General features: G+C 36.5%; 1 protein-coding gene across 1 annotated transcript; it reads right to left on the reverse strand.

The window, feature by feature from the left end:
* Positions 1 to 9,748: 9,748 nt before the first annotated feature.
* LOC145038866 (golgin candidate 5-like) lies at positions 9,749 to 37,545 on the reverse strand. Its single transcript, XM_078987094.1, has 19 exons — positions 36,941 to 37,545; positions 35,839 to 36,767; positions 35,563 to 35,634; positions 35,241 to 35,315; positions 27,837 to 27,951; positions 27,658 to 27,719; positions 27,515 to 27,562; positions 26,542 to 26,826; positions 26,141 to 26,200; positions 25,954 to 26,037; positions 25,815 to 25,880; positions 25,626 to 25,724; positions 25,340 to 25,558; positions 11,264 to 11,363; positions 10,966 to 11,183; positions 10,451 to 10,510; positions 10,243 to 10,356; positions 10,068 to 10,142; positions 9,749 to 9,978 (listed from the first exon to the last, which is right to left on the reverse strand). Exons 1-19 carry the CDS (start codon positions 37,095 to 37,097, stop codon positions 9,946 to 9,948), a joined length of 2,871 nt encoding a protein of 956 aa, XP_078843220.1. The 5' UTR covers positions 37,098 to 37,545; the 3' UTR covers positions 9,749 to 9,945.
* Positions 37,546 to 72,089: the final 34,544 nt, after the last annotated feature.

The following is a 72,089-nucleotide window of genomic DNA, read 5'->3' on the forward strand; positions in this document are numbered from 1 at the left end:
ACAACCATTCTTGGGTATATGCTAATCACTCCTCGGACCAGCATAGTTGATCAAGCTATGCCATTCCCAAGACTGACCATATATCCCTAGGCTTACTTGTGATATTCAACAATCGTAATACTTTTGTTCTTGTCATTGTGACACTGATTTTAGTATGAATACAGGCACGTATACTTACTTAAATATTTTATTATTTATAAGTATAACTCTTAGACAGAGTGTTTTAATCCCATGTATTTATAGTTAGTATATCTTTTATGGGTTGATATACTATATTCACTATAAACAACGCTCTGATACCAATCTGTCACACCCCAAAACCACGAATGGCGGAAACGTTCAGGGGTGGAGGACGTCATGTACAGTATCACAACAGTGTAATATAATAAACAAGCAATAACATCATCCATTGCAGTATAAGTAAAGTTTTAATACATATGTGTTCTTTCATTGTAGTAAGACACAAAAATATACAATCAAAATAAAAGACGAGACTTGTCTACTCTGTCTTCTCAAAACCTGGCATCCGTACCTGTCTACTGATGACCTCAGAATACAAGTTATTTCGAAAGCGAGTATCAGCTTTAAAGCTGGTGAATTCATAAGTATATAAGTGTCATTGCCTTATTTGTGAAACTCTGTTATAAAGGCCATGTAAATTGTTAAATGAAAATGTTGATGTACGTATGAAAAACCCTAGAAAATCCCTTATTTCCTATCAGTTTGAGATGTATTCTTTTACCAAGACCCAAATGTTTTGTTTGTAAAATGATAGTTTTCCTTTAATTGTTTAGTACTAAAGTACTTAGTCTAACTCATCGTTTATGTGAAAGAATCACAAAATAAAGTAAACAGGAAAATGTACTACTGTAAGTGTTGTCACTAGGTACTAGGACTAACACATCATATGTAACTGTTATCCCAAGGTACTAGGGTTAACACGACCTATATAACCTAATGAAAATTCGAAGATTGTCCAATTGTCCTCTGTAGTAGCAGCAGGGGGGAGGAAGGGTTAGTCCCTGTAAAGGTACTCCTAGTATAAGTAATAACCGTAGGCATCCGTAGATGTTCATTACCCACTGTTGCTAACAGATGGGTTCCGGAACGGTTAGTCCCATCCATATATCCCGAGGTACTGGGGATAGAGGCCCATCTAGGTATCCCGGGGTACTGGGGATAGGGACCTGTCTAGACATCCCGAGGTACTGGGGATAGAGTCCTATTCTATATATCCCGAGGTACTGGGGATATGCAGGATAATTTACACAGAAGGTACTAATAAATTATCCTCGCAATTCGTGATACAAATATTCAAATAAGTATACATAGGTAAAGGTATCAATGTAAAGGTACTCAGGTAATGTGTTCATGTATTAGGTAAACATATGTAAACGTACTCATGTATCTGGTAAGGTACTAGTAAAGACTCATGAATGAACTGACTCTTGTATGATTCCTTGTAATAGGAGTAATGTTTTGTTATCTTCCAATTATCCCTATGATAATTTACTGTAATCTAAATACTTGATCATGTAGGTTTACACACTCTTACTACTCAAGGGTGTGGGAAACTAAATGAAAGATGCAAACTATAACATCAATACATATATATAATAATATAAGTGTATATGCATAGTTTAGTTCAAGAATGAGAAAAATGGTTTTGTAAGACATCTTATGTGTTTTGAACAATGATTAACAATAACCTGAGGTCATTTTAATATACATTTCAAAGGTAAAACTTTTGATAACAATGCGTTTTTAAGATTTAAAACCATTTCATGCATCACATTTTGTAGTATGTGAAATCTGTTAAATGACAAACACAGTTATAAAATACATATCAATGATTTAATAACCTGTTTGTTTCTACTTGTATCCCCCCTTTAAAGCATTTAAAATCATTTAAAACATTGATTAGGGGTATGAACTCACCTGAAGTTGGTAATTGGGATGAAGTGACGGTATAGGATGGCTAGGTGTCAAGCGAGGACTCGTACACACACTACGATCCTAATGAACATATAATCACACACATATATGCATTCAATTAGTCTTAAATCACTAATTGATAAAGTTAAGACATCCTAGGCATAATAAACACTTTATATAAGTGTTATAGGCCCTAAGGATTGCATCTATGCTAATGTGGGACAAGGCACTTGTGTTTAGGGTTCCAAAGGACCCTATAATTGAGTTTACTCCTCATATACTAACACACATGGAGTTTACGGTTGTAAACTCTTGAGTTTACGGCCGTAAACTCCCAAACATGTGTGTTTGGTGTGTTTTGAAGTCTCAAATGCTTTCTAGAATTATTCTAACTTGGTGGATAAGTCCTTGGAAGGGTTTAAGGTCCAGAAATACTCCAATTAGGAGTTTACGGCCCTAAGGCCATTTCCCTTAGAGTTTACAACCGTAAACTCTAAGTATGGTGGGTTTTTGTTGTTTTCAAGCCTCTTGCACTTGAAGGATATGTTCTAGGCAATTGTTTAAGGCAAATGGGGACCTTAGGCACACTTTGGTGCCATTCTTTTGAGTTTATGGCCCAAGAGCATTCCTTTGGCCGTAAACTCACTTTGATGAGTGATTTTTATGTACTTTGGTTCTTCATTTTAGTGGGAAACAATTCCATGAAGGGGTCTAGGGCTTTAGGTGTCTTGAAAACTCCCTTTTGTCCATTTCTATGGAGTTTACGGCGTAACATACACTTGGGCCGTAAACTCACATTTTTTTGTGTTACTTGATGTGTTTAAGGCCTTACACTACATGGGAAAATAGTCTAGATACAAGCCTTATAGTCTTAGAGTCCTTAAATCACCATTTTGAGCTTGAAAAGGGAGTTTACGGCCTAAGCAACTCTTGGGCCGTGAACTCCCCAAAATCGGGTGATTTGTGGTTGTTTTCTTGTCCCTAACATGCATACATAAGAGTCTAAGGCTTTATCATAACACAAGTGTCGGTTTTGGCTTTGATTCGGGAGTTTACCGCCCAAGAACACCTTGGGGTGTAAACTCCTAGATCTCATGATTTAGCCTTCTAAATCATGTTATAAACACACATAAAGCTTTCTAACATTACTATAAAGAGTTACTCACGTTTTGTTATAAAAACCTGAAGATCCGTGAGAGAGAAAATGGCTTTTCTCTAGTTGGAATTGTGAATAATGAATGAATTTGGTTTAAAATTCTATTTATAGTCTTGAGATATTTTTTGGCAGAAAATATTTTTATTCCTGGAATGAACTCTTATGTCCTAGAGTATTGGAATAACTGTGTTGCACAAAAGCCTAGTGCATCCACTCTCCTAATATCTCCTTAAGTGTAAAATCCTGAAAACTGCCAAACTTCAACTCGAAAACTGAGTTTTCACTGTAACTGTTCTACTTCTATTGGCTTCAAATGGTTTGTTCAGAATGGAAATTTCGGGTTATCATAAATAAACCCTCACCCCTTTCACAAGTGCCAGTGAAGGGTGACTTGGTCATCTTTTTAAGTAAACAAGACTCCCACGCGTCATCGTCCCTATGGTCAAATGTCTCCAACATTCCATCGTTTTGGAGTTGGGATATGCATTTCTTGTTAACATGTCCAAGACGACAATGCCACAAGCATGCTTTATCCAAACCATTGGAAGAATCCACACATAACACATCATTTCCTAAGTTATCTATAACTATAACAGTTTCATAAATTCCATTACAAGGCAATGCTTCAAAATGTTAGACACCATTTAGATAAGCATAAATTGAACCTTTCTCATTATCAAATGAATATCTAAATCCTTGTCTAAACAAACCATGAAATGAAATGATGTTTCTTGGCATATCTGGCGAATAGCAACAGTTATCTGAATCTAAACCTAATCCATTACTAAGCGCTAAAGAATACACTCCAATCTTGGTGACAGGCGACGATCTTCTGTTTCCCATGATTAGATTTATTCTTCCACGCTCCACATATCTATTTCTTCTTAGTCCCTATAAATCAGAACATATGTGAAAACCACATCCTGTATCAAGAACCCAAGAAATAATACGTGATGAATCATTATATTTAATTGTGTAAATACCTGCGAAAGACGGCTTGATCTTCCCATCCTTGATGGCTTGCGGATATTTCGGGCAGCTTTTCTTCCAATGTCCTATTTTGTGGCAATGGTGACATTCTTCCTCCTTAGGGTTTGAGTTGGTCTTAGCGGGACCGACTTTCGTTCCACTAGTAGAGGAACCATCTTAGGGCTTTCCCTTGTTGTGGCTCTTTGAAGGAGCCGTCCTCTTTTTTCCCTTCCCTTGCCCAATGGCCAAAATAGGAGCAGCGGGTGGAGTGGGAGTTGGTGCAATAGATTTGTCCTTGAGGTTGTTCTCAACAGCCCTTAGGAGTCCTTGGAGTTTACATAGGGTGAATTCTTCTTTGTTTATGTGGTAGGTCATCCTAAATTGGTTGTAGCACGAGGGCAAGGAGTGGAGAATAATGTTGATAGCCAAGTCTTCCCCAAAGTTAACATTTAACTTGCGAAGACGATCAACATACCTTTGCATCTTTTGCAAATGCGATGTAAGGGATTCTCCACTTCCCATCTTAGCGGTGATCATGTTGGTGATGATCTCGTAGCGCTCTTGCCTTGCGTTTTGGTGGTACCTCTCCAACAAATCTTGGTGCATTTCATAGGGATACATGTCCTCATAGGACTTTTGGAGTTCAAGATTCATAGTGGCCAACATAATGCAATGGACTTTCGTTGCATCACGCTCATGGGTCTCAAAGATGGCCATTTCTTTGGGAGTAGCGATTTCTGGATTGATCTTTTCAATCTTCTTATCGAGGACATATTCTTTGTCCTCGTAGCAGGCAATCATGCAGATGTATCTTATCCATTCGTTGAAATTCGATCCGTCGAATGTCAACTTTTGACATAGGCTCATTAGTGAGAATGAACCAACAACAGTGTTGTTTGCGTTTGCGTTAGACATCTGCAAATAGAAAGGAAAAAGTTTGAATAAAATTGAATCCCTAATTAAACACCCAAAATGAGAAATTAGGGCTAGGATCCAACAACATTATTTACACATTAGAAAAGGGAAGTCGTAATCCAACATGCAAATAATTTGGAGGTAAGTGAATGACGATTCACTAATTCTTCACCATGAAAAACATAAGGCTTAGGTTTTAAATGTATTGAGAATTCCTAGATTTCTTGAGATTCATTGAACTTTTCAATGCCATGTTTAAATCTCAATATGCCCCTCTTGTTTGTCACTGGGATGCCGATGATCACAAAGCGGGTGTGAATAACCATGCAAATATACATGGTTCCCTCATTGTTACAGTCACCTATTCGATGTGCCGGTTAACCACACACGCTCCATCGAACTATGACAAACAATGAGTTACCCTTTGCCACCTTTACTTAGAACCAATTAGTGTACCGGTTAACCACACACGCTCCACTAACTTCTTAGCAAGGGTGCAAAGTGTAATTTCATGGGATTGCATCAATTCACTTTTGCCTAAAGTAACTAGGATTGAGAATTTTGTAAAAACATTTAGTTACTTTATATATTTTCATTATACTTATTAATGATGAAAGGATTGCCCTATCCTACCCGTTCGGCTAACGACCCTCCACCAATCAAGGAAGCGGTGGGTAAGAGTGGATACCCATTAAACGGCCATTTTATAGGCCATAACCTTATACCCCCTTATAGATCGGCTTCGTGAATGAGGCCTACTAATGGTAAGACTAGCATTTTAGTTATACGTGTATATATATATATATATATATATATATATATATATATATATATATATATATATATATATATATATATATATTAATCTTGTAATAATATAATAGTATAGGGTATATTTTAAACATTTTAAAAATACTAGAGTTTTAATCTCAATTTAAAATTTTTCTAAATTTATAACCTTTAAATTAAAATTTTAAATATTAAAATTCTTGATTTAATAATTATCTAAATTAAACAATTAATTTTAATTACTAAATCATAAAGGATTATTATAAATTAAACAATTAAATTTATCCTAATCCCTTATATCCCTCTAAATTTCGAAAATTAGGGAGGGGATAATTCAAAATCTTTAATTACCATATTTAACAATTAAAAGATAATTACAAGATCTGGGATTATCCAAATCTCTAGATTTTAGGGACTTATCTTGGGGAGGAGGCAAATCTCGAAAATCTAGGGTTTGCAAATCCTAGATCTCGAAATCTTGGGCAACAAGGAAAGGGTTTGAAAAACCCTTCAAAAATTCGAACACAAGGGTTCAAGAACCCTAAAATCGAAATCCTAGCCTCCTAGGGTTTATTAGCCATAAACCCTTAAGTGTCAAATTCATACAATTGTATAATACTAATTGAAAACAATTCAACCAAAGGCTTTGATACCACTGATGGGTTTTGTAGAAACAATCCTATGTGTGCATGCAACCCTAGATTTGGATATATGTTTTCTCTATTAGATACACAACTTTATGAACACACTAAGAACCCTAGCTAGCAGGCATATATTTCGAAATTTATATAAGAGAGTAGATCACATACCTATTGTTGTTATATTGCAATAACAACACTAATCTTCAATCACTTAGTCTTGAAAGCATGTACCACAAGTGTAGTACCTCTAATGACTCACAAACACCACAAACAATTGGAGAGGCAAGAGAGAGAGAGTGGGGAGAGAGGTTAGAAATCGGCTCTAGGAACCCTAGGGAACAAGTGGTCGATTTCCTTAGGCTTAGGGGTCTTTATATAGGGTATAAATTAGGGTTTCAATCCTTATCTAGTTGCTTGCCCACCAAGTAACCATAAGATAAGCCTTGAAAGCCCTATCCTTGGACGATTTCAAGGACCTTATCCCCTTGAATTCATCCACCTCTCCCATAGGGCATCCATTGCCCTAATTTGCAACTATCACATAATTACAATTCAGCCCCTGCAGTTTAATTAATTACATTTGATCACAAAATTAATTGTTAATCAATTATTGACCAATATTAATTAAACAAATATGATTTCTCCTATTAATATATTATTCCTATAATATATTAATAAAACATAATAACCTCTTTCTCTATTATTTCTCCAATCAAGTTGTTTTGGTGAAGGCAACCCAAAAGGACCATGCACAATCGGGTCAAGTACTTACCAAATATGGTTACGGGCTTAGACACTAATCCAACAAACATACCAGTCAACATGAGCATTAAAATAATTACAAAATGTCATCATAACATAACAGAATACACACTAGCAATAACAACGGGTGATGGATTCCATACACAACCATTCATAACATTTGCAACATTCACACTTTTGCAACTTTCGTATGTGATGATTTTCTTAGAAACCATTCACAATCATTCATAACATTTGTAACATTCTCATTTGGATATCTAAGTCAATTTCAAGTTTTCAGACCATAGACAAGTCTCAACCCATCCAATGTGGATGCATATCATTGTGATTGCAATCAATTTCAAAATCAATAGATTTGTTTCCATATCCAAAACATATTATGAAAATCAATTCATGACTGCACCTAATAATATTTATATATTTCATCTAATAAATGCACATAGTAGTTAAAACTAGGAAGAATCAAAGTGCAAAATATAGTATATGCATGTATTCTTTGTAATGAGCCAATGTTAAATTTTTTATATGCACTACTTCACTTAGTGATGATGGAATGTCTAGTGATCAAATAAATCGAATGATTAATTACAAATTACTTTTTAGATACTTAAACCAAAGTATAAAAACCTAAAATACTTATTTTCTATAATTTATAAGCTTATAAAAGGTAATGGAAGCAACCAAAGTGGATTGGATAAAAAAATCATGTGTGCAAAGTAAAGTCATACTCGGTCGGTGGAACTTCCTTACCTCACCACTTTGAGTTTTTTCTTCCATTTAGCTTCCAAAACTCATCCAAATCAATCCTAACTCCCTTTAAATCCTAATAGTTGTGGATTATTACTAACATTCAAATACGTTTTTAACACTAAATTAACACATCACTAACATCTCTAATTCATTGGTTAAAGAACGATGTTCATTATCTCCCAATTAGAACTTTAAAATCTAAGACATGATTACTAAGTTGAAATCTCTCTAATTTTGATTCCTAGATTTATCACTTTAAATTATTAACTTTGATTCTAGTTACATTTTTTTGTTTAGTTATTCCAAATCAATTTCACCATCTTATTTTGTCATATACTTTATAAACATTTAATTCTTCATAAATAAAAAAAAGTTAACTAATGTCTATACATCTAGTAATTGAGCCCACGCTTTGCTGCGGGTTTTACGTGTTTTTGTTAGGTATTAGGAAAGTAGAAGAGCGAAGATATCATTTTACAAAATAAAGGAGTTACGGGTCACAGATTATATAAAGTTGAGGATGAAAAATGAAAGGGTGAAAGTGACATTTTACAAAGTTGATGGTAGAGGGGTGAAAGTGATATTTTAAAAAATAAAGGGATGCAAAATATTATTTTACAGATAAAGGGGTTGCAAATAACGGATTACATCAAGTTGAGGGATTAAAATTGCACTTTTCACATTGAAATACTTGTACATTATACATTAACAATTACAATATTAGCTATAATGATTTTTTCTGTTGACAAGGTGAAAGTAACATTCTAAAAAAGAGTGGGATGAAAAAAGCATTTTACAAAGTAGATGAGAGAAATAAGCACGAAAGTTTAGAAAATGAAGTGGTGAAAGTGATATTTTACAAAGTTGAAGGCGGAGCGGGTGAAAGTGATATTTTAAAAAAGTAAATGAATGAACAATATCATTTTACAAAATAGATGGGTTAAAAGTGACAAATTATACAAAATTGAAGGAAAGTTGCACTGTATACATTGATATGTTTGTAGATTGGGCATTACCATTTGTACTATTAGCTCAAAACTATAGAAAATGAAGGGGTGAAAGTTACATTTTCAAAGTTGAAAGTGAAGGGGGTGAAAATGATATTTTAAAAAATAAAGAGATGATTAATATCATTATACAGAATATAGGAGTTGCCACTTGTATTATTAGCTACACTGAATTTTACGGGAACAAAGATAAACACAAAAGTTTAGAAAATAAAGAGGTAAAAGTGATATTTTATAGAGTTGAAGGTAGAGAAGGCGAATGTGATATTTTACGAGGATGCGGATAAACAAAAAAGTTTAGAAAACTAAGGAGTGAAAGTGACATTTTATAAAGTTGAATGTGAAGATGGTGAAAGTGATTTAAAAAAAAAGTAAAGGGTTCAAAAATATAATAAAGGGGTGCAAGTAACGTATTATATAAAATATTATACAAAGTAGGGTTGGAAGTGAAGGATTATATAAGATTGAGGGATTAAACTTGAACTTCCCGCACTAAAAACTTGTACATTATGCATAGTCATATACTTTTAGCTATAGTATATATATATATATATATATATATATATATATATATATATATATATATATATATATATATATATATATATATATATATATATATATATATATATATATATATAACTCACAAATGAGAATTTGGTTTTTATATATATATAATACCTAATGAAGATTAAGATAGCAAACGAATGAAACATTTATCATATAAGTTGAGCTCAAACATGATTCATACCCAATCGAGTAGAATTTTATAACATTGGTATAAATATGAACTTAAAAGCATATAACGAGACAAGTTTGTTAGAACTCCAATTCAAAGCTTTTGCACTCTTTTTTTGTGTTAATATATATACAAATTTTTGGTGTATATATTTCGGGTCCACTCACCTAGCACCAATTTTGATCAAATAACCTTTCCTTTGAATAAATAAGATTACACCAAAGATATATATAAAAAATAAATTGTACAAAAAACAAACATGTATTCACTTACACATTGTCCTTAGGCAAAAGGATTTGATTCAACCTTCTGTATCTGCAGGGATGTTCATTCAAACAAATAAGTAAGATTTAATTGTTTCATGTAGATTAGTATATTACCCTTTTTGTAGATATAAATCATACCTTATTTACAAGCATGTTAACTTGTTCTCTGTACATTTCCTTCACATCCACAATATCAGCACGAAGTTCTTCAAGCTACACAAAACAAAAGGTCATTTTAATATTTTTTTCAAGTATAATTAGTAAAATAAATATGTTAAATACTTAAGTTGATACTTATTGCAAGTGTTTGTACCTCTTCATCTCGTTCGCCCATTAACTCTAGTGCAGCAGAGTGCCTGATTCTTAGCGCTTCTAGCTCGGCCTTAATGCTAGGAAGCAGAGCCACTTCTGACCTTAGTTTTTCACACTAGATAAAAAAATAATACCCCAGATAAGAAATGGATTGTGACTTTTTTTCTTTTTTTCTTCTTTGTTATGAGGGGAAATAAGAGAAAGCATACCTCCTTGGTCATTTTAACCAATTCCTCACTAAGAGAGTCACGAATAGATTCCATGGATACCTAAAATGAATGGAATGGAATTGACACATAGACCTTGAAGGTGATGATATAGTACATACCGGATAGGAGAATACAAAAAAGGGTAATAAAACTTTAAATTTAGGGTCTATTTGGTTGGATGGAATGTAATGTAGTCATGTAATGTATTACATTACATGACCATATATTTGGTTGGGCTGTAGAAATGGAATGAACTTTCACATGAATTTTCTATATTATATATAAAACAATTAAAGGTATAGTTTTGACATTATTCTAAATACTTATACTTTAAAAATTATTATTTACAAAACTAAAAAAATAATTTCTAGTTATTTTCAGAAAATAAAGCTATAGTTTAAATTAATTATGAAACTCTTAAAAGATCGAGATCATTAAAGTTTTTATGAATAAAAAGGGGTTAAATTACAATTTTTTATTCCATGGAAGAAAAAAAAAAAACACCTCTTGCTTACCAATCTAGACATGTAAGATTGGAGTTCACCCTCCTTTTGGCGTAGAGCAGCATGGAAAACATTTGGGGTACTCATGCTCTTGAAATAAAAAGGAGTTTTAGTAGGCTCCCTTGGACTTCTTTCAGAGAAAGTATAAGATGAGTCCAAAGATGCTTGTAGAAACAAACTCTCCTCCATGCTACTTAAACTACTAGCACTTGAAAGTCTACGAGTCAACCCTGTATATCAAGTCTCAGTATATTAAGGAACACAAAAAGGAAATAATATATCAGAGAATATATATGAGAGATACTCTCACCATTCTCGGGGATAGATTTGGTGTTGGTTATGGAAGTCGGAACTTGAAGACGGGGTGTTTTTTCTAGTTCCAAACGTGCAGCTTTTTCACGTTCTATTTCCTGTAATAATCAACAACGTATACGTAATTTATGTTAGCATATTCAACATCGTAAAATTCGTATTTGTTTAACTAAATATTATTTTGGAAGATAAATGATTCGGAGAGTTATTTGTAGGATTTATAAATATTATTGGTGAAACAATGTGTAAGGAATATGTATTTTTTGAAAGATGTTATTTGAATAATTAAGTTTGTTTTTGAATAGCACTAAATATGTACAATCCGGAGACTTCCCAATACATCTTTGATTAGCATTAATCGACCTCCACTAGAGAGTAGATTAGACTTTCAAGTTGACAAATTTTCTTTAAACCGATCTACAACCATGCTCCAATTCGCTTAAAGGACCATGATTGAACCAATAGGAAGGCCAAGGTATTTAAAAGGTAACATCCCCGGTACAAACCAGTTGATTTGGCCATACTCTTCAACTCTTTGGCCTCAACACCAATAACATATATATTCGATTTATCGATGCTTAACTTCAGCTTAGAAGCTAAGTCAAAGTCATTTAAAACATCAAAATCTGATTACCGATTCCTTCCCCTTCTATCAACCTATCTGGTGCTTCTTTTAATGAAACGTTGAGACCTTCCATCACGGAGAATAAAAAGGAACGAAGATAACGAGTCATCTTGGCAAATCTATCTAATTTGCTCATCTTGGAGCCCATCTTACATGTAAAATTTCTGACTCCCATTTGAAGTTCTACTAAATCAGCCATGTTAATAAAATTATTAAAGTTTTCCACATCATATTTAGAAAAGGTAGAACCGAATCCCTCTTCCTCTTGTTGGACCTCATTAAAGTCACCAAAAACTACATAATGCTCCTGATGCATCTTAATAAAATTCTCAATTTCATTCCATAAACGCCTTTTAGCCGTGGACTCTTATGGACCATAGATATTAATTAAAAAAACATGGTACAATCCCTGACAATGTCGTAATTTTCCATACACTAAATGTTTTCTTTGACAGGTCCTGAAGAGAAACAATACCCAATGACTGACCTCTAGACGTGCTAATCGAAACTATAGTTACCCCACATTGACTTCAACCTAACAACATCAAGTCTTGTCATCTTTGTCTCGTGGATTCCAAGGAATTGTACTCCGTATTTGAGACACAATTCCTTTACCCAAGACCTTTTCTTCCTCTTCCCAGTTCCTCAGATATTCAAGGAGATAATATTCATCGATCACCCACAGTCTCCCCCGCTTCTCTAAACATCATTTTAAGTAGTTTTTGACAACCTCTAACATCATGTCCCATGGCACCACCCACCTCGATCAAACGTTGGATACCATGCAACAGTGTAGATCCACACCTATCTTTCTTATTAAATTTCTCAAATGACGTATAACACTTACTATGGTTAGTTTCCTTCTTCCTTCCACCTTTTGTTTTACATTTGAATCCTTTCCTCTTTCGATCCCATTTCAAATGATCAAAACATGGTGTGCAACTTGAATTAGTTGAGGTTTCTTGAAGGACATTTGGTTTTTCGTTGTGTTGAGCTGCATCTAAAGCTGTTTTTTTTTTATTATTATTTTGGGCTGCTCTCCGCATCTGTTAATTTCCCATCAAGTTAACAAACTTCTTTTACCCAACCTTTCTGTTGCAACTCCTCATTCTCGTCACATTGCTTATGGAAACAAGATGACTTTACCTCATTTTTTACTAGAGGTACTTGTTCATGTTCATTAAGAAGATGATCATCATCAAATCCCTGTCATTTATTAACCTCATGCTTCTATAGAGAACGCCACCATTTCTAAGATAAAAAGTTTGATTTAATGCAGATATATAACCGCACACCACATATTGTTGCGCTGTGATCGTCTTCAAAGAACATGAACCTTCCAAACGCACTGATAACCTTTCTAAGAGGACCATAATCCCATACATATAAGGGTAATCTATCATTCTCAATCCAAATCATCCTCACATGGACAATAAAACTCTTCGTAACTGGTTTTACAGTTGCAAACATGTTTTTCAAATTAGTGGTTTGTTTAAATGCCATACATGCTTTACTATTTGGGGAATTCAACCCACGTCCATAGTCCACCCACATGATGCATACAAAGTTCTGAAAAACCTTCATTTCGACATATTTTATACTTGTTTACCATTGCACCCACCTCTTAGAACTTGACCAATGCAATCTAGTGCACTGGATTGCCCTCAACTCTATACCTTGACCAGTGCAATCTTAAACGTGTCTTAAAACTTAATCAGATCGTTTTGAACAAGCATTAGTCTTGTTATGGTCAGACAGTTAACATACGAACATAACTCTCCTTAAGTTGTAACAAAGAGGAACTCAAGAATTTAAGGTGGTTTAGTCTCACGACCTACATCCACACACAGGTAACTAGGAGTTTTATTTCTTTTGTGTCTCACACTTACAAAATACAAAGTAGTCTTGTATATATAGAGATTGAAGATGATAACCGGTCAAAGAACAAAAAAGAAAGAAAGGGAACCATAAAGCATGTCATCAATACGGTTGTTCACCAAACACAAAAACATATATGACCCTTAAATTTTGGCTTCCTGTTCTCTGACACTATCTTTATTCTTGACCAACCCAATAAATGGCTTCACACACAACCATCTCCCACATGAAGCCACAGGACACTCCTCACCGGTGCTTAAACTGTGTATCTGTATTTCTGTAAACACCTTTGATCTTAGCTGCTTCCTAGTTACCATGTCCTTCTCTTCAATTGACCTGAAGACCAGTTGAAGCTATGCAAAGCTTCAACTTCTCTAAGGTAACAACCTTAGTCAACATATTAGCTGGATTTTCATTTCCTTTAATCTTTTTCAATTTTAGAGTGTCATCATTAATTCTTTCTCTGATGAAGTGATATCTCAACTGTATGTGCTTTGTCTTCGAATGGAAGACAGGATTCTTTGCAAGGTTTATTGCACTTTGATTATCACAAAACAGTACACAATTAACTTGTTCCCTGCCAAGCTCTTCGAGAAAGTTCTTCAACCATATAAGCTCTTTGCTTGCTTCAGCAACTACCATATATTCTGCTTCTGTGGTTAAAAGAGCAACAATTTTCTGGAGTTTAGACATCCAACTCACTGCAGTGCCTCCCACTGTGAAGACATACCCTGTGGTGCTTTTGTATGAGTCTTTACAACCACCAAGGTCTACATCTGCATAACCCCTTAGAATGACTTCTTTCCCCTTAAAATGCAATGCCATCTTTGAAGTTCCCTTTAAGTATCTTAACAGCCATTTAACTGCTTCCTAATGTTCTTTTCCTGGATTTGACATAAAACGACTAACAACCCCCACAGCATGAGCTATGTCTGGTCTCGTGCATACCAATTACATACATGATGCTACCAATTACAGATGCATAAGGAACTTTAGCCCTTTCCTTCTTGTCTTTATCTGATTTGGGTGATTGAACTTTTGAAAGCTTAAAGTGACTTCCCAAAGGTGTGCTTCGGATCTTGGCATCTTGAAGGCTGAATTTCTATAACACTTTCCCAATGTATTTCTCTTGAGATAGTGTCAAAGAACCATCTTTGTTTATGAGAATACTCATCTCAAGTATTTGGTTTGCAGCTCCTAAGTCTTTCATTTCGAACTCTTCAAACATTTGCCTCTTTAACTTCTTGATCTCTGACATTTCTGAGCCGACAATCAACATATCATCCACATAGAGTAGTAGAATGATATAAGAACCCTTAAACTTCTTGATGTAACAGCAATCGTCATTGTCACATCTTTTGTAACCAATCCTACCCATAAACTTATCAAACTTTAAGTACCATTGTCTAGGTGCTTGTTTCAGACCATACAAACTCTTCTTCAGTTTACACACCAAGTTTTCTTTGCATTTAGCCTTAAAACCCTCTAGTTGTGTCATGTAAATGTCTTCATCTAGGTCACCATGTAGAAAAGCTGTCTTGACATCTAACTGAACTAAATGCAAGCCTTCTGCTGCTACAATACTGAGAACAAGTCGGATGGTAGTCATCTTCACAACTGGAGATAAAATTTCATAGAAATCAATTCCCTCTTTCTGTTGAAACCCCTTGACTACTAATCTGGCTTTGTACCATTTAGTACCATCATGTTCATCCTTGACCCTGAAAACCCATTTATTCTGAAGAGCCTCCTTCCCAAATCGAGGCTTTGTTAGAAGCCATGTCTTGTTTTCCTCTAGCGACTTCATTTCATCTTTCATTGCAAGCTCCCACTGTAATGAGTCTTTCAACCCCAAAGCTTCAAAGTAACACTCGGGTTCACCATTTTCTGTCAAGAGAATGTAGTTGACATATGGTGAGTATCTTTCTGGTGGTCTGGTGACTCTGGAAGATCTTCTTGGTTGATCTTGAGGTGTGTGTGAGGATTCTAGAGTTGGAGGACTGATTTCTTCATCTTCAGAGTCATTACTTGAATTATCCCCTGAGCTCCTACTGTCAGTTGAATCATCCCTAAAATTAGGGATTTCTACTGAATCTTCTTTCTTCTTTTCATTACCTTCAAACTTAACATATTCTTTCTTAACTTCTGTATTTTTGTTGCTTCTGTCTTTGTATAACTCAGTTTCGTTAAAGGTGACATTTTTGCTTTGGATTAACTTTCTGGTTTCACTATCCCAAAGCCTGTAACCCATTTCGTCTAACCCGTAACCAATGAATGTACACTTCTTGGTCTTTGAATCAAGCTTATCCCTATCACCATCTTTTAACAAACTGTAAGCACTACAACCAAAAACTTTCAGATGTTTGAGACTTACTTCCTTCCCTTGCCACATTTCTTCTGGTAATTTAAAATCCAAGGGAACACACGGTGAACAGTTGATCAAGTAGGCTGCAGTGTTAACTGCATCGGCCCAGAATGTCTTGGGTATACCAGCATTCAACCTCATGCTTCTAGCCCTTTTGTTTAGAGTTCTATTCATTCTCTCTGCTACACCGTTCTGTTGAGGGGTTCCTGGGACCGTCTTAATTATCTTTATCCCTTGCTTGGCACAATAGTCAACAAACTCCTTGCTTATGTATTCACCACCATTATCTGACTTCAGACACTTTACCTTCAAATTAGTTTCATTTTCAATAGTAGATTTCCATATCAAATACATCGGATTTATTTTTAAGAAAATAGACCCATACCTTGCGTGTTGAATCATCGATGAAGGTTACATAGTAGTTTTTACCTCCTAAAGATGAAACTAGTGTTGGTCCGAATACATCCGAGTGAACAAGCTCCAACTTTTGAGCTTTCGGTATCTTCCCCGTCTTTACAAAAGTAACCCGCTTCTGTTTCCCAAGAACACAAGATTCACAAGATTTAGTTTCAACTTTCTTCATGTCTGGAAACTTCCCTTTCTGAGCCAACATCTTTAGTCCCTTATCGCTCATGTGTCTGAGTTGTTGGTGCCATAAATTAGATGGACTTGGATTGGTGGTTACAGCATTAACACCATCATCGGGTATCTCTACCATGTATAGAGTGCCTTTCTTCTTTCCTTTGGCAATCACCAAGTTTCCTTTGATCACTTTCCATTGTCCACCCCCAAAATGAACATTAAGCCCTTCATCATCCAACTTACCAAATGAATTCAACTTTCTTCTTAAGTTTGGGATAACCCTGACATCTTTCAATGTCCAGGTCTTCAAATCTACGTCTCCAATACCTGTAATATCAAGTACTTGATCATCAGCCAAACGAACATTGCCAAGATTACCTGTTTGTAGATTCTTGACCATATCTGGGCATGAGACGGCATGGAAAGAAGCACCCGAATCCATGATCCAGGATTCCACTGAATTCTCAACACAACATATGATAAAATCTCCCGATTCTTCAGAGGATACATTGTTTTTCTTTCTTTGCAGCTTGAGGTTTTGGGCATTGGTTTCTAAAGTGACCTTTTTCTTTGCAGTTCCAACATTCAATATCCTTTCGGTTCTTGGACTGCCCCCTTTTTCAAGATTTTGATTTGCCTCGATTTTTTCCTCTATCGTTCCTTCTTCCTTTACTTTATGTATTTAATAGAGAACTAGAACCGGAAGATTCTCCATTACTTTGTCTTCTAATGTCTCCATTTAAAATCAAGTCACGAATGCTATCAAACGTTAGCTTAGTAGTACAAGATGCACTACTAACAGTTGTGACTGTGCCTGACCAACTGTCAGGCAAGGATGATAAAAAGAGAAGATCTTGTACTTCATCTTCAAACTTTATTTCAACAAAGTTTAAACAAGAGATAATCGAGTTGAACTCGTTTATGTGAGTGGTAACTGACATACCTCCTTCATCTTGGTGTTAACCAATTGTCAGATGAGAAACACCTTGTTTGAAGCAAATGGTTTCTCATACATGTTGGACAAAGCTTTCAATACACCGTACGTGGTTGTTTCATTGACAATGTTATACACAACGCTTTTTGCCAAAGAAAGCCTAACCACACCCAAGGCTTTTCTGTCCAACAACTTCCATTCTTCATCGTACATATCATCCGGTTGTATGCCCAACATAGGTAGATGCAAACTTTTATGATACAACAAATCTTCAATTTGCATTTTCCAAAACCCATAATCACTACCATCAAATTTGTCAATCTTTATCTTACTATCCTCTGCCATTTTACCAAACAAATTACCAAATTGCTACTAACAGGTTTGTACTGCTAAATGGAGATTATACTAGCGGAAGCAAAAAAAAAAAAATAGAGACACGAGATTTTTCTATTTCACTTGTTAAATAGCGACAGATTTGTAAAGAAAACAAATTTGTGATCACCTCCCCCCCAAAAAAGAACGATCGATCCAGGATTTTGCGTTTCCGGTGAATCGGCGGTTTGGTCACTTTGTCCAGGTGAGAACGAGGCTGAGATAGCCCTAGAATGGCTGTTGAGGTGTGTTGTTGGCTGGTTGAGAGATCCCTAGTGAGAGACGGTTGGCTCAGATGGAGCTGGTGTTCATGGCGACCAAACCCAATCGTGATTTCTTCCAACATGTAAGCTCCTTCACCTTCTCTATTCATATTTGTCAATCGAGAGCCAAAGCTTTGATACCAGTTGTTATGGTCAAACAGTTAACATACGAACATAACTCTCCTTAAGTTGTAACAAAGAAGAACTCAAGAATTTAAGGTGGTTTAGTCTCGCGACCTACATCCACTCACAGGTAACTAGGAGTTTTATTTCTTTTGTGTCTCACACTTACAAAATACAGAGTAGTCTCGTATATATAGAGATTGAAGATGATAACCGATCAAAGAACAAAAAAGAAAGAAAGGGAACCATAAAGCATGTCATCAATACGCTTGTTCACCAAACACAAAAACAGATATGACCCTTAAATTTTTGGCTTCCTATTCTCTGACACTATCTTTATTCTTGACCAGCCCAATAAATGGCTTCACACACAAGTCTTTTCTTTGTAAGTGCATTGTTCATATCTTTCACTTGTTCACCTCCATTATTGAGCACCAACGTAAAAGGCCAGACACCCACCTTCACATGGTTTAGATTTGATTCCTACTTAATTATAAACTCTGGTTGTTTTTGTTTTTGTTTTTCTGGCCTCCTCTCTGAAATCGGTTACAAAGGCAAATAAATGGAAGTTATCAATCTATATCTTGGAAAGCCTCTTTGCAAAAGCCTTCTCATTATCGATTCCCAAGAAGCGCACAAATCCAAACTTCTTTTCCTAATTTAGATTGTTTCGTAGTGATATAGGCATCAACGATTTTAACCTGTCCTTCACACAATTTCCACAAAGACTTCACATCAAAGTAACTAGGAAAATTGGTGATATATAATGAAGAAGCCACTCGATCAAGATCTTTTCCATACGAATTGGATGCTGACTTACTAGTATCGCCCTTGTGCCACCCATTATTGTCACCCTCCTGATTGCGATTTTTCAAATAACTATTTCGATATATCCATGAACAACCTTCTTCATCACTTATGTTTGAATATCTAACATCCATAGTGCAGTGGTACCGTCTTCGATCACATCTCCCCCACCCTCCTCCTTCCCCCACCATATCAAAAGTGGAACTTGTTGGGTTAATCTTGATGGTTCGGGTAGAGTACGAGTCAAGTTGGTTATGGGTTTGGTTCAATCCAGGTTCTTTATGCACAAGTTTAATAATGAAGACTTAGTCTAAAGAAGACCTGGTTTGGTGGGTTTAATAACGTGGACTTAGTAGTCCTACCTTTGAGGTTTCTTAGCTGATAGTTCTCCTTCTTCTTAGCATGTTAAATAGTATAAGAAGAGTAGAATTTATCTCCCAGTTGAATGTATATGTATCAGGATGTAGCTTTTCTCTTCCACAATGTAGACTCGTATGTATTTTTTTGTTTTCTATGAATGAGTAATATAGAGAAAATTGGTGTGTGCATGGGTGTTTTCTTGGGCCTACTCAACCGTCAATGCCGGAAGTCATAAAGTCAAAGTTTCGCTGGTCAAGGTTTTTTTCTCACCTGAATGCCTTATTTGAATAATTAAGTTGAGGAGCTATTGTCTCCTTTCGTCAACGTTTGTAGCACATATGTGAAAGGGAAAAGAGGTAAAGCTAGTAATAGAGTTCAGAAATCCCTCCCTCCCTCCCTCCCTCCCTACCTACCTACCTACCTACCTACCTAACTCACAAATCCTAGCACTTTTTTATCACAAAATTAGATTTGTGGAAGTAGGAATTAGAGCTTGAGGTGTGAAGCGAAGTTATATAGCACGTCAAAGGATGGGTTGTGCACATCACTGTTTAAAGTTTAAAGTACTATGTTTTATCATATGCCATTCTATACCTTGGTTTACTCGAGAAGTGAAGAACATGAAATCATTTACGAGAACCGAGAAACTTTGAAATGAGAATGGTTATTCGTAAAGTTTTCAAAATGTGACTTATGGTTGTGAGAAGTCCAATTTTTAGGTCATGGAGTAAATCCAGATGAAGTTAATGTAGTTTCATTGAAGATAGAAGCCATCATGAAATTTGATACCATCAAAAACTCAATCGAGGTATATGGTTTCCATGGTCCCGATTCCATTGTAGTCGGCATCTGTGAATCCTTCAACGACATGATGACCGTAATTGTGATATATGATACCATGATTAGGAGCATCGTTTCTGTACTTCAGAATATGGCTAACCACATCCCAATGAGAGGTTCATGGAAATGACATAAATTGACTTACAACACTTATCGAAAAAGCAAGGTACGAACGTGTAATTGCCAGGTAGTTAAGTTTTCCCACAATTCTTCTATATTTATCTAGGTTTTCAAGTGGATCTTCATCTTTTACTTTCAATTTCACATTTGGAATCATTGGGGGCTCATAAGATTTTGTTTCAATCATCCCAGAATCATTTAAAATATCCAAGCAATATTTCCCTAAAGACAAACATATCCCTTTCAGTATGAGAGTAATTCCCATAAAGTATTTTAGAGTACCTAATTCCTTTATTTGAAACCAAGATGCAAGGAAACCTTTCAGCTTCTTGATCCTAATTCCATCACTCATAGTAATCACAATGTCATTAACATACCCACTAATAGAATGCATCCGAAAGACGATGAACATAGAATGATCATAAGAGCTTCTTTGTAAGCCCAACATGTGTCACCACAACAATAAAACATCTAAACCAAACCAGAAGGGATTGCTTTAAACCATATAGTGATTTACACAATTTACAAACTCTACCAAGTACCAAACCAGAAGGGATTGCAACAAAACATGATGGTTGCCCCATATAAACTTCCTTTTGTAAACGACCATGCAAGTAGGCATTCTTTAATCCATGTGGTGAAGAGCACAACCATAAGTAGTAGTTAATGAAATAATCAACCTGGATGATACCTTACGTCTACCCGCTAAGTCTATGCATATCCTTTAGACACCGATTATGCCTTCAGACGAGTTACATATTTGTTTGGATTAAATTTCATAGTAAAGACGACAATATTCAAGGAAAATACACTCGAGGGACTTTGGATCTAGTTTGCTGATCCGAGGCCGATAATCAGGGCCGGTCCAAGACAATTTGAGGCCTAGGGCAAAAACAAAAAATGAGGCCCTTCAAAATTAAATAATCTCAAACGATAATACAACCATGTTTATGAGTAAATAGGCACTTCTTATTAAATTATATATATATATATATATATATATATATATATATATATATATATATATATATATATATATATATATATATATATATATATATATATATATATATATATATATATATATATAGTGAAAAAAATTCGAGTTTGTTTAAAGGATGTCACTTAAAAAAACCAATGACAAAACGAAATTAAAAAATCGAACAAAGAAACCATTATGAAAAACCGCCTAATTGTTTTTTTTAAGAAAAACAAAAAGATGTGATTAAAAAAAGACAAAAAAAACCTTATATTAGTAAAACTGTAAAATGAAAATTAAACATGAAGATATCCCGTCTAACCGGTAGGTTACCATGATTTTTGTTCATAAATGTATAAAAATTAGTTATTATAACGTGCAAGATAAAATAAAAAAAGGACCACTTCTATAATTTGGATTATTAGAATAAAAAAGGACCACTTATATAATTTAGATTATTTGTGTATAACAAAGAAGAATATAGGGGCCATTTTAGCATTTTGAATTCCAATTCAATAAACCGGCATATGATTCTAAATGGAAAGTAATAAAAGAAAAAGAGGTCGAACAAAGAAGAAGTTTCGAACCTGCATCTTTAAATAGAGTAATGCGCTTAGAGCAATGCCTGTAACCAACTCAACTACAGACTCTTTGTTAATTATATTAACAAAACCTATATATATATATATATATATATATATATATATATATATATATATATATATATATATATATATATATATATATAGAGTAGAATTAATTTTGGGGCCCCAAATCTTAATGAGGCCCGAGGCGATCGCCCAGTTTGCCCACCCTATTGAGCCGGCCCTGCCGATAATCCCGAACAAAACAACTACAACCAAATATATTTGGTTCAACAAGGAACTAGTGTTTATTTGGAAACATAACAAAAAATGGAATATCACCACCAAAAATAGTAGATGGTATATGATTGAGGAGAAAACAAGAAATAAAGACTCTATCAACCTAAAATGTTTTTAGAGAATGGTCATCTGAAATAACAATGATCGAGCTTACTTCTGGAAGTAGATGATTTTTTTCGTTCAACAACTTCATTTTGCGCATGTATGATGATTTTTTCGTTCAACAGCTTCATTTTGTGCATGTATGACTGAAAGGCTCCTACGAATATTTTATTGCATTATCTGTATGGAAAGTTTTCTACACTAAATTGTATTTTAATCTCAACAACAAATGACCAAAAAAGGGTGAAATACATTTGAGTAATTTTTCATCAAATATAACCAAGTAACATAGGAATAATCATCCACAATAGTCACACAATACTTGAACCCGGTTTTAGAAGTAACAGGACAAGCACCGCATACATCCGAGTGAACCAATTCAAATGGGGATGCAACTTGTTTATTAGCTCTAAGGCTCAAATGAACATGCTGATGATTAGCAAACTGACTTGGCTCACTATTTAGGGAGGACAAATGACTAAATTGTAAAGATTGGAATATGTAAACACGATTGTTTTAATCAAAATAACTCTTTGATTATATGAGAAACTCTCTCAAAACTCACGATATTACAATGTTTTCCAATGATCATGGCTCGACCTAAAACAATGTATATATAATCCTAACTACCGACTTGTAATTAGATTACAATTAGGAAACTAGAAACCTACTTGTTTATGATTTCCTAAAAACTAGGTTGCTATTACTTGGTCTCCAAGTCCTACTCGACTTAGGATTCCAACAATCACCCCCGAATCTCTAAGTCCTTCGAGAGAATTCTTCAACCCCGATCCGTATTTAGAACACGGATTCGTCGCTGTCGTCACATTCCGAAAAATCACCGACTTGTAATTTTTGGAGTCGTTTCGGACATTCAGAAGCAAAATGACCCGGTTTGTCACACCGAAAACAAATCACCTTAGATCGATCCTTTTCCCTATTTTTCCGATTCTTACCACAACAACAATTACAATTTTTGCAATCAGAATTAGAATTGAATAGTTTATTGGGCCGATTGCTTTAAGAAACCCTATTATTCCCTTTACGCCCGCCTGATCCGCCCGGCCCGGATAACCCACTAGATCCGGATCCACTTGACCCACCAATCCCATTAAACCCATTCACTTCACTCGTTCCTTTCCACTTTCCATTTTCCTTTGTTCCCGACGAGTTACCTCCATCATCGGCAAACAGGACTTTCGATTCTTCTCCACCGTCATCCGCTTCCTTCACCCTCTCCTCGTAAGCTTTCAACCGCCCAACCACATCTTCGAAGCCCGTCTTCAAATCAAGAACTTGCTCAAGGGAGGCCACGATGTGGATGAATTTTCTTGGCAGTGATTTCAGGAACTTTTTCACCATTTTTGTTTCTTCAATTGTTTCCCCAAGGGTTGCCGATTGTGACGAAATTCCGGATAGTTTTCCGGCGAAGCTATCAACTGATTCCGTCTCTGTCATCCTCAGCCTGTCGAAGTCAGCGTTTAGGGTTTGAAGACGGGCCTCCTTTACTCGATCAGCCCTAATGTATCGAGCCTTGATTGCGTCCCAAAGCGCCTTCGAAGACTTGACTTCTCCGATTTGCATGATTAACGATTATGGGATAGCCTGACACAATAATCCCATTGCTAGGTAATCCTTCTCATCGTTTTTCTCTGTTCCTGGGTCGATAATACTCCATGCTTTATGAATTTTTAGAACAACCTTCATACGCAGGGACCAAACTGTGTAATTTGTGGAATTGAGCATGGGACATTGAACTGAAGTCGATCCAGTTTCCTTCATAGTCACCAGAGCAGATCCTCCCTCGCCCCTGCATCAGCCATGTTGACCTGAATCGTCAACAGGTAAAATTGATCTCACAGCTTCTTGTTTCTTAGCTCTGATACCAATTAAAGATTGGAATATGTAAACACGATTGTTTTAATCAAAATAACTCTTTGATTATATGATAAACTCTCTCAAAACTCACGATATTACAATGTTTTCCAATGATCATGGCTCGACTTAAAACAATGTATATATAATCCTAACTACCGACTTGTAATTAGATTACAATTAGGAAATCATAAACAAGTAGGTTTCTATTACTTGATCTCCAAGTCCTACTCGACTTAGGATTCCAACAAATTGGGGATATAGTTTCTTTAAACTTTGAGGAGATGAGTGACCTAGACGACAATGCAATTTAAATGAAGTTAATGACATCAATCATCTTAGGATTTCGGTACCCTGGGTTCAAATAAATAAAGGCCACCATACTCTTGTCCTCTACCAATTATTTTCTTTGCGGAAGATATCGAAAAACACAAGATCAGGAAAAACGTGACACTACAATTCAATCCACGAGAAATTTTACTGACCGATAGCAAATTAAATGAGAAATTAGAAAAGGCTTAACATAGAAAGTAATGAAATAGATGGGGCAAGATCAACAGTGTGAGATCCTAGAACTCAAGGGGTAGACCCATCAAAAATGATAATGTGGGATGTAGATGTATGAGTATGGATACCTATCATGTGATCCTGTCACATCATGTGACCTGAAGCATTGAATTGATGACTCAAGAAAAAAAAAAAAAACTGTTCGCAACTCAAAAAATTCTCCAGCCCTAAACCTAGGTACTCTCATACCATGTAAACTAGAAAGAGACTGAAGGTGAAAATACCTTATTGATTGTTCATCTTTACAAGGAGAATGTACAAGACTATATACATAGAGGTCGGAATGCTAATCATAGGAAACCCTATAGGACCATGGGCTAAGTGGGCCAAAGATAATACGCACAATATTTACATTCTAACAAGTTGATACAAGGAAAAGAGGGTGTTAATTAGAATACCTGTTGAAGAAGTTCGCGTTGTGTCAATGCTTCTTGCAGTTCTCGCTTATGTTTCTTCTTGAGTACCCTCATCTCTTCTTCGAGCTGACTAGCATGACAATTATGAGTATCAGCTTCCTCTTTTAGAACCAAGTACTCCTGCCTGCTTTCCGATGCTCTTTGTCTTTCTTTCTCAAGAGACTTAGTTAGTTGTGTTTGCTCAGATCTCAAACATGATATCTGCAACACATTATGATTATAATAAGCTGCCAACTCTTTCATGGCTCAATCATATCAACCAAAGCACCTGAGCTTCAAGAACATTTATTCTAGATAATGTTTGGGATAATCGTTCATTAACAGCTCGGTTTTTTTCCTCTAAGGATGTAGCTTTAGCCTCTGCATCCTGCAAGATTAGCTATCAGGGAAGTCTATGGAATAAAGAATTATTAATACCCTAAAAATCAAAACGATATATATATGCTATTTATGGGACCTGAAGCCGAATGTTTAGTGATCTCTCCACAGCAGCCCAGGCTTCTACTTTTCTAGAAGTTGTTTCCTATTACCAATAGAAGGTCAGTGAAAAAACAATGAAGCTAAAGGCATAATTAATGTAGGAAAACAAAAGAAACCTGCATAGCTTCAATTTGCCTCAAAAGAGGCCTGGTTGATTCAGGAACTTGCATAACCAGCACTTCACATCTATGCTCACTTGCCTGATAAGAAATAAAGCATAGAGGACTAGTTATCTAACAAAAAGAAGGAACAAAATGTGTAATTAGTGCCTTATTTATAGAAACAAAAACTGTGAACACATACTTTATATCGTTTTTGGAGGTCATCAATTTCTCTCCTTAGCATATCTTCTCTGTAAATTTCCTGCAACGAGAAAATATATTACTTTAGAAAACTTTAGAGCATCAATAAAAGGAGCTTTTTGGTCAAATAAGCTTAGGCTAAGTCAAATCTCCTATTGGAGAGCTATCTTAAACCCCAAATTGTTCACACAGGTTTCTGCAGTTTCAAGATCAAACATAGGAGGTTTTTCATTGTTTTTTCTGTCTTTTATTCTTCTTGGTTTATTAATTACATGTAAAAATTGGTCTTTTGTTTAATTTAATGTAAACTAGTATATATTATATTTAAACTTACATAAACTTGTACTATAAAAGCCTCCTATTAATGTGGACCAAATCAACTGAAGTATTTCAAGCAAAAACCTGTTGCTCCTTTCTGCTCAGAGTTTGTCTTAATTCTTCCAGAGTTTGAATTAGCATAGATTCTCGTTCCCTGGCCTCCTTTAGGTCAATCTCTAGTTCAGTTCTAGCTTCATCATTTACTCGTGCCTCTGCTACTGCTTTTGCTTCCTTGGCTACACTTAATGCATTCAGATAGTATTCCTTTTGTATTGCAACTTCAGACTGGTTTTTCTCTATTGTTTCTTGCAGCAGTTTCTCTGTGGCTGCTTTCTTACTCTTCAAATTTTCCACTTTGTTCTCTTCAGCCTGAAAGTTATTGAAAAAGTTAAATAAATTTAATGATGAGAGAAGAAATGATAAAAATATGACAGGACATTGAAACAAGAAAGAAGAAGAAAATTCGGGTATGTTGAACTATCTGTTATTCATCTTATACTCTACTTGTGATCCTTGTCAATGGTAAAAGTAACCTAACACTGTTCTGAAATGCTAGCTATTATCATTTAAAGAGCTTCATAATGTATATAATTTTCAAATCATGATATGTCAAAAACTCAAGACAAGAAACTTTGCTATGTCGTCACTTTATTGTCATATTTTCATGTACAATCCAAAAAAATCGGAATTTTTTGTTCTATTTATAGTTTATTTTCATATATGAAAAAAATAGTTAAATTTTTTTTGCAACTAATAAATAGTTTTTTGTTTTTGTTATCTTTAATAGAACAAAATCTAATAACAGATAATAATTTTTTTAATAGAATAATGTTGGGTTGCAGATGAAGCATAAAGAATTTAAAAAGATAAGTTGGTATTTGAATGAGGGGGAAAGTAGATTTTTGATAGTTCAATGGGATGAAAAGAAAGGTGGTGGCCCAAAATAATAGAACCAAAACCACAAACATTTGTTAGATGTAATTCATCCACACTCATCGCCTGTATGTAAAATATTTTGTGGAATAAAAATATAGTCGCAAGGTAGAGAAGTAATTACCTGTAGTTTGCTTATAAATCCTTTCTTCTCATCTTCAAACTCTCTAATCTAGGGATCTCGCAAAACAATGTTCAAATAATAAGAGAATGTACAGCTGAATATTTATAGGGTCCAAAGGAAAGATAGTATATGACATAACATACCTGTGCGCGTAGTTTCCTTATTGTAGACTCTTGAACAGCTTGTTTCTTTGAAAGCTTTTCACCTATATGAATGAAAAAGGAATACCATCATCATCATCTGTAGTATAGAAAATGTGGTCTTTGAAAGCTTCATCTAGAACTTGGGAAACCTCTTTTCTAGCAGTTAGCTATTTCATTACCCTCTTCCATAACTTGAGTGATTATGTCATCCTTTTCCTTTAGAAGCGCAGTGGCATCACTTCTTTTATTTTGCTCTCTACGTAGTGTATCCCTTTCTCTTGTAAGAGCGTAAACCTGAGTCATTGAAGCTGAGTTAATATATAGCAACTAAACATCAGAAATATTAGTTATATGGACCATGACAGAAGTCAGAACAACCTACATAATCAAAAGTAAAATATCCCTTCGCAGAAATTGGGCTAGCCCATTTTACTCAATATTTATGGTTAAGTGCTACAAGTTGAGAGTTCATGTAAGTATATGTAATAATTGAGAATTATACTATAGTTAGATGACGTATATGGACTTACACTAAAGATCATGTAAGTATATGAGCAAGTTTCCTTTGAAGGATGTCCTTATTGTACCAAATATCAAGAAAAATTGCTATCTGTTAGCAAACTTACTAACGATTACTGGGTTATTTCAAGCACAAGAGGCCACTGTTATTTCTTCTTCCATGGCTTCTTTTGAATTATGGAATAAACCTCTTGGACATGTTAACTTTGATGTTTTGTCTCTTTTAAATAAAAATGGGTGTTTACGTCTTACATCTATTTTACCTAGACCGCACATTTGTTCATCTTGTGAGCTTTAAAAACAACATCGTTTGATTAGAAATATATTAAGGGTAAACTAGAAAGATATTAAGGGTGAAAATACCTTATTGATTGTGTACATTACAAGGAGCCAATACAAGACTATATATAGAGGTAAGATGATCCCTACTAGGGATGAAATTGGTACGGTACCAACTTGTTTTTTCTTAAACTGTATACCGTGTCAACTATAATTGGTATAAAAAATTTAATAACATTATTGTACCAAGTATACTTGGTACCAATATATTTGGCTACTAACAAGTTTAGTTGATACAATACCGATTTTTTTTAATTTTCTATTGTTGCACTTTAAAATAATAAATGCATCGGGTAATTTTGACGTTTACTAAAGATAGTAGGTATGCATTTCTTTTACTTCACAAAAGAATTATATTGAAGTAACGCTACAAAAACGTTTTAATTTTATGATTTAACGTGGTAATAATTATTGACGAATACAAGCAAATAACTTATATAATGTTCTTAAAATTGTAAGCACTAAATACAATTAACGATTGAAACATACAATTTTCTTGGTTGGATTGGTAGCATGTTGGTTGGTTATTGTGGTATAATTTTAACAGCCCTAATCCTTAGTCATAGGAAACCCTAGGAGGCCATGGGCCAACTAGGCCAAAACTAATATATACAATATTGACATTCTAATAGAGCCCAAAATCAATTTTTTTGGGCCGAACAACCCATGTTTTGTGCAGTCGACGCGCATGCACCTTTGTCGACATCCTCAATGGTTGTAGCACATATCCTGTTTCGTTGCATTTTGTCGTGAGGCATACTTTTCTTTTTTCATAAATTTGCCGAGGAGCTCTAACGAGCTTTCTCTTTTCAAACAAAATAAGAAAAAGTCAAATTGACTTTGACCATATAGAATATAGAATACGGGAGTTAGTGATTTTGTTTGAGTTTCCTCTTGTTTTCTCTATATTTGGGTATACATATGTACACGCTACACACACAAGAACCAATAAAGTGAAGGCAATATTTGGCTATTCTTTATTAATATTTCTTTTTAACTCCTACATACTTGTTATAATCACGTCCCCGCATTACAGAAAATATATTATATCTTTATTCTAAATAATATTAAAAAATAATAATATTAATATTCTTGTTGATCTTCTTACTATTGTTTACTATATATTTATACTACTATTATCCATAGTAACGTTAATAACCAAAAGATATGGTATTAACAATATAATAATAATCATCATTATTACTGTTAATAATAATTGTAATTATTGTTATTGTCAATAAATATAATCAAACTATCTATAGTTCGATAGTAATAATAATAATGGTAATAACATAATTGAAATTATTTATATAATATTTTGTTTCATTAAATACATTATTATAATCAGTAATGTTAATGATAATAAGCTACTGTATTATTAATAAAATGATATTATTATTATTATTATTATTATTATTAAAATTGTAACTATATTGTTATTATTGTTGTTGTTGCCATTGATATTGCAATAATTATATTATTACGGTATTACCCCTACTAGTCTACTACTAATTAGTAATTAGGATTCTACCAGGCCTCTTTTGAGACAGATTCCTGAAAGAAGATAAGGAACTGACATGCTATGTGATTTGCTAAACATTACCACGTCTGTCATAAAAATTAGTATGAATTTAAGCTTGTGGTGCATAATATGAACAACTACTTCCTAAACATATCCCCCCTCCCCAGATGTCTATTTGTAACAGATACAGAAATTGCTACGATTGCAAGAAAATAGAGGGTTCCATTGATAGGCTTCTTTATGGAGGCAGTGGGTGAAATTAAACTGAGGAGGGTTATTATTATTATTATTAGATATTCTTATTATTAATATTATTATCATTTTCAAAAGTAAAATGAAATTAAATTAGTAATGTTGACCGTGAGACTGGTTGGTGGGGCCGGTCATGGGTCGTGTTTACCCTAAACCTAATTTGACAAATTTGTGCCACATCACTAGGTCTTTATTGGTCAAGTTGTGTAAAATTTCCACAAAAATGTAACTTAAAATCTAAGTTGTTAGATTTTAACAGTACAAAAAAAGAGACTAAAGTCAGCATTTAGAATAGTATTAATGCTTAGCCAATTTAAAAGCAAAAAACTATAAAACCTTCTACTGTTCAATGTTAGACTATGTAGTTACATTTATAATAAGTATAGGGTATTCAAATGTAAATATTAAACTCTTTATATAGAGTTCCTATGTAATCGTTTCTAATAATCAATAATACACGGTCTGATTTGGAATCGGAGCGAGGAAACCTCTTGCCGCCTCTAACTCTAATTTGGTCGATCATCCAAATCAGCCTATCTTTCTCTACTCTTTCTAATCAGTAATCAATATAGCTACATGGCTACAATTGTCGCCTCACTGCTGCAGAGAAAACAGCCCCTAACACCCACAAATTCACTTTCACTAGTCTCTCACCTACTATGGTTTCTGGAAAGCGATGCTTGAACCATTCTTAACTACCAACCATCTGATTGGTTATGTAGACGACACCATTCAACGCCCTGAACCGAAAATTACAACAAAGACTGCAGTAACTGATAACCCCAATTATTCTCATTAGATTGCCAACGATGCTCATGTTCGCATGCTGATCCTATCGACCATCTCTGAGGCATCTTTTCAACATGTTCAAGGTACGACTTTTAGAGACCTTTGGCTTTCGTTTCGTTAGAATGTGCCTATGCTCCGGATACTACCTCCCGTGAATACACATTAAAAACACAATTGCTGAGAATAGAGATGAAAGGAGACGAAACTCCGCTTAACTATCTTAGTCGTGCAATGGAATATACATCGGCTCTAGCCAATATTGGCGAATCTATGAAGGACAAGGACCTAGTTATGCTTACCATCTCTGGCTTGCACGATGAGTATAATGGCTTGAAATCAAACTTACTAGCTCGTCAACCACTATTACTTTCAATGATCCGTACGATCTCTTGTCTGCTCATGATTACATGATCAACAAATCAACCTCCTTACCTACTACCACATCACCACAAGTATTCGCTGCTACAACCGAAGGTACTCCTACTAACTCCTTACCTGATCTTGATGCTATTCAGTCCTAAGTTAACAATTTGCAGTTGTTAGCCTCTCAACCAAGGTATCAACTAAACCCTGTTGACTCACAAAACACACAACCACAAGCTGACTATGCCTCTCGGTCATTCAATAATTGAGGTAACCAAAACGGTCGAGGTGACTTTCATGGACACTCACGAGGTAACCAGAACAATCGAGGCTGTGAAAACAACCTTAATACTCAACAGTTTCAATGGGGCTTCAACTCAGAACACAATGTACAGTCACTACAACCGTTGTGGTATAGGACATCTACCATCTTAGTGTCCAAATCAGCCTAACAAATCCAACACTCAAGCTAATGTTGCCACTTATTCAGGTTCCACATCAGCAACAACATGGTTCCCTGAAACCGGTGCAAATAATCATGATACTCCTGACTTATCAAATCTTGACAACTTCAAAGCTTATCATGGTAATGACTCACTCTCTGTTTTGGTGACAGTAACCCTCTTCCTATCCTTCTCCTTGGTTCTTCAAAATTCTTTTCTCCTAAGAAAAATCTTAATCTTACAAATATTCTTCATGTTCCACAACTTCAAAATAATCTTTTTATCTGTTGAATAGTTTTGTCGTGACAATGACGTTTATTTTGAATTTCACACAATATCCTCCTTTTGGGTCCAAGTGATAACGGGCTCTACTCACTTCGTCTTCCTCAACTCAAGTCTATTCCCAAGCTTGCCTTCACAGCCACAAAAGCTTCATCTGTCATCTGGCATCAACGTCTCGGCCATCCACACGAACGTGTTTTAATTCTATTATTTCTAGTTACTCTTTACCAATTTCTACAAAACTTTGTTCTACTTTACGTACTTCATATCAGTTGAGCAAGTCTTCTAAACTTTCATTGCATAACTCTACTTTTCATAGTAATAAAATCTTGGATTTAGTATATTGTGATGTTTGGGGTCCTTCCCCTACAATTTCTTTAAATGGTCATTGATTTTTTCTTTCATGTGTTGATCATTACACTCCACATGTGGTTTTACCCACTTGCACATAAGTCTGATGTTTACTCTATTTTTACAAATTTCACTACCATGGTTGAACGACAATTCAATACCAAACTCAAAAGTGTATAAACCGATTGGGGAGGGGAATTTCGCCCTCTTACTTCTTTCTTCACAAACCTTGGCATTATTCACTGACACTCTTTTCCCACCACCAGTGAACAAAATGGAATTGTTAAGCGTCATCATCATCATGTTTTGGAAACTGGACTTGCTCTTCTTGCCCAATCTTATCTTCCTCAACGTTTTTGGCACTTTGATTTTGAAACCACCGTTTATCTCATAAATTGTCTTCCTTCTAAAATCTCATCAAACAAATCTCCCTTTCAACTTGTCTATAACCACAAACCAGACTATTCTCTTCTTCGTGTTTTCGGTTGCCAATGTTTTCCTTATCTTCAACCTTATAACCATCATAAGATTGATTTTCGCTCCATACCTTGTGTTTTTCTTGGCTATATCCCTATCCACCATAGTTATCGCTGCTTTGATCCTACAATCGAACAGATATACATAGCACGCCATGTCCGGTTCAAGAAACATGTCTTTCCTTTTCATGCTTCACCGCCACAACTAACCAACCCTTCTCAAAACCCTTATACATCTATCTTTCCTACACCACCCCCAATTGAGGTAGGTCATTGATCCCATTTTCACAAATCACTCCACCTCTACCAACATTACCTCACATGCATCTTTGTCTTACTCATATCCTCCGCCCTCACATCCTCCTCCTCGACCTCGACCTCCTAATCTTCATCAAAATCCCACTCGCACCTCCCGCTTTGATCCTTCTGCTTAAATTTCAACTCATTCCACTTCCTCTAAAAATGAACCCAATTCATTTACCGTTGCCAATAAATCTCCAGAGTGGCATTTTTCCATGGATGAGGAGTTTCAAGCGCTTCAAAAGAATGCCATGTGGTCTTTGGTTCCTTGTGTTAAAAATACTGATCTTATTGATTGTAAGTGGGTGTACATGTTAAAGAAGGATTCATTGGGCAATGTTACTCGTCATAAAGCACACCTAGTCGCCAAATGATTTAATCAACAACCGGGTGTTGACTATCATGAAATGTTCAGTCATGTGATAAAATCAACCACCGTTCAGATAATTTTGTGTCTTGTGGCTTATAGTTGGGTTTTACGACAATTGGATGTGAAAAACATAGTTTTTACATGGTGACTTACAAGAAACTGTCTGCATGAGACAGCCTCGTGGCTTCATTGACTCAACCAAATCGAATCATGTTTGTCTTCTTCACAAATCTCTCTATGGGCTCAAGCAAGCTAAACGAGCGTGGTTTAACCGATTGTCAACAACCCTAACTCAACTTGGTTTTTTAGGATCCAAAATCGATCCTTCGCTTTTCATTCTCAACTTTGGTGGATCTATCGTTTATGTTCTAGTTATGTGGATGATATTATTATTACTGGTGACAACCCAACAGCCAATGATCACATAATACATCGCCTCAGCTCCACATTTGCCATTAAAGATCTGGGTCCACTTCACTATTTTTTGGGTATTGAGGTTGTTCCTGACAAGAAGAATATTGTGTTATCTCAACAAAAATATGTACTCGAAATACTTCAACGGTCTGGCCTCTCTGATTGCAAATCAACCTGCTCTCCGATAAGTCCCTCTCAGCTCTTACTTACTGATGATAGCCCACCTCTTTTAGATCCAACAATGTATCGCCAAACTGTTGGCACTTTGCAGTATGCTACTTTATGACGCCCAGATATTGCTTTTGCTGTGAATCGAGTTTGTCAGTTCATGCATGCACCAACAGAAAACCACTGGTCTGCTGTTAAACGTATTTTACGTTACTTCAAAGGCACAACCAATCTCGGTCTCTTGATTCGTCATCAATCCGGTAAACAGCTACAGGCCTTCACAGATGCTCTTTGGCAAGATTTTGTGTCCTCACCAGTTCAGGCTTACTCTGACTCTGATTGGGTTGGTTGTCCAATAGACAAACGATCCACAGGGGGGTTTGCCATCTATTTGGGATCTAATCTTGTCTTCTGGATTGCTCGTATACAAAAAGACAATTTCAAGGTCTTCAACTGAATCTGCGTGCAAAGCCCTTGCTGATACCGTTGCGGAACTAATTTGGTTAAAATCTCTCTTGTGTGAACTTGGCATATCGATTCCATCTCCCCCTACTCTTTGGTGTGACAATATAGAAGCCACATATCTATCAACCTATGTTCCATGCTCGTACTAAACATGTCGAAGTAGATTTCCACTTTGTTCATGAACAGGTAGCAAGAGGTCAACTACATTTCAAGTTCATATCTACAAATGATCACATCACAGATGTCTTTACAAAGCCTTTATCTACTTAGAGATTTCAGTTTTTACGATCCAAGTTGCAGGTTGTTCCCCGCCCTCAACTTGCAAGGGAATGTTAGACTATGTGGTTACATTTATAATAAGTATAGGGTATTCAAATGTAAATATTAAATTCTTTATATAGAGTTCCTATGTAATCGTTTCTAGTAATCAATAATACACGGTTTGATTTTCTACCAATACTTTCATATAGTATTTCTAATAATGGAAGTCTTAAGATTAAACAAGATATAGAAAAATGCAAAGAGTTTACCTTTCGTTCAAGATTCGAGACCCTTTGATGACACTCTTCTTGTAGAGACTCCATTCCAGCCTCATTTGAGTTTCTCTGTATACCAATGTGAGAGTCAGAATATAAGAAAAGAGAGCCAAATTACAAAAGGGAAGTGAGACTAATTAAATTTCAGGCAGCAGATGCATCAAGGTAGGACATTACAGTTTGTTTATTCTAGGCACATGCTTTTCACAATCTTCCCACATTGTTTAAGTCTCTTTTAGTGCCCCTTTTAAGATAATAACATAATCAATTATTGGAAACGCCGTGTTTCTGATGACATGCATAAACATGTACATACCTTCTGATCCTCGATTATAAATTTCAGCTGCTCATTTTCATTCATCAGCTTCGAAATTTCATCAGCTTTTGCCTGTAACAGGTAACTATAATGATTGGGTACAATTAAACATATGAACAATTATTAAGAATTTGAAATAGAGTAGAGTACCCTACATATAGTTTAGCCAATTAAGAATATGTAAATATAGATGACAACATAAAAAGTTTGAAAATATTAAATCAACATAAATCAATTTCCAATATATATATCACGTGTGGACAACCATTTATATACCTGAGCTTGTCTAGCAGCTCCCAGAAGTGCATCCTCCATCTTCTTCATCTCACTTTTCAATGTCTCCACTTCAACCATGGAATCTGCATTGTCACACAATCTGCTTCCCGAAATTGTGTGAAGTTCTTTTTCATCTCTCTCATCATCACCAACAAGCTGATTCACTGTATTAACTTTAGCATTTTCATTGTTATCTTTAGGAACTACTTCTGGAATCTTCTTAAAAGCATTTTCTGGTAATAAATGTGGTTGACCTTTTTGGACAGTTTTAATCATTTCATGTCTCTCTGACTCTATTGCAGATTGGCCATCATATGTTGCATCCACCCCCTCATCTAAAGCATCTTCTTGAGTAGTCACTGTGTTTTGTACGTTTAGTTCATGGTCACTCTTCTGCAAATCAGGTGAAGTGGTTGAAACTTGGTCTACAGAATTTGTTAACTGATCTTCTATTGATCCAGGTTTTTTTGTTGAACCAATTTCTGAGCTTTCACTATCTTGAACATGCTCCAAAGACTCTGATTGATCCTCAGCATCATCGGCACTTGGTTTTGCTTCTGCTTCAATGTGATTGTCAGCAATGGAAGATGCTGCAGTGTCAATTTCTATATGTTTTTTAGCAATGTTTTCTTCTTCCTCAGGAAGCCCAAGAATACCATCTGCTTGCTTACAAATAACTGTGTTTGCATCTATGGCTTTTTCAGCACTGTTATCTACTTCTTCAGGAATTCCTATGTTCGTTTCCACAGGGTGATGTTGATGCTCTTCGGGATTTATAGTTTCAACATGATGTTCTTCAGGCGTTGAAATTTCTGCATTTGCTTCCCTAACAGGAGAGATATGTTCCTCGCTAATGTTAGTTGAGTCTTTAACATCAACGCCTTCCTTTTGTTTGGAAAAAGATGGATGGGTTGAAGATTCATCTTTTTCTGAAGATTCAACATGTAAAATTATTGATTGTAAGCATAAAATTTCTTCCAGAACATTTATTAACGAATGTTACAACTGTTGGATTCAATGTGTTCTTCTGTATGGAGAATTAAGACGATAATTTAAATTGATAAACTAATTGCAAATTGAGGAGAGGTCATCAAGTACGTACCATCAATGGTGGATGTAGAAACAGCAGGCTGGTCTTCTAAACCAAGAGCATTGTCAAAATTCTTCTCGATGTTCTTGACGCTCTCGCTTATCTTGTTAACGGCTCCAGCTAAATCTGGGAAGCTCCCTAACGCGACCTTCCCGCGCAACCAGGCCATATCAAAATCTACAACTTAGATATAGGTATTACGAGTTTCCTCAAAACTACATGGATCAAATGCATCCGGAAACCCTAAAAACTGAACGATAATTCAACAATCATCGACGTTGTATTGTAGATTGAGGAAACTTAAAACATGAAACGAAACTCAATTTAGGCAGATCAACGCGTTTTTGTATTTGATAGACGTATTGAGATTGTGAATAATGAATTAGGGTACATACTTTTTTGATTTCGTCTGTAGATTGACGATGGAACTTTTCGAATGCTAGCTAGTGTGAATTATTTGAAGAATCTCTTTATTGATTTGATGGATTTGCCTACCATTCTGGAAGATGATACTGCCTCCGTCCATAACCATAACCAAATTCCATTAACTTCCTAAAAAATGGATTTTGAGCCAAAAAAAAAAAAAAGAAAAAAAAGAAAAAAAAGAAAAAAAAAAAAAAAAACTATAAAAAAAAGGATTTGAAAAAGTTATTCACAGAAATTCATCACAAATGTGTTAAGATTAAATGTTGGAAAACCAATAAAAAAAATCGAAATATTCTTCCATCACAAAAATTAAATAAATAGGAAACAATTATTCTATTATATATTTTATATCTTATCTTAGACTGTATTATAAAACATATTAATCATATCTTAAATTTTAAGATAATCTTACACTATATTATAAAACATATTAATCATACATTGAATTTTAAGATGCATAAGAAAGAAAGTTTTTGTACAAATCAATTATGTATAAATAAATCATTAATATTTGTTAAAAGTTTGAAAACTTGAATTAAGAAGGTTATTAAGAAATTTAATTTGAAAAAAAAAATGACAATTTTAAAATATTATGTTCATGTATATACAAATTAATTTACATTTCTTAAATTCGATACCAATAATAATTAATTTACATCAAATGTATAAACAGACAATATAAATATAGGGTCTAAACATAAATATTTTATTTAAAAGTGGTAAGTTTTTTATTATATAATAAGTAATAATAAAATTTAATAATTACTTCCCCGCAAGAAAAAATATCCGCCAAAAGAGCTATTTATTGTCGTCGCTTTGTGCGGCCACACATCTAGTAGTATTAATTTACATTAGGCTTATTTGGTTACCGATCATCGGCTTCGGCTAAAGTACCGACTCGTTGTCTCCTTCTTCCTATTAATTTACATTAGGCTTATCCGGTTACCGATCAACGACTTCAGCTAAAGTTCCAACTTGTCGTCTCCTTCTTCCGACCAGAGAATGCCTTCCTCTTATCTCTATCTATTGTAACGTCTGTGTTTCCTGCTAGATTACTCATAGTCTGTAAACACTTTGGTCAACTATTGTAATCCTTTTGTGAAAAACTAAGAAAGGATTATTCATATATTTATCTACTTATGTGTTTTATACGATATTCTATGCTAATTATATAAGTATTTAATAATAAAATAAATTAAATTAAAATACGCATAAAAAATAAAAGATTATTTATGACAAATAATCTAACCTAAGTTGTAGTTTACATAATAAGGATTATGGAGATATAAATAATGTTCGAATCCGACTTAAAAACGAAGTAGTTATGATTTATTGAAGTTTCGTGTTAAAACCGATACAGATTTATGTGTCGTAAAAGTGAAATTTTGATAAACTACTTTTTAGCCTAAGTGGTCTAAACAAAATTTGTAGGTCGTTAAACCGAGAGCGTGAATATAGAGAACGTCAAAATCTGACTTCATATAAGGAAGTTATGATTTTTCTAATATTCAGCGCATAAGTGTGCAACACCGATACCAAAATTTAAAACGATCGGTTGTTAGGAAAAACAATCTAAATGAGAGTTCAAGATCTTGTTCATACCTATCTATCAATATAAAGACAGTCAAGAACATATATCATATGAGAGAGTTATGATTTTTAAACAGACTTTAAAAGTCTAAGCCTATAAAAATATAACTTCAAAAATAAAGTCAAAGTTAGCCAATAGTGTAACGACCCAAAAATAACAACTAAAAATTTCCTTTAAAACATTACTAAAACCATATTTATAAGACCATAACATAAGTCATATCATAAATTCGGAGTATCAATTCAAAAAATGTTCTCATTATCAGAGTAAACATCCGAGCTCTTCCCTCCGCCACCGGAAGTACCTGAAACCAAAACTGCAAATTGTAAGCACGAAGTTTAGTGAGTTCCCCAACCTACCACATACCATACACATAACACATAACTACATACTGCAAATATTGGGCCTCGCCCACTACCTCGGGCCTCGCCCGCTACAATAGGACCCCCTGGCTTCGAGCCCCGCTCAGTGTATAAATCTGTTTCTCTTAGGCCCCGTCTGTCTCTGGGCCCCGCCCGCTAAACGTATATAAACATATAACATATCGCATAACACATAAACCATAACTACTCTACTGCATTCTTGTACTAAGGCCTCGCCTGGCTTGGGCACCACCCTTTGTCCTACTACTAATGAGTTATGGAACCCTATCCATACTCTGCTAATGGTGAGATATGGGACCTCGCCCACACTCACCCTCCCCCCCCCCCCCCCCCTCCCTTACCAGGCACATACAAGTATCACACATATAACAATTATACTTTATAATGCAAACCATTCCTTGGGTACCCGTCCGATGTTTGACCTTGGTCCTGAATATCATACTAGCAAACAGTGCCTACAGCTAACCCCCGAGTCTTCCTACTCATAACTACATGGGCCGACATTGTGGCCGTAGACCGATTCACACAAAGGGAAACTCACCTACACTGTTGAACTCTGCTAATAACCCTCTGGCTGCTATCTGACAACTCCCCGAACCGCTGCTCCTCCAGCTCCCCGAGCTACCAATACCAATAACAACACTTAGCCTAACTGTCCTCAAGAAGCCAACTAAGTCAACTTTGGTCAAGGTCCTTCTCAAGGTCAAAGTCAACGGTCAGAGTCAACTTCCACTTGACTCGACTCGCCGAGTTGTTCTAACAACTCGTCGAGTCCATGCTCCTCAAATCCCAAAACAACCTCGACTCTACTCGTCGAGTCTAGCAACAACTCGACGGGCTCTCCTTCAACTAAACATTCGGGACCATCTTCAACCGACTCGTCAAGTTATTCTACAACTCGTCGAGTGCATCTTCATAAGCTAAGGAGATTGCCTTGGACTCGCTGAGTTCCTCCTTGAACTCGTCGAGTGCCATGATCTTCATGTCCATTACGGACACAAACTGGATGAGTCCTTCTCTAACCCCACACAATGATCCGACTCATAAACAAAAGGGTTTGGGTTTGCAACCCGACTCGTCGAGTCCATGAACTGACTCGTCGAGTCCATCTTATGACAACTCTATTCTGCCGATTCCAATCCATTCCAACACCTCAAACTCATAGATTTGGACTCCTTATGCTAGCATTACACATAAAGTTACTAACTTTACGTGCATGCAAGGTGTTATGAAGCCAAAACTCTTAATCCAAGCTAGAAGGAAGGTCTAGGTCATGAAATGGGATCTTAGCTGGATAAAGCCAACCACTTTGAGCTTCTAAAGCTCAAGAGTATCCAGATCTGTTGTCCAAATCCATCCTTAAGGGTTAAATACTCGGCTTAACCTTGGAAATGATCCAAATGTGACATAAAGGCAAGCTTGAAAGGGGATATATGAATTAAAAGCTCAAGGTCCAGACTTTTTACCTCCTAACAGTTTCCAAGTCGATATGGAGGCTGGATCTACTCTTCCTTCCTTGCTCCTTTCTTCCAAGCCTTCAAAATCCACTCCAATGGACCTTAATCTTCACCAAAAGCTCAAGAATGAAGTTGGGTGGCTAGTGTTTTGGGGTTCTGGACAAGAGAGGTTGTAATAAACCCTAAGGAAGAGAATAAGATGCTTAAATAGGGTACAAAGTCCCGGAATTAGGGCTTTCCAAACCCAGACTAGACTCACTGAATCCACTCGCCGACTCACCAAGTCGGCCACTTATTCTGCGACACATAGCCCGCTCTGACTCGTCGAGTTCTTCACTAGACTCGACGAGTTGACCCCCTTTTTGACTTAGGGTTTCCTTTTCTTTCTTGGTCTTTCTGATTTTGGGTGTTACAACTCTCCCCCACTTAAACTAGATTTCTTCCTCGAAGTCCGCTACGGCCAACTATCCTGCAATCCGCTCGCATCACCCTTGCCTGATGAATACAACTCCGGCCGACCACTTCCATTGACCTTCCGCCCGGTCACTCAGAATACAGCTAGTTGTAACAACCCAATTTTACAATGAAATTTTTTTCATTTAATTTAAATACTGTAACGTCATGAATTCCATAACACATATGTTTAGTTAAAAACATCGTCTTTTACATTATATATAAAATATCAGAGTGGGTCCCCAACATATCGGGGAATAAAGATATAGATAGATAGAGTGCATGTCGTGCCATTAAGCCTTGCCCTTGCCTTTCGGCTCCGATGTACCTGAAACAAATCAACAACATGTAAGCGAAATGCTTAGTGAGTTCCCCAAAGCATACCACACCACACATACGTAGACATAAGTACAAGTCATATAGGCCACGTATACAAAGAATCAGCAAGAATGCCATGGGCTACCCCACATGGTCTTTACTTGGACTGCAATGGGCTACCCTACATGGTCTTACACCCAAGGCCATGGGCTACCCCACATGGTCTTACACCCAAGGCCATGGGCTACCCCACATGGTCTTTACTTGGACTGTCATGGGCTACCCCACATGGTCTTACACCCAAGGCCACGGGATCCCCCCGGGTTCTTCATGCAAAACATATGATCATAATACATATCAAGACACAAAGTAATCACATATATCATAACCACATAATGGGTTGTCCTTGGTGCCGTAGATCCATGGGTATGGTGAGAAGACTCACCTTCATCCGAAGAATACGAATATTGCACTCTCAAAGACCCGCAACCTCCCAAACTGGATAATAACAATAATAATAATATCATCAATGATTGGTCCATAAATTATCCCAAGGGAAGGCCCAACCTTTAAACCCTAACCCCAAAGGCCCAAACACCCTTGCATTGCAAATGGGCCCAAGATCTAAATCCAATGTCCTTAATGGGCCCCCCTTTGGCCTAAAAGGCCCACTTAATATGTCCATGATCCAATTGATAAAAGGATTTACCCTCAGAATCCAAACAGGCTCAAAACCCATAAGAGGCCCAAGAGTTTGACAGCCCAAAATAAGATCGACCCAACGTAAGTCTCAGTTAAGCACTTTCTCCATTAAGTGCTTATTACTTCATTCTTTTACGACCAAAACCTAGATTTGAGTCCATTAATATCTCCTAGGGCATAAGGTTGCTTACTTTATGCCTTTGCATGTCCATTAAGCCCCCAAAGTCATCATTAAGACCTTTCCCAAGCCTCTCATTCATGCACAAGGTTAAGACTTCCACCAAGATCCTATTTTTATACCCTCAAATTGTTTAAGGACCCCAGATCTGACCTTATTAATGAATAGGGACGTTCTAGCCAATAAATGAGGCCCAAAATCCATCAAGAGGACCAAATACAAAAAACCCTAGCTAAAACTAAAGAGCAAAAAGGAAATTTGCAAGCTTTTTACCTCTAAAAGATCTGAAATATGATTATGATGCAAGATCTTGAAGCTCCCTCCTGTTCCAAGCTTGCTAGTCCAACTCTTCTCTTTGAAATAAACACTAGAGATCACAAAACACACCTTAAGAGCTCACAAAATCATTCCTCAAAGCTTCCAGCAGTGAAATGACGTTCAAGGGTAGTGGAGGCTCTCCAGGGTTTAGCCCCAAGGGCTTAAAGTCGTTTATATAGGCCTCAAGTCCGCAATTAGGGTTTTCTGGCCCCTGGCGCGTATGCCTCGCGTAAACCCTGGTACGCCCAGTGTACCTCCCAACACCCGCGACCATAAAAGGACCTAGTACACTAAGCGTACTCCTAAGTACGCCCAGCATACTAAGTGACCAAAAATGAAACAATTCTAATTTTAAGGGGGGTTCATGACATACCTTTTTATTCTGGATGTTACAACTCTCCCCCACTTGAACTATACTTCACCCTCAAAGTCCGTGGATGAAAACAAATCTGGGTAATGCTCCCGCGTCTCTTCCTCGGGCTCCCAAGTCCACTCGGAGCCCCTTCGATGTTGCCATTGCACCTTTACCATCTTTACTTCCTTATTCCGAAGCGTCTTCGTCATCCTGTCTAGTATGGAAATTGGCCTTTCGACATAATTCAATCCCCCGTCCACCAGAATGTCATCCAAAGGTATAACCACGGACTCGTCAGCAATACACTTCCGAAGCTGGGATATGTGGAAGGTGTTATGAATCTGACTAAGCTCCTCGGGAAGCTCCAATCGATAGGCCACCTTGCCTACTCGGTCTAGGATCCTGAACGAGCCTATAAATCAAGGACCCAACTTGCCTTTCTTACGGAACATGATAATCCCCTCCAGGGTGACACCTTTAATAAGACAAAATCCCCCACTTGAAACTCAAGATCTTATCACCGTCGGTTGGCATAACTCTTTTGTTGGCTCTGCGCGACCCACAGCCAGTCGCGCACCTGCTGAATCAACCCGGTGATCTTGAGTACCACCTCCGTGATCCCCATGACCCGATGACCGACCTCATCCCAACATACGGGGGTCCTGCACCTCCGACCATATAACATCTCTAATGGGGCTCGATCGATACTGGCATGGTAACTGTTATTGTATGAGAATTCTTCCAGTGGGAGATATGTATCCCAACTTCCCCCAAAATCTAGCACGCATGCACGCAACATGTCTTCTAATGTCTGGATCGTTCTCTCACTCTGACCATCAGTTTGAGGGTGATATGTTATACTGAAATGCAGCTGGGTACCCAGTTCTTCGTGAAACTTTTTCCAAAATCTGGATGTAAACCGAACATCCCTATCAGAAACCACCGACACCGGCACCCCGTGCCTGGCCACCACTTCTCGAACATAAAGGTCTGCTAACTTTTCTGCGGATATGCTCTCGGTGATTGGAATGAAGTGGGAACTATTCGTCAGTCTGTAAATAATGACCCATATGGCATCCACCCCCCTCGCCGTCCTCGGTAGCTTCGTAATGAAGTAAATAGTGATCTCCTCCCACTTCCACATGGGTATGGGTAATGGCTGAACCTTTCCATGAGGTCGCTGGTGCTCGGCCTTGACCTTCCTACACGTCAAGCATCGCTCCACGAACCAAGCGATTTCTCGTTTCATGCAGGGCCACCAGTAACTAAGCCTCAAGTCTCTATACATCTTTGTTGCACTCGGGTGTATAGAGAACTTAGACTTATGAGCCTCCTCCAACAGCCTTTGCCTCACTCCCCCCGCCAAAGGTACCCACACTCATCCACATTGAGTCAAAAGGTCGCGGCTATCCTTAACAAATAATGGATACTGACCCAGTATTTTCTCCGATTTCCAGTTTTCCTTATTTGCCCCATCAACCTGAGCCCCTCTGATCATATCCAACAAAGGTGACATCACTGTCATCCTCATACAAATGTCCCTAACTGGGGACCCTTCCGCCTTGCATCTCAAGGCATCAACCACCACGTTGGCTTTCCCTGGGTGATACAGGATTTCGCAATCATAATCTTTAAGTACATCCAATCATCTCCTATGTCGCATATTAAGGTTCTGTATATCCATCAAATACTTTAGACTCTTGTGATCGGTATAGATGGTAAACCGCACCCCATACAGATAGTGTCTCCAAATCTTGAAGGCGAACACCACCGCCCCCAGTTCCACGTCATGTGTGGGGTAATTTGCCTTGTGAGGCTTTAACTACCTTGAGGCATAGGCAATCACATGCCCTCGTTGCATCAATACTGCACCCAATCCTGAAATCGATGTGTCACAATATACTACAATATCATCCAATCCTTCAGGAAGTACGAGGACTGGAGCCTCGCATAATCTCTGCCTCAGAGTCTCAAAAGCCTCCTGCTAACCCTCATCCCATCGAAAAGTCACATTCTTCTTGGTCAAATGTGTCAATGGCATAGCAATCTTGGAGAAATACTGGATGAATCTCCTATAGTAACCCGCTAAACCCAAAAAGCTATGGATTTCCGAGGCATTTCTCGGTACCCCCCATCGCATCACTGCCTCCACCTTTGCTGGATCAACCGAAATACCTTTTTGATTGACGACATGCCCCAAAAACTGCACTTCCCGTAGCCAGAAGTCACATTTGGAGAACTTTGCATAAAGTTTCTCCGCCCTCAGAGTCTACAGTACTTCTCTCAAATGTTGTTCGTGCTGCTCTCTGGTTTTGGAGTAAACCAGGATATCGTCGATAAAAACGATCACTGACTGATCCAGCATTGGTCTGCATACCCTATTCATAAGGTCCATGAATGTTGCGGGAGCATTGGTGAGTCCGAATGGCATCACCACAAACTCATAATGCTCGTACCAAGTTCTGAAAGCTGTCTTCGGTATATCCTCTTCCATAATCCTCATTTGATGATACACGGACCTGAGATCAATCTTGGAGAACCAAGATGCACCTTGAAGCTGATCAAACAAATCGTCGATCCATGGAAAAGGATAGCGGTTCTTCACTGTCAGCTTGTTCAGCTCCCTATAATCAATGCACATCGGATGTGTCCTGTCTTTCTTTTTCACGAAAAGGATCGGTGCGCCCCACGGTGAGCTACTTGGACGAATAAAACCACAGTCTAATAGTTCTTGAAGCTGCGCAGATAACTCTTGCATCTCAGGTGGTGCCAACCGATATGGCGCCTTTTGTAACACCGTAAATTTCAAAACAAAATTTTCAAATTTTTATAAAACATAATTCACTTAATATTCATAAAACAACCATATTTGAAAATTCAATCCAGTTAATACCAAAATCCCAAGATCTCAAAATCATAAATCCCATGCGTGTGTACGGATCAAGTCGGCGCCTTCCCACGGTCCTCACTAGTACCTGAAACACATAACACCAAACACTGTAAGCACAAAGCTTAGTGAATTCCCCAAAATACCACATATAACACATATTAGCCACTCGAGGCTATAACTTTGTGGGTGCGTGCACCCAAACTCTGTGAACCCTCAGGTTCTAACTCTGTAAACATGCACAGCATAAATCACAAAGAATAATGCAGCGCAACACATAACATATAAATATAGCATACAAGCACTGTATCACATAACTCTATTTACCTACTCAAGGTAAAGTATAGTGAGAAGACTCACCTCGCGTGTCTCGCTAATTCGTAAATCCCTGAAATCACTAGTGCTCGATGTCCCGAGCTATAGTCCTCCTATAACACAATACATCTCTAATTAACACTTTCCCAACTAAGGTTGACTATCCCTTAACAAGTCAACATAGGTCAACACTGGTTAATGGTCAATGGTCAACTTTGACCGGACTCGGCGAGTGCACTATAATGACTCGGCGAGTCTAAGTGCATACACTGATTTCCTGGAATCCTCACTTGGCACGTCGAGTATTCTCCTAACTCTACGAGTTCCACCTAGCATGAGTTGTGGGGCCTCCACGACTCAACTCGCCGAGTCTCAAGAACAACTCGGCGAGTCCCAGCTTGACTCAGTCCACCTATCAACCCACTCTGACTCTCCCTGACTCACTGAGTCAATCCCTCAACTCGGCAAGACCACTCGCTGAGTGGTGCTGGGCAATCTTCATGCTACTCGTCGAGTCTGTTCTTGGACTCGGCGAGTCCATGCCATGCAACGACTCAAACTCACTCCTGAGGTCAGATCTATTCCACTAACTCATAGATCCAGTCCTTCCAAGCTTATTTATCATGTAAAGTTGCCATCTTGATGTACATACAACATCTATATGACCATATAGGATGATTTAGCCCCAAATACCACAACTCAAGGTCATAACTGATGGGTTTTGGTCATAAGACATCCTATGTGCTCATACAAACCCTAATTCTTGGATCTAGGTTTCTCTATTGTACATGCTTTGAATCCAAGACTATAAACCCTAATTCTAGCATACAAGTAATCATATTCACATGTAATTAGGTTTAAGATCATACCTTGATTGTTATGTAGCAATAACAATCCCAATTCCACCTTGGATTGACTTTGGAATGCTTAGAGTCACAAGTGTCACTCCTCTAATGGCTCACAAACACCATAAGCAAATGGAGAAGGTATAAAGAGAGAGGTGAGAGGTTAGAATTCGTATCTAGGACCTCTTGGGAAGGGATTAACGAATTCATCACCCTAGGGGTGTTTATATAGGTGTAGAGATAGGGTTTCAGTCATTATCCTTATCTAGTTGATTATCCATTAAGCAACCAATAAGATAATCCTTGAATCCTTATCATACTCGAATTCTAAGGCTTTCCAACCTTAAATTCGTCCACCATATAAATAAGATAATCCTTACCTTATTTTGTAACTATCACATAATTACAAATCAGCCCCTCTAGTTTAATTAATTACATTTGATCACAAAACTAATTCTTAATTAATTATTTACCAATATTAATTAAACAAATATGATTTCTCCTTTAATATATTATTCTTATAACATATTAATAAATCATATTATCCTCTCTCTCTTTATTCATTTCTCCAATCAAGTTGCTTTGGTGAAGGCAACCCAAAAGGACCATGCACCATCGGGTCAAGTACATACCAAAATAGTTATGGACTTAGACACTAATCCAACAGTCTCCCACTTGGATAAGTCTAACAACTATTCTGCGTATGACTTCAGATCCTGATCTGCAATCGTAGCTTTCCAAAGCCGCTGTCAACTCTGATCATATCAGATTCACGTGTCCTTAGATAAGGGATCATATATTCCTCCATTCTAGATATCGTATGAGATATGATTTCAAATCATTCTCTTTGTACTCTATCTCGATTTCCGATTTATGACGACAGACTAATTGAACAAATCAAATTAGCCCTAGCCCGGCCGAGCATTTACGTATGTCATCACTAAACCATCGAGGGGCCCAAAGATATCGCTTTTATCCTACCTTGGATAAAAGGAACGGATAAACTTTGATACAATGCTTGCTTGCACTCACTAACCAAATCACACACAACAATATGTTTTATAACACCAAGTTACTAGTGCGTTTACATATTATCAATGTTCAACCGATTCACAAGATACAACTCACACATCTCGGTTTCAAGAATATAAGATGTTATCGTCTCACCAATCACTTGTAATACAATTCATGGAGTGATCCAAGTGAGCGTGGGTTTAATCGAATGCTCAAATCATATTCATAAGCACTCATGAACATTGCAGCAAACATTTGCTTATGTCTAATACTCTTCTAGACAATCCACACACCAATTCACGACAGTCTTCATTCATATCTACTTCCAACATATGAACGACTGTGGCCCGTTTGAATAATTCGATTATTCTTAATAAACTCAATTATTCTGGAAGTCAAAACATGCAAGGTGAAACACAAGAATAATACTAATCCCATATGGCCTCAAACCTTTGAGTATAAACAAAACACGTTTTATTTATCACCATATCGATTACTCATTATTTGTCGTTTCGGGTAATCAACTTCTTACTTGAATTCCAACACTTGTCCCATGCTCCTAGCATGCACACAATGTTTACCTATGGTTCTTACTTTTGTGAAATAGACAAATTGAACACATTTCCAATCATTCTCATTTTACAACTCCAAATCCATTTTCTTAAGTGTAAGAATATCAAATTCTTGTTACTTATAGAATATACTAGATTCTAACACTTTATGCAACGATCCTTTTGTAATGTCACTGCACCAAAGTCTCAAAGACTATTGCCAATGATATTACAAATTCCTCTATCAGAGATTATTACAAGACAATTCCTTAGATATGATGTCTCTCACTCAAAATACATTCCTTTGAACATCCTTTTGCATAAAAGTTTCTAATCTAGACATAGATTTTCAATATTTACTTCCCAATATGGACACGCTTCCATATTTTCCATATGACAACTAATTTCTTAATAGAATCTTATCTATTCGTAATGATGTCGATATTGTCCATCCAATATGGAAACATTTCCATAATTTCCAATACTATACTTCCAACTACTCACAAGCGACCAATCCTCGTCGAACTTTGGATTGTCCTTTGATAGTTGTTTAATTATTTTAGTCAAAACCAATTCTAGTCCCTTTTCCCTCTAAATGCACTAGACATTTGGAAAATTTTAGAATGGTCAAACATTAAATCATTTGCAATCGATCCTATACTCGAAGTGTATGGGACGCGACGCACAATGTTTTATTTTCTATGTTCTCAAAATTCGAATTGTGAAGAGGAATGCCGTAATCATAATCAAAATTTTAAGAACACACTATGTAACTTTGACTAAATTTATTAACATTCCACAACCTAATCCTTTAGATTTGAAATGAAGCATAATATTCTCTCCCTTATTTATAGCAAAACAACCTTTCAACTCTTACAACTTTGCAAAGTATGACTCTTGTTTTCTATAATTAATATTGCCAACTATGCAATACGTGCCTTAATAATCATAAAATCATAACATTTATGCTCCCACTATCATGATGATTATTATAAAACATAACACTTATGCTCCCACTAGCTTCGACATGTATTCATAAACATCTTAACTTTCAGAAAAACAATACCTATTGAATTTCTTAAGTCCATGTTTCTAATACTTAGTGCTTTGATAATCTTTTATCAAGGCTTCTTGAACTTATACACCTTTGCCTTAGATAGTTCATATGTGTGTCTTAACAATTAAGACTAATTGCCAAACCTCACAATTCAAATTATGGAAAGGGATGCCGTAACCATGATCAAATTCGAGAATGCAATTTTACAATCACTATATTCTTAAAATCTTTCTTAGTGAAAGCATTTTCTCACAATCATTTTCATGAAGGAGGAAATCTTATGACACTTAGATTTAAATGGTGTATTTGTTCCTATCCATGTGAATTTGTTAAAACAAATTTTACAACAAATTCAGACTCATATGGACCGAACTTTCTTAATCTTGATTTCTTGCCTTATGGTAGCACAACTGCCCACCACGTCTTCCAAGTAGTTGAGCATCTCACCTTTTTCCTATCAATGTACCTTTCATTGATCAAGGTCCTTGCCTTTTATGCATTCAAATGATAACTCATAGGACTCACATGCATGATTAACTTGATTGGATTGGCACAGAAACAAAATAATGTCTTCACGATAGGTTGTAAACCTCAACTTGTGTGCTAGTGATGATCGATAAGGTTTATTTGACTTGTTCTTGAAACTTTTCAAGACTATTAAGACTCCCACTGACTCCTTGACATATAAGATTCTCTTGTCAATACATTTTTTGACAAACAAATATTCAAGAGTTAGTGTAGCTTTTATCAAAACACTTCATAAATTGGTCCAAGTTGATCTTTGTCTTATTCAAGACATCACAACTTTCCACATTTAATGAATGTTATAAACCTTTAATACTTTTCACTCATTGTCACAATCTTAACTTTAAGACTTGTTATTGGAACGAAGTATGATAGACTTCTTGATTTAACCATTTCTTCAATCCTTGATTCCTCTTCTTAAACATACAATTGTACTAAGACTCACTTAGAGGATCAATTGAGATATGGTTCTTAATCATTAAGACCTATCATAAAGCATAAAAGTTACTCTCCCTTCTTCTTAGAATGGAGAAACTTTTATCTTTCTGCCTACTTGACTCTTCTTATTCGTTCTGCTATTGATTTAAACATTTTCAATCAATTCAGAATTACACTTAATCTTATAAGCATAATCATATTTACTAAACCTTTAGTAAATCATGACGAATATCTTTGTTACTCTTATGGTGAACTTGATCAACACACAACTTTGTGTACTCGATCTCCTAGTCCTTCACTTGACACTTTGTCAATGAATTAGTCTAATTTCCAAATACGTAATTTCTCATTCATCGTGCATCCACGTTGCATGATTCCAAGTTTCTGTCCAATTGAAAATTGGGCGATGAGAAACTCTCCCTATTTGGTAAATTCTTGACATTTCCATAAATAACATAACTAAGAATCATATCCATTCATTGTAGAAATATGCAAACATCAATTTTCATAACAATTTCATTGCAAGGAAGTAAACAAATAAATAAGTTAAACAAAATTTGTTTTATTTATAAAAGCAGCGGAAAAAAATTTGTCCTTACAATGCAAAATCTATTGAAAACTATGTAAAAGGAAAATTTCTAACAACTCTATCATAACTATCTAAGCTCAAAATCCAATCTTCAAGTCCATGCGATCGAGATCCATCACTTGTGATTAGATTCATCTTGCTCTCTTATCAAGCTTCCTTTATTTTCACCGATCCTTCAAAACATTCAAATGCAATCTTATCACATCATGTATTAAGAATCAATGAATGGGAACTTAATGGAGTTAGATAGTGGATTCTTACCTAAAGCGTAGTCATACTTTTGACTCTCCCATCTCTTAGATCTCTTAGGTAAATAGGGCAACTTCGTCTCCAATGCCCCTTCTCTTGGCAATAAAAGCAAATTGATTCTTTTGGAACAACACATGGAACTACTTCAGACATCGCCTTTCACTTATGATCAAACTTTTCGATCATTTCATGTCTTCCATTGCCATTGTCTATATCCATAGAGGCCTTGAAGGCAGATTCACCAATCAACTTTGCTTTTCTATTGCGCCAAACCATTGCTGATTCAGTAGCAATAAGCATATAGGTGAGATCTATAAGGGTCACATCGCGGTTCATCATATAGTACTCTCTTACGAACTCACTATATGAGTTAGGAAGTGACTGAAGAACCCAATCAACAGCCATCGATTCACCGACAATGGATCCCATCATTCTTAATCTATCAATGTGTGACTTCATCCCTAAGACGTGTGCACACACCGACTTGCCCTCTTTATGTTTACTTGCCAAAAGGTCTTGAGTGATATTGAACCTTTCAATTTTACAGTCTTGTGGGTTAGGGAGAATAATTGGAGGAGGAGGAGGAAGTGAAGCATGATTTCTTGTTCCTCGATCGAATCGTGGAATATCATCTTCATGTGGAATGCTTGTTCCACGGGATTTGAGAAGACCATAGTTGTCGAACTTTGACTTCGGGAGAAAAACGAATTCAAGTTAGTTGATTGATTGAGTCCTTGGTAAATCACCCAAATGAAATTCCAAGGCTAGGACCCAACACAATATCCTACAACTCGGGAGAGGGATGCCGTAACCCAAATTGTAGAACATTTGAAGGTAAGTGAATGACGATTCACTAATTTCCACCATGAAAAACGAAAAAGAAATTTAAGTTTTAAACCTATGAAAACTCCTAGATCCTTTGAGATTCATTGAAAATTTCAATCGCATGTTTAAATCTCGATATGCCCCTCTTGTTTGTAACTGGGATGCCGAGGATCACAAAGCGGGCGTGAATAACCATGCAAACTACATGGTTCCCTCACATGTTACAATCACCTATTCGATGTGACGGTAAACCACACACACGCTCCACCGAACTATGACAAACATTGAGTCACCCTTTGCAACCTTTGCTTAGAAGCATTTAGTGTGCCGGTAAACCACACACGCTCCACTAACGTCTTCGCAAGGGCACAAAGTGTAATTTCATGGAATTGCATCAATTCACTTTTGCCTAAGTAACTAAGATTGGGAATTTGAAAAACATTTAGTTACTTTGTATTTCATTATACTTATAATGGAAGGTTTCGTCCTATCCTACCCGTTCGGCTAACGACCCTCCACTAGTCAAGAGTGCGGTGGGTAAGAGTGGATACCCATTCAATCGCCATTTTATAGGCAATTTCCTTAAACACCCCTTATAGACCAGCTTCGTGAATGAGGCCTACTAACGGTAAGACTGACTTTTACTCATACACATATATAATGTTAGACTTTTAATGTTATATATAGTATAGGGTGTATTTTATACTTTTAAAATACTATATGGTTAACTTTAACAATTACACTTTTAATTCAATTAAATGGTTAACCTAAACTTTTATGGATTTATTAAACCTCTTTTAATTATACTCCTTAATTAATTAATAAAACCATAAGGGTGTGATTTGAACTTTTCAAAACATTACTAGAGTTTTATAATTTAACATTTCTAATTAAACCTTTTAATCAACTTTTAAATTCCAAAACTTGAGGGCAAGTTTTGAAACCTTTTTCAAAACATTAGGGTTTTAACTATTTAAATTTCAAAACTTCAAAACCTTTGGGTTCAAATTTAAACTATAAAACCTAAAGGGGAAAATATGAAACCTTTCATAACAACAAGGATCAAATAACAAATAATTTTAAATTAACATTTAATCACATAATTATCCATATTTGATTTATTTAATGATTTCTTGCAAAACAATTTATCAATTTACTCAAAATAATTAATCAATTATCTTATAAGGAAACAATTATCTTGTTAATTGATAATTATCTTTAATTAGATCAAGAATATAGCCATATATATCATAAAATCGGATTTATATTGATCTAACATGATAAGGTAACTATCCAAATGCAAAAACAGCAAGAAATCCCGAGATAACCATTATCTGACGCTCGAACTCGCCGAGTACCACACTGTACTCGCCGAGTTGAGGTCTACTCGCCGAGTACACTGTGGTACTCGCCGAGTTCCTCAGCCATAAAGCCCAAAAAACGATTTTCCAGTTATACAATGCATCAATACAATTGAAACCAAGCTAGGCTCTGATACCACTGATGAGTTTTGGTCATAAGACATCCTATGTGCTCATACAAACCCTAATGCTTGGATCTAGGTTTCTCTATTGTACATGCTTTGAATCCAAGACTATAAACCCTAATTCTAGCATACAAGTAATCATATTAACATGTAATTAGGTTTAAGATCATACCTTGATTGTTATGTAGCAATAACAATCCCAATTCCACCTTGGATTGACTTTGGAATGCTTAGAGTCACAAGTGTCACTCCTCTAATGGCTCACAAACACCATAAGCAAATGGAGAAGGTATAAAGAGAGAGGTGAGAGGTTAGAATTCGTATCTAGGACCTCTTGGGAAGGGATTAACGAATTCATGACCCTAGGGGTGTTTATATAGGTGTAGAGATAGGGTTTCAGTCATTATCCTTATCTAGTTGATTATCCATTAAGCAACCAATAAGATAATCCTTGAATCCTTATCATACTCGAATTCTAAGGCTTTCCAACCTTAAATTCGTCCACCATATAAATAAGATAATCCTTACCTTATTTTGTAACTATCACATAATTACAAATCAGCCCCTCTAGTTTAATTAATTACATTTGATCACAAAACTAATTCTTAATTAATTATTGACCAATATTAATTAAACAAATATGATTTCTCCTTTAATATATTATTCTTATAACATATTAATAAATCATATTATCCTCTCTCTCTTTATTCATTTCTCCAATCAAGTTGCTTTGGTGAAGGCAACCCAAAAGGACCATGCACCATCGGGTCAAGTACATACCAAAATAGTTATGGACTTAGACACTAATCCAACAATAACCTCCATTGCTCTTCATAAAGCTTGATGAGTGAGGTGTTGGGTTTTGAGCAATCTAACACTTCCTAAGTGTGCATGCAACCCTAATAAACCTTGGATCTATGTTTGTCTAAATATATGCAAAATAATAATTTTTCCAAGGTTTATAACCTATCTAACATGGCATGGGGAACATTTCAACATAAAGAGTTAGAAGAGATTACATACCTTTTGATGAGTTTGGTTCTTGAGGAGTTTGAGGGCCAAGCACCAATAGTGTGAATGCCTCAAATGGAATCACAAAACACCACAAACTCTTGGAAAACTTTGAGAGAGTATATACACTTGTATATTTCGGCCACACACAAGCTCACACACACTAGTTCACTAGTTACCCTTTCTCTTAGGCACCATTTCATGCTCCATAAGCATGCTTATATAGTGTGCATGGTTAGGTTGAAACCCTAATAACCCATGACCTTTCCTTTTCCAAGGATCCATGGGTTAAAAGCTCCATGGATCATCCATGGACTTCCATATTAGCTTAGCCCATTAACAAATGAGTATTAGCCCACACTATATAAAATATAATAGCCCACAATTAATTAGTCTTCCTTTTAATCTCTAAATTAATTCATAATTAATTTAAGACTAAGACTAATTAAATAACATGACTTCATATTAATATATTACAACTTATAATATATTAATAATTATATGTGTATAACTCTCGTAAAATTATCCATAAATAGTTTGGATGAGATGCAACCCAAATGGACCATGCCGGTTCGGGTCAAGTATATACCAAATAAGTTATGGACTTAGACACCTTATCCAACAGACTCCCACTTGGATAAGTTTAATAACTATATTTGCGTATGTTACTTCAGGAACCAACCAGCAATCGTAGCTCTCGAAAACTCCGTTGAACTATGAAGACTCTGTTGAACTATGAAGTGCCATTTTAGATAAGTGATCATATAATCCTCTGTCCTCATGATATCAGCCGGACAAATACATGGAACAACATCGTACTTATTGTCCAGCAGTTTGTTTCCCGATTTTCGATTTGTTTGACAAAGAACTTAATCGAACACATCAATTTAGTTCTGACCGGCCGGTACAAAGGTCACAACAAAATCATCGAGGGGCCCAGATATCGCTTCTATTTCTAGAAGGAACAGATAAACTTCGACTCATATGCTTGTTCTACTACTTGTTGAATTGTACACAAAGGCACGTTTTATAACATCAAGTTACTGATGCATTTACGTGCAATCAATGCACAACCAACTCATAGTTAACAACTCATATCTCTAGGTTTGAAGTTTTATATGATATTACCGTCTCACGATCACTCGAGATAAATTCCATGAAGTGATACAAGTGAGCGTGGGTTTATTCCAATACTCATAACTTATGAGCACTCATGAATGTTGTAGCAACCATTGCTATGACTAAACCCATTTAGCCATCTACAAACCCGATTCATGACAGTCTTGATTCATACCTACTTCCAACATATGAACGACTGTGGAGTGTTTAAATAACTTAGTCATTCGAAAAGAATAACCTAGCTATTTTGGAAGTCAAAACATGCAAAGTGAAACACAATAATAATCGAATCCAATATGGTCTCAGAACCCTTTTGAATATAAATAAAACCACCTTTTATTTATCACCATATTGATTACACATTATTCAATGTTTCAAATAATCAACTTAAGACTTGAATAAAAACAACAGTCGTCCCATGCTCCTGGCATGTACACTTTGTTTTCTAAACAATAGTTATGCCATACTCCAAGTATGCACACTATGTTTGTCTATGATCCTTACATTGTGATGTAGATCAATTGAACATGATTCCATTGATACTCATTTCACAATCCCAAATCCTTATTGTAAATGTGAGAATCCCCGATTCCTATCATTTACCAAAAAAATTGTTAGATTTCAAACTTTTATGCAATGTTCCTCTTGTAATGATTATTCACAAAGTCACCAGAACCTTGTCACCAGTCATTACAGAGTATTCCAAAGAAGGTCAACCTTTATGGAACGGAAGTCGCATATTCAAAGTACATTTCTTTGAACATCCTTCTTGCATTAAGGTTTTCTAATCTTACATAGATTGAATAACTTCCTCCTATGGAGACATTTCCATAGTCCCATTTTGACTATCACTTCTGAATAAGAGTTACCTCTTTTCAGAAAATGTCAATATGGTCCTGCCAAAATTAACACTATACTTCCAAATGTCCTTGAGCAACCAATCTTTGGCAAACCTCAGATTGTCCTCGACAATTGCTTAATCACTTTAGTCATATCCAGTTCTAGACTTTTCCCTTCTCAATGCCTTAAGCATTTGGAATATTTAGAAAAGATGAATATTATAGCACATGCAATCGATCCTATATCCGAAGCATATGGGACATGATTCATGATGTTTGACATAAAGACATGATACTAGACCAGTCTTTTGCTACAATATTTTTTATTTGCCATGTTTTCAAGATTTAACTATGAAGAGGGATGCCGTAATCATAATCGAATTTTGAAAACGCAATATAAATATATATATATATATATATATATATATATATATATATATATATATATATATATATATATATATATATATATATATATATAGATAATTTCTTCAAGTTGAACCATTCCAACACAAAATTCATATATATTCTTGACTAAAGATGATTAAAATCTCAATCTAAGCTTTAGAATTGAAATGAAGTATAATTTCCTCTCCCTTAATTATAGCAAAACAACTTTTCAACCCCTGCAACTTCACGAATTGAAACTTTGTTTTCTATAATTAACATTGCTAACTTGCAACACTAAACGTAATAATCATGCTCCCACTAACATGATGATTATCAGCATAACACTTATGCTCCCACTAGCTCTGACATATTTCCAGAAATCTGCTGGACTTCTGAAATTTAGATTCATACACCTTTCCGTAGATAGCTCACCTGTGTGCCTAAGCAATTTTCAGAACTATGAAAAGGGATGCCGTAATCATAGTCTCAATTGCTTAGGCATTTGCCATTTCTTACAAGTCCATGTTAGTGTGCCGGTTAACCATACGCGCTCCACTAACGACTTTTGAAAATGCAAATAACACAATTGATATCTACGTAAAATCTACTTAGTGAAAGCGTTTCCTCACCATCATTTTCATGAATCGGAGAGAAACCTTATGGCACTTAGATTTTAAAGTGTATGAGTTCCTATCCATGTGAATTTGTTAAAACCATAATCACAAGATAAGGTTAGTGACAAATTCAGCCTTACATGGATTAGACTTGTTCAATCTTAGTTTCTTGTCACCTTGGTAGCACAAGGCCCACCAATGCTTCCAAGTTGAACTCTGATAACTCACATACAAATTCAACTTATTTGAAGTAGGTACAGAAATAAGAATTATGTCAACACGATAGGTTGCAAACCTTAAGTCGTGTGCTAGTGATAAATTACAGGTTTTACTCTTTATTAAATCTTGAAACTCTTTCAAGATCTTTAAGGCTCCCACTATCCCCTTGACATATAAGTTTCCCCAGTCAAGAACCATTCCTTGACAAAACAAATATTCAAGGGATATTACGGATTCTTATCAAGACTAACACTTCACACAGTTGGTCTTAGTTGGTCTTTGTCTCATCCAAGACATCACAACTTACCAATCTCAAATGTACAAGAGTAGAAAATATTTTACTCTTACATTTGACTAGTGTTAATAAATCTTCCTTTATGTCACTCAAGGTTACAATCTTGGAGTATGACTCTAAGAATTGTTTTGGAACGAAGTATGACTCATCTTCTTGATTTTAACCAACAATTCATGACCTCTCTTCTTAGCCATAACAATGCACTAAGACGTCCTTAGAGTATGAATTTGTGATATGGTTTCATAATCATTAAGATGATCATGAAATATGATACTAAAGTACTCTCCCATCCTTTCAGATTTGAGAAACTTTTATCTTTCTGCCGAAGTTGATTCTTCTCATTTGTTTTGTCATACATTGTATCCTTTCCAATGTTACAGAATTATACTTAACCTCATAAGTATAATCATACTTACTAATCTTTAGTAAATCATGACAAATCAATATTTGTGGTGGACCTTGACCAGCGCACACCCAGTGTACCTAATTCCTTAGTCCTTCAATTGACTCACATATACATGTGATCAAAGAATTAGTCTTAATTTTCAAAGATGAAAATTCTCATTCATCATACAATAAAACTTGTATGATTCCAAGTTTCTATCCAATTGAGGCTTGGGTGATGAAAAACTTTCTTCATTTGGTAAATTCAGACACTACCACAAATGAAAGAATCAAATCCACTTTCTAATATTGCTATTACTGGAAACATATAAGCAACAACTTTTCACAAATGCCATTATAAGGATATTTTTAAAATAAATAAAATTAAAACCCTTTTTTTTCTTTTATTTTAAAACTTTGCGGAAAAACTTATCCTTACAATCCACATGAAAACCTTGTTGTTATCTATTCATAATCAATATATTATAACTCTTAAGCAACAACTCAAAATTCTGATTACCGAACCATGCGATCGAAACCCACCTTCACAATCAGAATCAACATATACTTACTTTAAGCTTCCTATCTGTTCTTTTGATTCTTAAAAACATCAACATGTGATCCATTCACATTATGTAATAAGAATCTCCAAATAGGAACTTAATAGAGTTAGACAGTGGACTTTACCCGAAGTAGAGTCAAACCTCTTGACTTGATCAACCTTATGACCTTTCAGGTGAATAGGGCAGCTTCGTAACCAATGTCCCTTCCTTTGGCAACAAAACACATGGACCCTTTGGTAATGGCACATGAGACTATCTCAGACTTAGCCTTTCTCTTTACCATTTGGTCAAGCGAGTTGACTATGGCTGATCCCTTTCCATTGGGAAGAGAAATCTTTTTCTAGATATCCAATGCTACCATTGTCAATGTCCATTTAAGACTTGGGAAGTTGTTCTTTTAATCAAATTTGCTTTACTGGTGTTCCAAATCATTGCTGATTCCACAACACCGAGCAAATAGATAAGACCATTAAGGGTCATGTCATAGTCTGTCTCATAGTAGTCCCACAGAGACTCACTATGTTACTAAGAAAGTGATTGAATATCCAACATCCACAAGACTTTGACACCCAACTCTCCCGGCTTGTCAATATGTGACTTTATCTCCAAGATGTGAGTACACATAGGCTATTCTTACCAATAGGGATTGAGTGACTTTAAACTTTTCAAGAACTTGTGGGTGAGGGAGAATAATTGGAGGAGGTGGAGGAAGTGAAGCATGATGTTGAGAGACACCATCTTCAAGAGATTTGGGAAGATCATAGTTGTCTGAACCAGACATCTATAATGGGATAAAATCATGTTAGTTGATTCAAAGTCCTTAATATAACACCCAATATGAAATATTAAGGCTAGGACCCAACACAATATTTTATAACTTGGAAGAGGGATGCCGTAATCCAAGCTATAAAATATTTGAAGGTAGGCGAATGACGATTCACCAATTTCCACCATGAAAAACGAAATAATTTATTAGGTTTTAATTGGATTTGAAATTCCTAGATCTTTTGAGATTCATTGAACTTTTCAATGGCATGTTTCAATCTCGAGTGTGCCCTCTCAAATTTTGTGACTGGGATGCCGAGGATCACAAAACAAGGTGTGAATAACCATACCAATTCACTTGGTACCCTTAATATTATCACCTAATCAATGTGCCGGTTAACCACACACGCTCCATTGATCTATGACAAACATTAAATCACCCTTCGTGGTCCTTACTAGTCCAAGTTAGTGTGCCGGTTAACCACACACGCTCCACCAACGACTTGGTAAGGTATAAAGTGTGAATTCCACGGGCTAGCACCAAATTCACATTTTTCCTAAAGTAACTAAGATTGGGAATTAAATAAAAAAATATTTAGTTACTTTATAATATTCATTATACTTTTAATGAGAATTTAAAGTCATTGTCCTACCCGTTCGGCTAACGACCCTCCACCGATCAAGCAAGCGGTGGGTGAGAGTGGACACCCATTAAGTCGCCATTTTATAGGCAACAACCTTATACCCACCTTATAGAGCAGCTTCGTGAATGAGGCCTACTAACGGTAAAACGACTTATTCTTATACATATATATATATATATATATATATATATATAATAATTTACCATTAATGTTATAAATAGTATAAGGGTTGAATTTTAACTATTAAAACTCTAAGTGTTGGAATTAAATTTTATTAAAGTGTGTGAAACTTTTCCAAATTCCAAAACTTGAGGGCAAATTTTGAAACTATTCAAAACTAATTAATTCCATGATTTATGTGTTTAAAGTAGTTTTAATCCAAAAACTCTTCAAGTTCCATAACTTGAGGACAAGTTATGGAAGACTTTAAACTAATAAAAGAATTACTTTTCTTTATTTTATAACTTATGGAATTAATTAAGGTTACACTTTATTTATATATTTATTAATGAAGTAACTCTTGAACCTCCATAACTTAAGGACAAGACTCTTCATCTTTTGTAACCATCCAAAACTTTTCATTTCATAACTTATGAATTAAAGGTTCATAAAAATGAAGACTCTTCATTTTCATGTAACTTATGTGTTTTAAGTGTGTGTTAAATAAAAGTGACCTTTGGATATCCATAACTTGAGGACAAATTATGGACTCCATTAAAACACATAAATGATCAAGAATTAATTCTAAACAATTCAGCAAATAATTCCTATCATCTTCTAAATTCATAAGAACATGAACATGATCATCAAAATTTCAAGAATTGTATGAACACAAAAAATCATGGAATTTTGATTATAACTTTGAAATTGGTCCACCATCATCATTACCACATCAAAAACAGGTTTTATGAGTCCAAAACAGTTTAAGGTAATGATTCTAGACCAATTCCAGCATCAAAACTCGAAGATCTGCACTCAGGCCTGCCAACTCGTCGAGTGCATGAACTGACTCGGCGAGTTGGTTGAATATACACATGGACTCGGCGAGTACCATGAATGGACTCAGTGAGTCTGCTGTGCAGAATGCAGTTTTTCGACATTTTTTAGCAATTTGCATCAAGTATTCAAACAAGCAAGCCTAGGCTCTGATACCACTATTGGGTTTTGAGCAATCTAACACTTCCTAAGTGCATGCAACCCTAATAAACCTTGGATCTATGTTTTTCTAAATACATGCAAAATAATAATTTTTCCAAGGTTTATAACCTATCTAACATGGCATGGGGAACATTTCAACATAAAGAGTTAAAAGAGATTACATACCTTTTGATGAGTTTGGTTCTTGAGGAGTTTGAGGGCCAAGCACCAATAGTGTGAATGCCTCAAATGGAATCACAAAACACCACAAACTCTTGGAAAACTTTGAAAGAGTATATACACTTGTATATTTCGGCCACACACAAGCTCACACACACTAGTTCACTAGTTACCCTTTCTCTTAGGCACCATTTCATGCTCCATAAGCATGCTTATATAGTGTGCATGGTTAGGTTGAAACCCTAATAACCCATGACCTTTCCTTTTCCAAGGATCCATGGGTTAAAAGCTCCATGGACTTCCATATTAGCTTAGCCCATTAACAAATGAGTATTAGCCCACACTATATAAAATATAATAGCCCACAATTAATTAGTCTTCCTTTTAATCTCTAAATTAATTCATAATTAATTTAAGACTAAGACTAATTAAATAACATAACTTCATATTAATATATTACAACTTATAATATATTAATAATCATATGTGTATAACTCTCGTAAAATTATCCATAAATAGTTTGGATGAGATGCAACCCAAATGGACCATGCCGGGTCGGGTCAAATATATACCAAATAAGTTATGGACTTAGACACCTTATCCAACATGAGGCTCTCTGGACCTCTATGGATCCAGATCCAAAGCCTCATCACTAGAAAGGGACTATTTGGGCATCAAATCAACCCAACAAAGGCCAAAAGAAACCCTAAATCCAAATATACTTCATAAAACAGAAGATGAGCTAAAATGATACCTCAAGTTCGATGATCTAAGCTTCAAATCCACAGTATAACAACCTCCTTTGCTTCTTCTTGGCTAGGACCTCCTTCTTCTTGCTAAACAACACCACAAAGGTCAAGAATGGCTTCCTTTCTCTCTCAAAATGCTCAAGCACTCTAGGGTTTCTCTCTATGGATTGGTGAGCACAAATGACAGCCATAAGGCCCTTTAAATAAGTCTCAAACCCTAGGAATTAGGGTTTCATTACACAGCGTGGACTTGCCGAGTCCACTCTTGGACTCGCCGAGTCCAGACGCGAACCCGTGTCCAAAATCGCGATCCTACTCGTCGAGTTCAAGCTCCAACTCGCCGAGTCCACTCACAAACCTAAAAAAACACCAATAATAAATACCTGGAAATCCCGGGCTGTTACAATTCTCCCCCAGTAGAACTAGACTTCGCCCTCGAAGTCTCACTCAGCAAATAACTCCGGATGCTGCTCGCGCATCTCACGCTCCGGTTCTCAAGTCATCTCGGACCCCTTCCGATGCCGCCACTGAACCAAAACCCAAGGTACCTCCTTGTTCCTCAGAACTTTGATTTTCCGATCTCTGATTGCCATCGGTCTCTCAGCATAATTCAGGCTCGCATCCACCTGAATATCCTCTAAGAGAACCACTGCCGACTCATCGGTTATGCATTTCCGCAATTGCGACACATGGAAAGTGTCGTGAATCTGCCCCAACTCTGCTGGCAAATCCAAACGATAGGCTACCCTGCCTACCCTCGCGACTACTCGGAATGGTACGATATATAGGGGCCCCAACTTGCCCCTCTTCCTGAATCGAATAACTCCTTTCCAAGGAGAGACCTTCAGGAGCACAAAATCACCGACCTGGAACTCTTGCTCGGACCGGTGTCTGTCCGCATAACTCTTCTATCGACTCTGAGCAGTCAGTAACCTCTGTCTGACCTGCTAGATCTGCTCTGTCATCTGAAGTACGATCTCAGTGTTTCCCATGACGCGCGGTCCGACTTCTCCCCAACCAATGGGGGTCCGACACCTCCTCCCGTACAACATCTCAAAGGGTGGCATACCGATGCTCGAATGATGGTTGTTGTTATAAGAAAAATCGGCCAAGGGAAAATACGAATCCCAACTTCCCTCGAAATCCAATTCACATACTTGGAGCATGTCCTCGAGCGTCTGAATCGTCCGCTCACTCTGTACGTATGTCTGGGGGTGATATGCGGTACTAAAATATAGCCTAGTACCCATCTCCTCATGAAACTTCTTCCAAAATCTGGAAGTGAAACGTACATCCCGGTCTGAGACAATCGAGATCGGCACCCCATGCCGCGATACTACTTCTCTCACATATATCTCTGCTAACTTCTCTGCGGAAGAACTCTCGCTGATAGCAAGGAAGTGAGCGCTCTTCATCAACCTGTCCACAATCACCCAAATTGCATCAACTCCCCGAACAGTCCTTGGCAATTTGGTGATGAAATCCGTGGTGATCTGTTCCCACTTCCATTCAGGAACCTCCAATGGCTGCAACTTACCATGCGGTCTCTAGTGTTCGGCCTTAACCCTACGACATGTTAAGCACCTCTCAACAAACCACGCAACATCCCTCTTCATACAGGGCCACCAATACTGTGACATCCCCATTTTTACGGCCAGAAAAGACCGATTTTGTTTATGCTTTATAAAAATCAGAGTACTTCTTTTAATAAAAATGTTGCGGAATTTGTTCCCAGAAAAATACGATAAATACGTTATTAAAACATTTTCGAAGAAACGTATTTTATTCATTTCAAACTGTTTGGGATGTCATCGTTAATACAGAAACATAAGCATAAACAGAACTTACATTTATTTACACTAGTGATCTACATCTCTTTAAATCTCTCAGTGTAAAGTGACTTCATATCAACACCTGTGATATAAATAAACTGAGTGGGTCAGGTTGGGAAACCTGGTGAGTACATAGGGTTTTCAACCCACAATAATATAATTATTATCTTTAAACAATCAAACAATCAACCCAATTACCCATCCCCATTATCTTCTTTAGTCTTAAGGATCTACCCTAAGAATCAGCTATTCCTCGTTTATTTATTCCTAAGGATCATCCTAAGGAATCGACACGAAGTCCATCATTACCAAGGCTTATAGAATATATCTGGTGAACACGTAGTCCGAAACATCTGGTAAACACTTAGTTCAAAAGTAACTAGTGAACACACTTAGTTCAAAATACCTAGTGAACACACTCAGTTCAAAGATACGTAGTGAACACACTCAGTTCAAAAATACCTAATGAGCACGTAGTTCGAAAATATCTACATGTTACGAAACTGCTATCGTTCCACTGGACCGTCTAGTATCGTCCATAGTCGTCATCTATACTCCACTAGATGACTAGATCACTGACAACACTGATGTCTCCCATCGTGTTATCACAAAACAACTATTTCATCTACCCATGTTTTTCCTAAAACGTTTTGTAGATATAAAATACGTATACAGTTTAAATCATTTAAAACATGTATAAAAATCTTTCACTCAGCATAGACAGCAAGTATCCAGACAATATGTACACATAGCACGTAATTTATATTAAAATACTTCATATCTATGTGTAAGATGAAAGGGAATATGCACTCACCTGATTAGGTGGTGACTCAGCACTCGGACAGCGCTTCGATACTCTCAAAACAATTTCCTTCGATAAAACCTAGTATCAATACCACTAGGGTTTAGTCTAACGATAACCGTGACTAATTAATAGTCTAGCTATTATTATTATTATATAAGCGTTAAATAACACTCGATATAACTCATTAAATAGCCCAAATAATTATTTTCAGGTCCTAGTAATGTTACTATAATTAATTAGAAGCTATATTAAAACTAGCGTAGGCGTAGCTCACTTACAGCGGGTTTTTCGCAAAACCGGGCTTCGCTGGAGCAGCGTTTCCTGAGCTGAAAGGCTCTTTTCTTGGAGCCGTCGGGCGCTCCGGGGCTTCCGCCTCGTGCTAGGGAGTTACCCTAGGCTTTAGGGGGTTAGGGACGCTTAGAGAGAGAGTTTAGAGAGAGAAAGAAGAGGGGTGAGGGGTGAGGAAATGAGGGAACCCGACACCTCTATTTATAGGGGTGGAATCTGATGGACTCGCCGAGTAGGGGGGACCTACTCGCCGATTTGGTCCATGTGGTGGCCTTCTGGTGGTGCCACGTGTCCAATTCTGGTGGTGCCACGTCACCCCCTATCGCGTATCAGCCTTCAAACTTAGAAAAATCATAACTTTCGCATATGAGCTCCGTTTTCGACGTTCTTTATATCCACGCGTAGGTAAAATCAAGATCTACAACTTTCGTTTAGACTCCGTCGGCTAATTCTTGACCGATCTCAAATTTAACAGTAGGAGGCCTTTAGACTGTTAAATGACCGCGAAGAATTCATAACTCCTTCATACGGACTCCGTTTTCGTCTGTCCTTTTACCGTTGAGTTCCTATTAATGAGACCTTCAACTCTCATTTAGGACACGTAAGCCAAAAACCGCTCGAACTAAAATACGAGTTTCGGGCTGTACACTACTAAGCCGAATCTTAGAAAAATCATAACTTCCTCATACGAAGTCAGATTTGGGCATTCTTTTTATCGACGCTCTTAGTTTAACATATTCTACGAATTTCATTTAGATCACTAAAGCTAAAAAGTCCTCCATCGTAAATTCACTATTTACGCTTCCCGGTGCCGTGTCGGTTCCGTCGCGAAACTTCGACGGGCCATAACTTCTTCGTTATAACTCGGATTTCGGCGTTCTTTATATGTACGGAAACCTTGTGACATATTCTACAACTTGGTTAAGATTATTTATTCTAAATAATCTTTTTTTTCGAAAAGTCATTTTCGACCCCTATTGCCTCTAAATTGACTAGCCCGGATCTACGGGCGTTACAATTATCTCCCCTTTAGGATGATTACATCCCGGAATCATCAACGAAACATGGCTCACATGATGACTCCATTTGTTATCTATTCATCCTAATTCATAACTTCGAGGTTTCTTCGAACGTGTATCTAACTCTTAGACTCCTTGACTACAGGCGGTGCTCGATCTTGCATACGCTCTCTATCTCACGTTAGACTCCAAATTATGACCTTCAAGTCACAATCTCGATCCTCACTGGATACGAACTTAAGATAAGTTCTTTTATTAATACAATGGACCGATGTGTCATATTCTAATGACCTCTCATCGTATGTTGCAATGCTCAGACTCAGGTCTCTTAGAGTCAAATTCCAGAACAGTCTATATCTTCCTTCATGTTCTAGTCACATCTAAAAAGGTAGCATCTCTAGCAACCATCTTCTTTTAACAACGAGCGTGATACTTCTATTGATCGCTTTGATTTCAGTCATTTGGTTTAAGTCGGACGCTACATCAAACTTGGTTCTCTGAACCACGTAACATACTCATCGTAGTCGGACTCAATTCAATATGACCACTAGGGTCGGAATATCAACAATCATCTTAGTCATTACCGAAACAATGGTAGCAACACACTTGAATAAATCAAAATCAATTACTAGTTTCTTGGTAACCTTGTGACTTTCCCTGATCCAAGCGTGAGTCCTGTGCTTCCGGTAGTATATGCATCTACTACCTTTCACACCTACTCATACTCGTCCCAAGTATTGTCTCGCAGTTTTCCCAAGTTATTATCACAAAACAATTTTTTTAACACATAAAAATGTGTCCAAACAATCACAAAATTTTTCCTAGGACTTCTTGTATGCGTATCTTCAATCATCAATTCTGCTTCAGCTCGGTGGAAATACCATACGATGGGTCAACTTCATGAATTACGCCAATCATTCCATCATACTGCCAATCGAAGGTGTACTTCGGACGTACTGTACTCCTCTAAACGTACAGCATGACATATTCTAAAGGCAAGATACCACTCTTATGATATCTTTCGATAGGTGTCATTCACTATCGTAAGCCTTTTCATTTCCTCCACTTACTCAATTCTCTATGAGTCCTTATCATGACATTCTATTCTCCAAAGCAAGCGTTTGGTGTATCGAGACGAGAATATAGATAGAGGAAGAATTAGACACGTATTCCTCCTTATTACTCCAAAAAGTTACATGCCAGTTCTAATATCGTAATTAAACGTTTAGAAACCTGAGCACATAAAATTTCCAGATCCGGTCGGCAACAGACCATAGATCCGATCATATAATGCATATCATAAATCATTTAGCACATAAAAGCATGTTAGGAATTTTCCCTAAATAAGCTAGTGCTTGTGTCTATTCAGGTGTATTACCTAAATTTTATTAAACACACTCCTCACAATCATTGCTTAGCATTCTAAGTTTAAGTCTAGAAATAAATCCATATTCCTAGTTCGCTTAAACTAATGCTCTGATACCAACTGTGACATCCCCATTTTTACGGCCAGAAAAGACCGATTTTGTTTATGCTTTATAAATTTCAGAGTACTTCATTTAATAAAAAAGTTGCGGAATTTGTTCCCAGAAAAATACGATAAATACGTTATTAAAACATTTTCGAAGAAACGTATTTTATTCATTTCAAACTGTTTGGGATGTCATCGTTAATACAGAAACATAAGCATAAACAGAACTTACATTTATTTACACTAGTGATCTACATCTCTTTAAATCTCTCAGTGTAAAGTGACTTCATATCAACACCTGTGATATAAATAAACTGAGTGGGTCAGGTTGGGAAACCTGGTGAGTACATAGGGTTTTCAACCTACAATAATATAATTATTATCTTTAAACAATCAAACAATCAACCCAATTACCCATCCCCATTATCTTCTTTAGTCTTAAGGATCTACCCTAAGAATCAGCTATTCCTCGTTTATTTATTCCTAAGGATCATCCTAAGGAATCGACACGAAGTCCATCGTTACCAAGGCTTATAGAATGTATCTGGTGAACACGTAGTCCGAAACATCTGGTAAACACTTAGTTCAAAAGTAACTAGTGAACACACTTAGTTCAAAATACCTAGTGAACACACTCAGTTCAAAGATACGTAGTGAACACACTCAGTTCAAAAATACCTAATGAGCACGTAGTTCGAAAATATCTACATGTTACAAAACTGCTATCGTTCCACTGGACCGTCTAGTATCGTCCATAGTCGTCATCTATACTCCACTAGATGACTAGATCACTGACAACACTGATGTCTCCCATCGTGTTATCACAAAACAACTATTTCATCTACCCATGTTTTTCCTAAAACGTTTTGTAGATATAAAATACGTATACAGTTTAAATCATTTAAAACATGTATAAAAATCTTTCACTCAGCATAGACAGCAAGTATCCAGACAATATGTACACATAGCACATAATTTATATTAAAATACTTCATATCTATGTGTAAGATGAAAGGGAATATGCACTCACCTGATTAGGTGGTGACTCAGCACTCGGACAGCGCTTCGATACTCTCAAAACAATTTCCTTCGATAAAACCTAGTATCAATACCACTAGGGTTTAGTCTAACGATAACCGTGACTAATTAATAGTCTAGCTATTATTATTATTATATAGGCGTTAAATAACACTCGATATAACTCATAATAATAGCCCAAATAATTATTTTCAGGTCCTAGTAATGTTACTATAATTAATTAGAAGCTATATTAAAACTAGCGTAGGCGTAGCTCACTTACAGCGGGTTTTTCGCAAAACCGGGCTTTGCTGGAGCAGCGTTTCCCGAGCTGAAAGGCTCTTTTCTTGGAGCCTTCGGGCGCTCCGGGGCTTCCGCCTCGTGCTAGGGAGTTACCTTAGGCTTTAGGGGGGTTAGGGAGGCTTAGAGAGAGAAAGAAGAGGGGTGAGGGGTGAGGAAATGAGGGAACCCGGCACCTCTATTTATAGGGGTGGAATCTGATGGACTCGCCGAGTAGGGGGGACCTACTCGCCGAGTTGGTCCATGTGGTGGCCTTCTGGTGGTGCCACGTGTCCAATTCTGGTGGTGCCACGTCACCCCCTATCGCGTATCAGCCTTCAAACTTAGAAAAATCATAACTTTCGCATACGAGCTCCGTTTTTGACGTTCTTTATATCCACGCGTAGGTAAAATCAAGATCTACAACTTTCGTTTAGACTCCGTCGGCTAATTCTTGACCAATCTCAAATTTAACAGTAGGAGGCGTTTAGACTGTTAAATGACCGCGAAGAATTCATAACTCCTTCATACGGACTCCGTTTTCGTCTGTCTTTTTACCGTTGAGTTCCTATTAATGAGACCTTCAACTCTCATTTAGGACGCGTAAGCCAAAAACCGCTCGAACTAAAATTCGAGTTTCGGGCTGTACACTACTAAGCCGAATCTTAGAAAAATCATAACTTCCTCATACGAAGTCAGATTTGGGCGTTCTTTTTATCGACGCTCTTAGTTTAACATATTCTACGAATTTCGTTTAGATCACTAAGGCTAAAAAGTCCTCCATCGTAAATTCACTATTTACGCTTCCCGGTGCCGTGCCGGTTCCGTCGCGAAACTTCGACGGGCCATAACTTCTTCGTTATAACTCGGATTTCGGCGTTCTTTATATGTACGGAAACCTTGTAACATATTCTACAACTTGGTTAAGATTATTTATTCTAAATAATCTTTTTTTTCGAAAAGTCATTTTCGACCCCTATTGCCTCTAAATTGACTAGCCCGGATCTACGGGCGTTACAATTATCTCCCCCTTAGGATGATTACATCCCGGAATCATCAACGAAACATGGCTCACATGATGACTCCATTTGTTATCTATTCATCCTAATTCATAACTTCGAGGTTTCTTCGAACGTGTATCTAACTCTTAGACTCCTTGACTACAGGCGGTGCTCGATCTTGCATACGCTCTCTATCTCACGTTAGACTCCAAATTATGACCTTCAAGTCACAATCTCGATCCTCACTGGATACGAACTTAAGATAAGTTCTTTTATTAATACAATGGACCGATGTGTCATATTCTAATGACCTCTCATCGTATGTTGCAATGCTCAGACTCAGGTCTCTTAGAGTCAAATTCCAGAACAGTCTATATCTTCCTTCATGTTCTAGTCACATCTAAAAAGGTAGCATCTCTAGCAACCATCTTCTTTTAACAACGAGCGCGATACTTCTATTGATCGCTTTGATTTCAATCATTTGGTTTAAGTCGGACGATACATCAAACTTGGTTCTCTGAACCACGTAACATACTCATCGTAGTCGGACTCAATTCAATATGACCACTAGGGTCGGAATATCAACAATCATCTTAGTCATTACCGAAACAATGGTAGCAACACACTTGAATAAATCAAAATCAATTACTAGTTTCTTGGTAACCTTGTGACTTTCCCTGATCCAAGCGTGAGTCCTGTGCTTCCGGTAGTATATGCATCTACTACCTTTCACACCTACTCATACTCGTCCCAAGTATTGTCTCGCAGTTTTCCCAAGTTATTATCACAAAACAATTTTTTTAACACATAAAAATGTGTCCAAACAATCACAAAATTTTTCCTAGGACTTCTTGTATGCGTATCTTCAATCATCAATTCTGCTTCAGCTCGGTGGAAATACCATACGATGGGTCAACTTCATGAATTACGCCAATCATTCCATCATACTGCCAATCGAAGGTGTACTTCGGACGTACTGTACTCCTCTAAACGTACAGCATGACATATTCTAAAGGCAAGATACCACTCTTATGATATCTTTCGATAGGTGTCATTCACTATCGTAAGCCTTTTCATTTCCTCCACTTACTCAATTCTCTATGAGTCCTTATCATGACATTCTATTCTCCAAAGCAAGCGTTTGGTGTATCGAGACGAGAATATAGATAGAGGAAGAATTAGACACGTATTCCTCCTTATTACTCCAAAAAGTTACATGCCAGTTCTAATATCGTAATTAAACGTTTAGAAACCTGAGCACATAAAATTTCCAGATCTGGTCGGCAACAGACCATAGATCCGATCATATAATGCATATCATAAATCATTTAGCACATAAAAGCATGTTAGGAATTTTCCCTAAATAAGCTAGTGCTTGTGTCTATTCAGGTGTATTACCTAAATTTTATTAAACACACTCCTCACAATCATTGCTTAGCATTCTAAGTTTAAGTCTAGAAATAAATCCATATTCCTAGTTCGCTTAAACTAATGCTCTGATACCAACTGTGACATCCCCATTTTTACGGCCAGAAAAGACCGATTTTGTTTATGCTTTATAAATTTCAGAGTACTTCA

The sequence above is a fragment of the Lactuca saligna genome, chromosome 4 (genome assembly GCF_052625555.1).
Source record: "Lactuca saligna cultivar CGN05327 chromosome 4, ASM5262555v1, whole genome shotgun sequence".
Classification (NCBI taxonomy): Eukaryota; Viridiplantae; Streptophyta; class Magnoliopsida; order Asterales; family Asteraceae; genus Lactuca; species Lactuca saligna.

Bases quoted from the DNA above. Each gene is read 5' to 3' on its own strand.
- LOC145038866 (XM_078987094.1), bottom strand. From the start codon at position 37,097: ATGGCCTGGTTGCGCGGGAAGGTCGCGTTAGGGAGCTTCCCAGATTTA. The intron at 36,768-36,940 runs GTACGTACTTGA...TTGAATCTTCAG, and splicing joins TTCTACATCCACCATTGATG to AAAAAGATGAATCTTCAACC. The intron at 27,952-35,240 runs GTAAACTCTTTG...TCAATGACTCAG, and splicing joins TCTCGAATCTTGAACGAAAG to GTTTACGCTCTTACAAGAGA.